Here is a 56,019-nt window from a genome sequence, read left to right as displayed (position 1 = left end):
GTGGTTGATGTGGATTATCAACTTCAAGCCCAACAAATAGCATTGTGGCCATGTTGAGCACTCCTCACATTGTGGTGGTGTATCTATTTTCCTTCTTCTTCTTCTTTTTTTAAAGTCAAGATTCACTGTGGTATTAATGAAAAGATGCCCAAAGGCTACAAAGTATCCATACAATCTATTACAACTCTCCTACCCCATGAATCGACATGTCTAGTAGCGGAAACCGTCATGCATGGTCTTTTCAAGACAACGGGTGGAAAAAGCCATCTCGGTGGAGCATATCTCCATTTTATTCTGTCCCCAAAATAGGTGAAGACTTTTGCCTTTTTCCAAATTTCTCGAAATTGTCGTTGCTTGCGAAACACAACATCAAGCTCACCATGTATTGCATCATATTGACCTCTTAGAGTATGAAGGAGCATCAACCATATCTCAACCACATTCGGTTTGACATTCTGAAATACACACTTACATCTTGCCTTCCATAACATCCAAACTACTAAAGAAGATACATCTATTTTCCTTCTTTGAGAGGCAACAACTCGTGTAGAGTACCCATTGACCGCACTTCGACTTGTAAAACTACATCAAAAAAATTGCCAATCACCACATGTAAGGCATTGGCGAACATATGAAATTCCTCGACTTGATCAAGAGGTTATATTACTGGATCTTGTAACTAAGGAACCTTAAGGCTTGGAATGCCTTTTTTTAAGCATTTGTCTAGATGCTAAGTACCTTCCACTTACCTCATTTCTTTACTTCCCTTCAGGAGCATGGACATGAATTCCAAAGAAAGAAGTGTAGCATAGGGAAAAAGATGTGTGCAAGAAGGCAATCAAAGGAACAAGACATATCAATAACTTAGGTACAACAAGCCCCTACTAGATCATACGAAGCATTGTGTTGTGATGGTCATACAATGGAGTTGTTGGGCAATCCACTCACTCCATGGCTTTCTAGTGTAGCTAAGGTCAAGCCATACGGTCAGTTGGTCAAATTGCTATCATAGATTGGTTGTGATGTCCCAAACATGGGGGATGGGATGTTTGTTGGTAAGAGGGAACCGATCATCTTAGATTCTTCGAAGAAGGTTTAATTGGTTGTTAGCGGTTGATAGTCATGGATAGTGAGTTGGCTTTTATGTGGCAAGAACATGCATACTATTGGACTTTAGAGTTAATTAATTAAGGGAAGTAAATGCAAAAAACACTTAACACGTTGAATGATATCAAGAGGAGAAATGACATAAATAGATGGTAACTATTTGAATCATTAGGGCGTGGGGACGATTTCATGTCCATAGATCCGAATGAAAGGTCTTGGAAAAGTTATTCTTCTTCATTGTAACTTTTGTCTTCATAGGAAATTTTCCTTCCATACAAGTGTCACCCAATGGAAGGGCACTGGTTTTTCTCAAACTACGAGTGCGAGTTTGAATCCTTTTGCTTGTTAATAAAAATTTTGAGCTGAAATTTTCATCATAAACTTCTTCGATACAACTTGGTGGTGGTGGTATACCAAACACTTAGAATTGTGGGTCCAAATTTTGTCTTTCAGAAGATTAAACAATTCTAGGTATAGATTCTCTCATTTATACTCAAATTTTGAACTGAAAATTCCATAACAATCTCAAATTGCAAGGAGAACAATTAAATTTTCCTTTTTGAGATACATGATGATGGGAATATTTTAGATTGGGACAATCAAGTAAAAAAGGCTTGGGCTTAAGATACAACCCTGTTACATAGGGTGTGAGAGTTTAAGAATACATAAAATATAAATTTGAAAGAGAGACAAGGGGAGATCTTTTGAGTTTATGATCAATGACCACATTGCCTTTTGTCGTCATAAGCCCTTGGCACAACTTGATTTGCTACACGTTGGCAATTTGTATGTTGACAGCCTAAGCCTTTATTCCAAAAATGATCATACCCATCAATGAGCTCTCTTCATTTTGTAACATATGACAACAATTATCCTTGGACGAGCACTTGACTTTTCTAAAATATAGTGTTGTGTTCATACTTCCCTTATGCTCTATTCCCATCTCTTGTGCATAGTAGATCATACTTTTCACTCCATCAACCCTCACGGGGTTCCAAAGGTTGACTTCATTGTTGCAGTGATTAATTATTTCCATTCAAGGTCTCTCTTGTTGTTTTAATCTTGATCTCTTCACTTTTTTTTATCTATGAGTTCTTAATAAAAGTTAGGCTTTTTACACGCTTTTCACTTTATACACACCACATCATGATATTGTGAGCTAAGAAGTGGTCACTAGATGAGGCAAGTTGAACATTAAAGGCTCAAGATTTTGGTTGAAGTGATCACTAGAATAAAGAGCAAAGAGAAAAGAACAATATTATTACAAACCATTACCAACAAAGGGGTAATGGATTCAAAGTTTTTAAGGTGATTAAATGAAAAGATAAAAGTATTATGTATGTATAAGTGATGATGACAAAGCATACATTAAATGTGACTGGTTAAGTCTTTTTCCAATGTTAGGACTCAAGAGTAGTGGTGATTCGGTGAATGCCAAGAAGAGAGGGTTCTACTTTTATCCAATGAGATATCTCTTGAAAGCTATAAAACAAGGAGAGTAGATGGCTATTGGGTTTGTAATTTTGGGGAATTGAATGGCAAGGCTTCAATGACAAAATGAGTTGTCGTGAGCTAATGAATCACGAGGATACATGGGAGGCCTACAATGACCAAGATGATGTGTCATCGATTGTAGTCTAACTCACCAAGCCAATTCCAAGATGTCCTCCCAACTATATGTAGCCTCAATTTCCTTTCATCATTTATAACGGGCTTCAAATATTGTATAATATGGTTTAATTGGTCGAAAACCTATCGTAATTTATGGGATTTATAACCATTTCCTGCCTCTTTATCTGTAAGTTTTATTAGAGCAAAAATTGTTTTGCTTACTATAAGTTTTCATTTGCAAACAATTTATGCTTCGACAAAGAAGATGAAGAATTCCCTAAAGGGGTCGACATATCTCATACCTTGGAATGTTGCACTTCCATAGATCACTACCGAGTCTTGAGGAGTTGCCTTCCTTGCAGTGGGCTAGTTGAGGGATTAGGGGATGCCACTACCCAATGGCAAAGACCACGTAATACATCAACACATGAAATCACTTACCTATCCACTCCATGTAATCATGAAAGCCATCATGACTTGTTAACATAATCTAAAATTAACACACACATAATCACTATACTAATTAATAAATATGTTTGTTTTAATTAAATAGATAATCGTGACATAAGAAACATACGATTTGTCTCGATTAAATAGATAATTGCTAAATAATAAACACATATATCTCAAATAATTAAAGTGGAAAAGCTACATTGATGTAAGTGCCTCTTAATGGATGTAAATGGGAGTTAACGAGAACCAAAAGGTAACTTTAAAGTTTGGGCACCCAAGTACCCTTTTTTCATGAGAGCTCTTGCCCTTTTAAACAAGTTGGAAATACTAAAGGTCCCTTTCACATACACATTACAATCCTATTGGCCATTAAACATTCCTACCTAATAGTAAGTAGTTCCCAATAAATTACGATGTATACATTTGGATTATGACCAATATTCTAGATGATAAATATCAAAGCTTATACGGTTGTTAAAACTAAAGGCTATAGAATGATTTCCCTTAAAGAAACCATTTCTTTTAAAAAATAATTTAAACTACACCATAGTTTCCATTACCAATCCAAAAAGCATATACAAGACATATAATAATATAATGTAGTGGCGGGTAAGATATCCCCCATTATGTCATACTTGACACCAACCTCCACCTATGGAGGAAACAACCATCACTGGGGTACATATTGCCAATCCATTTTCTCATTTCTCTCCACAAAAACTAACAAATCCTTCCATTTGCCCTTAAAAAAACCATTGGGAATTTGATCCTCCCACTAGCCCAATGCTGACAAGCAATTCAATTGTGCATATTGCAACATCAATGGGTACAACTACACCTCCTATGCTAATGTAGGTTGATATGGCATAGAGTCATATGCAAATCCCACCAACAAAGGGTTGAGCAATATTACAAGGGAGGCTCTGCCTCAAATTGGACATCATGCTTGTTGGGTCATTCACTAGCTATGGTTCATATCCAAAATCCACTCCATCATGTTGTCAAGTGTGTTGTTGGTGAAGTCCATCAAACCCTTGTGAGTATGGGAGGGGTTTGCTAATCACCAACTCTAGGATCTCCTTTAGTTTCACTTTCTACAATGGCACAACAACTACTCAAACTAAATGAGGAATTAGAGAAACTTGTCAAGGGGAAGTTGACAAGTGGTATAAAAGCAACAAGTAAAGGGGTATGAATGTAGAGAGCTTCTCCAAAAATATTCATCAGAAGGTTTCACAAAGTGTGGAAAAACTAGGCAATCAGCTAGTTTTGGCAGGCTGGCCATCTCAGGAGAGCTTGGATGTTGAGCCAAACTGATATATTTACATTCCACAGGGAAAAAATGAGCTTCATCACATGTTTCTCAATGTTATTCCAGTCATGAAACTATATGTATATGGTTTTTTTTTTGTCCAAGTGAAACTTGTTGATAATGGAACCTGACATGAAGGTTGCAAAAGAGTGAGCAGTCTCATTGTGAACAAAAATTAAGAACCTATAGGGATTGACAACGGTTTTCGGCTTGACTGGTTTGGCCTTGTCCAAATCAAACCAAACCGGTTTGGGAGTTTCCAAACCAGAATCGAAATGGTTTAACCAAGCTAATCAAGCCTTAATCGGCTTTTGAAACCAGTTCGGTTCGGCTTGAGCCATCCCAAACCGATTAAGGAAACTCAAGCCTAAAACCGAACCGAACCGTCAAACCGTTTAACGGTTCGGTTTAGGCTTGAGCCGACCCGTTGCTGATTCCTAGGGACCTCCATCATATATATATTCATAAGCAAGGCTTTCCTTTTTACTCCTAAAAAGCATTCATGTTGAACATGGTGGTGACACGGCTAGTTTTGTAAATAAAGAGAAGTAAGGGTCTAATTTTATCCATGAGAATGTATTCTCCCTCCTCTGTTTTCTGGCACTCTGCTTTTGGAGATAAGTCTGAACTTTGGCTATGGAGGTCCAAGGTATGTGCAGCAGAATGGCTCTGAAGATGGCATGCCTTCAAGTGAGGTCAGCTAGAGATCATGGTCTTTTCTCATTGGTGAAGCCCAGCAGCTCCTTCCCCTTCCAAAGACCATCCGATTTGTATAGACTTAGAAGAACTATACACATCCCCTGTCTCTCCACCGTATCTTCTTCCTTTGAACCTGAATCTGTCTCTGTTAATCATAGGTACTTTCCTATGTTTTTTTTTTATAAACATGGAGCGATTAAATCTTGATAAAATGTATGCGATATGGATATGGATCCCTTAGGTTACATCCCATTATCCATAGTTAAATGTTTCTCATCGCTAGAAAAAAATAATAAGGTTCTAGGCTTGTTTCGAGACTTGAATTATGGTGCATTTCCCCAATAGTGACTTCAAATGTAGAGAAGGCAAATAGTGACTTCAGTAAGGATACGGCAATTCATCCATAAGAAAAAACAAGGTATCTAGATTAAAAAATCAATATCCTCATGGAGAATGCTTTCTTTGAATTATCTCACGTCATTACAATCTATGCATATTCAGTTATTCATTTCAATGCTACAAATGACATCTGAAACATACTTTCATTTTCGTATACATATTATATATGTATATATGTCCTATATGTTCATCTTCTATATGGAGGCTCGAACTATAGACCCAGTTTTGAGCAAGTTTCTGAACCTATTTCTCAGATTAGAACCTGCCACTTATAGTTCATTACATATTTTAAAAATTTGATGCATAAAGTTTACTGCAATGATCTTTATCTGAACAGGTTACATTTGGCATTGGACATTAGCAGTGCTGTGATTCCTCATCCAGAAAAGGTATGGATAGTCCATTGGGCTCTTGCATTTTGGGAATAGTTTCCGATACATATGATGCAGTTCTAGCAACTGCATATCCTAGGTAGCAAAAGGCGGAGAAGACGCTTTTTTTATAAGTGATTATGATGGAGGAGTCCTTGGAGTTGCAGATGGGGTATCTGGGTGAGTCAACTTCCGAGATATACTTTATATAAATGTTACATGAATGATGTTCTTTTCATTTCGACTAGATGGGCAGAGGAAAATGTGGATCCTGCTTTGTTTTCTCGGGAACTCATGCAACATGCATTAGCAGCAGTCGGTAGCGAAGAGGTATGTTCTGGTTATTGAGCTTGCTATATAGCAAGTAAATGAGCAATTACTGTTTTAACCTTCCGTTGCAGGTCGGGAATTGCCCAAGGAAAATAATGGCCAAAGCTGATGAAGCAACGTCAGCAATTGGAGCAGCGACAGCGTAGGTCCTTTTCGTTCACCTTATTTTTTTCCTCTTTAAAATTTTCACTTTGTATTGGTATGATAACCACTGTATTCTCGTGTACTCTTATCAACATATGGGAGATAAAATATCATGGCATATGTATAAGATTTGACAAATCTGAAAGAAGTGGAAAAAGTAGAGTGATTATGACTTATGGCAAACATTGAAAAAGTTGAAATTGCTGTTTGTGACCATAAAATTTTGGATCTTGGTTTGTTCTGAAGATGGATCAACAGAAAGCTATGCAGGGATGCGGGAATAACATAGCAAGGTCCTTATACAGATTCAATTTTATATACAAAATTCATCAAAAACTTCCGAATATAAGTGGTGATAGTGCTAGTGCTGCTGGAATTTGCATGGCCAGCTCTTCAGACAGCTCAAATTTATACACTCATGATAGCCTATGTTTTCAGAAAAATCTTCCTATCACATGCATAGATTTAACCATTTTGTGAAATTTCAACCCTTGGAAGAATGTTTTTTTATTGATTTGATCATTTTGTAAATTTTTACTATGTAAGAAATGTTATATTTTTCTGGAAATATAGCATTATAGCCACGTTAGCAAGTAAGGATGGCATTCTTCAAATTGCGAATCTTGGGGATTGTGGTTTGCGTCTTGTGCGAGAAGGTTTCACTCCCATAATCCCGTATATATTCTTGGACCATGTTTTTACAATGATCTAAAGTTTACTTACTTGAAACGCTGTAGGTAAAGTAGTATTTGCAACCTCTACTCAACAGCACTACTTTGATTGTCCATATCAACTCAGTTCTGAGCAAGGCGCTCAAACAGCCAAGGATGCTGAGGTATCATGTGTTACATAAGATAGCCTATTCAACCAATGTGGTGAATACCATATTCATGAACTCGTTTCTGACAGAATCTCTGCATCTCCTTTGTGTGTGCACATCAAAGTGATATACTTGGGTACTTCTTTTCAGAATTGTATTTATTTTTTGCAGAAGCTGAAAATCTTGTGTGATCACATTCATTTCTACATGCTTATTAAGGATTAGGCAAGATATCAAATTTGATTGTCTTGATCGCTTAGGTTCTTTGAACTCTATGAAAGGGGAGATTTACTGTTTTTAACATCCTTACGTAACATTAAGGTTGTCCACGTAATGTGAGCTCTTGGGCACGGATGGAATATTGTTCTGAGCTTTTACCCTGGAAGCTTAGGTTGAAAATCCAAATCTATCCTGTCTTATGTGTCGGGCATCTCTAGAAATTTGAACAACACTTTGAAGGACATAATTATTATGTTTGTGCCTTCTGGTTTGTCCTTTTTTCTTCCAAATTTATTTTCCAGAGGGTCCAAAGTCATGTCCTAATATAATTATTTATTTCAGATTTGTTTCATGTGCTATCTGTAATCTGTATCCATTTATATATCTTTGTGAATGTTTAAACATAAAGAAACATGCATGCAAAGCTGTATTAGTGGCACCTAATTCAGCAACTTCTTTATGGACGTGTGACTCACATCAAAACATGTAGTTGCATGGCCGCTCTTTGGCAGCTAACAGGGTCCCAGATTTGGAAAATAAGAATATTTGAGATTTATAGATTAATAAATAAACCAATAGATAAGGAATTCATGTACCTTAAGCAGGTCTTTTTGTCTTACTTTTAACCCATGGGATGCTAAGCTTGCCATATTGTGCAGATGTATGAAGTAGATGTGAAGAAAGGCGATATCATCATTGTGGCCTCAGATGGTCTCTTTGACAATGTTTACGACAAAGATATTGAGAAAATAGTTACATCAATATGTGATTCTGAGTCGACAAGTGCACAGGAAATAGGTATCGAAGACTTTCTTTTGAGAACCTCAATATCCCTTGGTGTTTTTCAGACATCTATGAAAAAGTATTTGTGTTGATAATCTACAGCTACAGCCGTAGCTTCAGTTGCAAGCAGGAATGCGACTGATTCAAAATATGAATCACCTTACTGCCAACAAGCTATATTGCAGGCAATGATACGTTGACACAACGCGCAACATGTGCTTTTACATCCATCATAAATTTCCTGATAAAATTCTTTCATTTATAGCAGGGCTATGATCTGCCAATATGGAAGAAAATCCTTGGACAGAAGCTTACAGGCAAGCAAGAAGATCCTTCTTAGTTCTTATAGGATTTTCGGCATTTCCAGACATTGATCACACTGTCACTTAATATTTGATGCAGGAGGGAAATTGGACGATATCACGGTTTTGGCTGCACTTGTGGTGGAAGCGAGCAGCCCTGTTTGAGTAATGAAGGTGTTTCCTGGTGGCAAAAAAGTCCTTAGTGTGACTTCTTTACCCTTAACTGTTCTTGCAAGAACCCTGTGAATAGTGATTCTGATTGTAATTTCTGTCCATCTTGTAAATTCTCATATTCGACAACCATTTATTCGATTTGTGAGAACCTTTTGTAGTTATCCTACTGGTGAATGTGAAGGTGTGTGTGCGTATCAATAGACATATAGAATGTATATAGGCATAGATATATACACATATTTGCGCAGATTGCACATGAAAAAGATGATACAAAAGGCTGGGAAAAAGAGGTAGAATGAACTTTCACGCTTCAGCTCCTCAATGCCTTATTTCTCTCCAATCAAATGAAGATCGTAATGGGTTTGTGCAGATTTTCTCAGCAAGTGTCCAATCAAGTATTTAAGTGATGATGAAAATCTATCACTACTACATCTCAATGCAATGAAGGAGATGATGATGTCAAAAGTAGCAAAAATGACCTATGATGATAATCTACTACTTCCTCATCTCAATGCAATGCAACGAAGGAGATCATACTCCCGAAGTAGTAGAAATGACCTTTGCATTCTTGGCCAAGGTTTCTACAAGTCATCATGTCTCTATATGCAATCAAAGTATTAGCTTTGGTGAACCCCAAAGTAATGAGTGTAGGGATTCCTTGCAATCAAGGACATTGTGAGGTCATCGAGAATGAGAGTAGTCATTGAGGTATGTACTATGGTATCTGCAAATATTGTGTCCAATGGCAGCTCTAGAGAGGAGAAGTTTTGACTTGCACAACCATCATGATTGTATAGGATTGCACTTGAAATGAACATGGTAAAAATATTCCGAATTGCATATGCATCTATAATGTTCATTAAACTGCATTAATGCACGAATTAGCAAGATGGAAGCATTTAAAGGCATGTAGATCTTGCCCCCCCCCCCCCCCCCAAAATTAAAAACCACTCCTTCCATTAATTACAAAATTTTACATATGAGAATGTTATATACAGATCCCAATAGGGATGCGATAGTTCCATCTTATATAGAGGCCCACTAACTCAAGAAAGGGAGAGGACAACCATTGTTGGATGAAGGTTAATCGTTGTCTTTCGGCTCCATCAGTTTCACCCATGAGGCCATCGTATTGGCTCTTTAGTGTGGCTACAACTTCACTTCATATCTCTTACATTAACATCGCTTGATGCATGGTTTGATCGAAGAAGAATCATGTACACCGTTTTTTCTAAAGAATACAAAGTGTTATTGGGATGACCAATTCCAACACAATTTGAGCTTTGGGATGTTGTCGGTGGTGGAAAACAAGATCTCTTGTGCCTTTATTACCAATGCCATCCCTTCTTGATGTTTGTATTTGTCAATTGGGGCTTGCCATGATAACCAATATACATTCCCTCACTTTGATGTGCTTTGCACTTGTCATAATGGCAGTAGGCAACCATTACCCAATTAGTAAATATGATATATTATCTTTTTTTTGTACAATTATTGTACCTCATACTTAGATTGGAAAATTTGTTGCAAGAAAATAGAGAAAACACATGCCATCACAAAGTAAGGGACATTGATATGGTACACTATGTTACACATTCTATTAAAGTTAGTTTGGGGATTGATTAGACACCTTGGCACCAATGATAAGTAGTTTACTTATGTAAAAAATTCTAGTCATCTTATTGTAGCTAAACATGGTGATGAACAACATAGCTTCTACCTCTGAGGTGGTGGTGTTGGCCGTTGCGGTCAAGTATGTAATGAGGAAGGGGCGAGCTGGTTTTCGGATTTATAATAATATTATTAGTTATAAGAACAGATAGATCCGGAGTAGGTATGCCGATCCGGATCTGGATCGATTCATAGTCGGTTGTCGATTAGGCACCGTTTTGTAGCAGAGAACCTGATGCCTATAAAAGGATCCGTGTATCGATGTATTTAGACAACGGAACATTAATATAAGAGCGTGTGATTATTGTCTATCTGATCTTTATTCTGTCCTGTGTTTAATGTATTGATCTTACGCGTGTAACATTGTGTGTTGTGAATCGGATCTCCACCGGACATTAATCGGTTGAAGCGTATCGGAGTCAGAAATCCTTACCGCAACCACCCCTTTGGTGAAGTGATCCAGAAGGACACCCTGTGTTAGTGGTTAGTCCGGCCCAGGAGTAACACGTCTCTTGAGCGAGGCACTACTATTGCTACTTTATTAGGGAACAAATTCATGTGTGGATGTGTGCCACACGTGCTTACTCATGCAAAAGGCAAGAAAACCATGACGCGTATACTCATAGACATATTGTCTACCTTTAGGGTGTCCATACAATGTTTTCAAGTTGTTCATGACAAATGTTCAATTGTTTTAAGATTCAATAGTTATATTTATTATGTTTAAAAGTAATAAAGGATTGGTTTGATCCTTTTGAGTCCTAATCGAGTGTTTCAAAATTCATTCAAGATGGTTCAATTAGTTGTTGCCAAGCTTTATAGCTACTTTAACTTGGTGTAGTGGTGCTTGAATGTTTCTTTGTAGTATCAACCTTAACCTCATAAGGGAAATATGAAGAATTGTTGAGAATGCACTACTTTGTGATGATGCACAACGAAAGTTTGTGATGTCATTATACATGTCTTGATACTATTGTCATCAACATTGGTGATGGAGTTTTCTCTCCATGTATATGCACATATTAGCCTTTAATGTTTATGTGAGTGATGGTGGTCCACCTTGTGCGAAGTACTATAATTTATGTATACATCTTGCCTTGTCACCATAGATATAACTTATTTTACTTTGTTGAGATGATTGATTTGTTTAGATGTGTGAAGTGTAGAATGGTTGAAGCTGAACCAAGTTTCGGAAATTTATGTCTATGTGAATGTTATGGTGACTCGAACTATTGTTGTTCCCTTATTCACAAAAGGGTCTTACATGGACTAATGGGAAGTATAGTTTGGCTTCTATTAAAATATTAAAATCCAACATTTGCACCTGTTGGCCGTTGGCGGCCAATTATGTAATGAGGAAGCGACGAGCCGGTTTCCGGATATATAATAATATTATTAGTTATAAGACTAGATGAATCCGGACCGATTCGTAGTTGGTTGCCGGTTAGGTACCGTTTTGTAGCACAGAACCGGATGCCTATAAAAGGATCCGGGTATCGATGTATTTAGACGACGGAACATTAATATAAGAGCATGTGATTATTGTCTATTTGATCTTTATTCCGTCTTGGGTTTAATGTATTGATCTTACTTGTGTAACATTGTGTGTTGTGAATCGGATCTCCACCGGATGTTAACAGGTTGAAGCCTATCGGAGTCGGAAATCCTTACCGCAACCACCCCTTTGGTGAAGTGATCGGGAAGGACACCCTGTGTTAGTGGCTAGTCCGGCCTAGGAGTAACAAGACGTTTACCCAATTTCACACTAGTCATGGTTGATGATGAGTTAAGGGGGTGAGAATTTTTTTAAATTGCCACTTTATAAATAAAAAAGTCAATTTATCATTGGAGAGGCGTGTTTGATCTTCCGCTTCATAATTTATTATATATATCATATGTGTAATTTGAGATTATTGGTATTGTGGAGTGCTTCATATCCCAATTGTAGGCTATTGTCAATGTTAAGGTTCCCTCTACGTTGTTGAATAAGGAAATGTTAGATATGAACCACAAATGTGTATAAACAGTGACACCTTTTTTGTTTCTCTGTCAAATTATCTTCCATTTGATTATACGAGAGATAATGTTTTATATCACTACACATATTCCCTTATTGTGTGCTTGTAATCCAACAACTCTTTGTAACCAAGAATTTTTATAATAATTGTGGCTCACACACAAAACAAATACTCTAAAGCTTTTGATGTGATGAAGATATTTTGTAGAATATTTCCCTCTTGCAAATCCTGTAGACATTATACATCATACAAAGTAAATGTTGTGTACATGCTTGTGCAAAGTTTGTCTATTGTTTAACAATATATCCTCGCCATTTATGATGCTTGTCATTTACTCCAAGCTCAATGTTAGCAATGTATTTTCTTGAGTTACTATGGCTTCCACCTCCTATGCATGGTATCCTATTCCTCAATACTATATCCCCCCCCCCCCCCGCCCCCCCCAAGAAAAGATAGTACATTAGTATTAAGAAACATTATAAGGTTGTACATAAAATATGCACATACAGGTAATTACTCTTGTATTCCGATCAAGGTTAAGTTCTAACTATCAACGTAAATAAATACTTTGGTGTAGAGTAAAACCACTCCACCTTGTCCAAATATTCCTCGTTAGAAAATGATTTCAAGATCGTGTACTATTGTCTTGTAAAAAATTCAAATGAATGAATGTGTTCATATTGTTTATAGAAAGGACTCAGGATGGTTTTTGTAATAATTTTGTAAACACATATATCCATTAAAGTGAAAACTCTCATAAAAAAATGCTTTCCAAACTGAGTTCCATTGTTCCATAAAAAGGTCATACTATTTTTTTGGAAAAAAAGAGGTCGCACAATTTCTAGAACAGATTAATGTCAATAGAAGAAAGTTTTGCGTCGAACTTTTGCACAACAACATACACATTTTAATAGAAAAAACCGAAACTAAAGCAACCACACATAACCCCCATTTTTTGGGTCGCAAATCGCATGCTATTTTTAATTCTTTGGCCATTGGATTCTTCAAACTACATGTTTCTTTTACAACCACAATTCCTGCCCCAAGATCTCAATAATCCGTGATAAAGACACATTTGGAAAATTGTGCAATAAGTGTGTATATAGTATTAAGTTTTGAAACTGAGCTTTCTTTGTAAAGAAAATGATCCTGTAATATTGTAGACAAAAGAAAAAGTGTGAACGAAAACTTCGACTAGTTCCATAAGTTATGCAATAATATACCAAACACATAAGCGAACGAATATAAGTGGCGTTTAATGTAGTCTAATAAATTTCTAACGTAAGTTATGCAATAATATACCAAACACATAAGCGAACGAATATAAGCGGCGTTTAATGTAGTCTAATAAATTTCTAACGTAAGTTATGCAATAATATACCAAACACATAAGCGAACGAATATAAGCGGCATTTAATGTTCGGTAAATGTAGTCTAATATATTTCTAACCTCGACCAACATTTCACTTCACTGCTTCTTTAGGAATCCGTTTCTGATTGCTCACCAATAAGCTTTGAAATGTACACATATAGGAAGAGAACCTTCTAGTGTTGGTGAGATGGTGTAGGCTCCGATTAATGAGCAAGTTATGTACCCACATACAAATATATTTTATTTATTGTAATTAGCTTACCCTGCTGGTAAGTCGTTAACACTATTAGCACTAAAATTTAGGTTTGAAAGCCAATTTTCTCACCTCTCTATTACACCATGGATATCTCTTATTTCAATAGATGCCATTGTGGAATGTAGGGGTTGAACGCATGACCACTTGGTCGCCATTGGGCAACCTTACCAACTGAGCTATACGCATATGGGCCATACATTCTCTTTCTTTCTCTCTCTCAATAATAATTGTGTAAACTACTGAATGTAAAAGTATGATATATGGATGCAATGACAAGCAAACTACATCTTATTCCTTACCGTATCTATCCCATATCACTTAATAAACCTAAAAATATATAGATAAACTTGGGTCAACCAAGGACCTTCCGAAGACGATAATAGAATCTATCCATCTCTCTCCACCCCTTCATAATAAGAGTTATATTGTAATACCATGCTAACGAACAATGTCCTACGACAATAACTTTCAAAGCAGAATGCTTTTACCAAATGTGAGGATAATTTGTGTCCTAGAACGTGGACTCCACAAAGTGTGGCAAACATCAACTGGCCGAACCTATCTCTGGGTATCAAAATCCATTTGTTTGCCTTTTAGAGTCTCTATATGGAGTGTAAAGAGTTGATTCAATCACGTCGCTGGGGTCTCGAGAACAACAAATGGGGGTGATTATGTGTGACTGGTAGGGGCCATAGGTTGCATTACTGTTATTCTTGTTCTTGTTGATGAGGTTTATCTGAGGCTGAGGTTTGATTTGCGAGAGGCCCTTGCCTTTCGTCTTCGTGTACTGCGCGCTCGCCTGCCCACCACAACACTTTTTTCTCTCTACACAACTCTACAGACTACACACACACAAAAAGAAGAAGGCAGAAGAAGAAGACGAAGAAGAAAAACTCTTAACAAAGTCTCTCAATTTTATCTAATTCTAAGGGGTACCCTTTATCATTATCAGTAAACCCTCTCTCTCTTTCTTTCTTTCTCTCTCTCACACACAGACACACACATTCTCTCTCCTCTCCTCTGTTCTCCTCTGTTCTAAGAGCAATGGAGCAGCTCATTGCACCTTCATGGATGCCCCCTTTTCCTTCCTCCTCCTGCATCATCAAGGTAATCCTCTGTCTCTGTCTCTGTCTCTCTCCTCTTCTACCTTGTTTTTCTGATGTGAATCTCTATTCATGTCTTTCGTAAGCTTTCCATTGATGCTCTCTCTCTCTCTCTCTCTCTTTCCTCTGTGTTAAACCTCAATATCGATACTTGTTTGCAGGGTTTGGTGCCCGCCAATCCAACAAGCCTTCATCCTTTGCAGAGACTAAGAGATAACATGAGCTCTGCTTTTATGTCAATGCCCTGTGCCAGCAGCTCCCCCAGATCATGTGGATCAACTGTGCAGATGCTACCCAAGGACCAGGTGGTTATTCACATTGAAGGTAAAAATTCAGATACTAACCTGTAATATTCTCCTTCTTGACACAAAAAATGATAGTTTCATCTATAGTCACAAGACCTCATGTTGATGAGAGGGAGCGTTTGCTTTCCATGTCACAGAAAGTGGTACTCATGGCCTTGTTTTGTTCAAGTTTGGGTCGCCATATTCTCGGCCTATGTGTCCTACTTCGCTGAATTCGACGGCCGGCTGTGTATCAGCGATGCAACAAAGAAATCCAATAAGTTTCGATGCTTCAAATTTGCTCTCGGAAGTGATCGATTGCGAAGAATATAGCATTGCTTCTATGTTGCAAGAGGAAATCGGCACTACTCCTGAATACCCAAAATGGCTAGCTACTCATAACAAGAATACAAGATCTGCTCCTGGATTAAGATATGACCACTCCATGGCCATTTCATCGGAGACAGTATCTCGGCACCCTCTTATGCTTGACCAGAACCAATTTCTCGGTACACCGCCAGATTTTAGATATACTTTCAAGGTCGAGACTGATCGATTTTTGCCTGGGATGAGTGGTATTGGATCACATATTGCATTTCCTGACAGTGTTTACTGTGGATGTGATGACATTCTCACATTGGATTGCCTACGTTATGACTCCATGCACGATATGGAGATGCAGATCGAACAATTTTTGACGCCCAATGTGTAAGTTTCTCTAAACATGTCTTCTATATGGTACATGCATATTGATCCTGGGGAGTGAGGGGGCCCAGGAGTCACAATATGATAATAATATGCGAAGGGGCTTGAAAACCACACATGGCTATGGCTACCGATCAATCTAAGTTTATTTCCTTTGCATTTTTCAGGACTTTATTAAAAGAGAATGTGCATGTGAAATATTTTGGTGCTAAGGAAGTCAGTTCAATGAAGTCGTCAACTGTCCGAAGGTAAGCAAGGCCATGGCATTGATTTGTTATATACTACTACTGCATGGACTAGTATCCCTAGCAACTGGAACTCACGGATACTTCTATATACCGTAGGTTCGAGAAAAGAAAAGAAAAAGCAAAAGACAAAGGCAGGCCAAATAAGATGAAATCTCGGAAGGTGCCTGATCGAGACCTATTTAAGAGTAGTTCTTTCCACTTATATGAGCTTGTGTTCGTTTATCCATTTCTCGACTCCAACAATGCTGTTTTGAATTGGAAAACCCTCCCGAAGGAGAAGTGCGGAGAACTTTTTGATGTATTGAATCATGTTGCGGTCGGGGTTGGGGGAACAGGTATTGCCTTAGTATTGTTAGCAGTGTCGAGAATGCTGTGCTTGAATGCAACACTGGACAACACAAAACTGGCATATTTGCTTCGAGGAATGGGGCTGATATGGCTTTCGTCGGGCCTCAAAAAGTTTGGATCGATCGTTAAGCACATGGGTGATTTTTGTATCAAAACACGGCTAGAAAGAAAAGAGCAGCTTATCAAGTATAAGGAGGAGGTGCAAGCCATAAGTTTCCGGGTGTGCTTATTGGTAATATTGACCATGGTAGGCTAGCAATAGCTCCATTGGTCAAGGCTAAGCCATGTCAAGAGGAGATGGGGATCGTTTGTATGTCGGAAATGAGTTCGACTTACCAGATGTCTATGTATTCCATATGTATATTCCTTATGTATAATCCTTGAGATCTAGTAGTTTTGAAAAGAATTCGAGGTCAAGATGTCGGTATGTAATTTGCGTAGTAGAGTTTTGGTATTGAACATGAGTACCTTGAGAAGACCACACTGAATGGAGGCTAGACTTAGCCATGGGGTTATTGAGTTGGGACCCCACAACTACTCTAGTCAACCATGCCCCATGCAACTAACTCGGTTGCATGGAGCAACTTGGATGTTCTTAGCGATCCCTGTGTTTTAACTTGTTAGGTTGTGGAGGAGATTGTGGCCCAAGATTGTAGGTTTGTACTTCCAAGGTGCAATGAAATAATTCATCATTGTATCAATCATGTAAAAAAATGCTAACTATGACCCAAATCCTTGCCCTGTAGTGGGGGGTATTCAAAGGTCTCGCAATTCTTGAGCATGTAGAAGCTATGTATGTCTCTATTTACATGATTTCTCGAGATGTTGTTTCTTTTTACTTTGAATGGAGTTATTCCTGTGTTCCCGTTCATACATTTCTTCTTTTGGGCTAAGGGCTTTGTTTTTGTTTTAAGTTTATTTTTATTTTTATGACGATCCCTTTGTACAAATAATGTCCTCGCAAGATTTGATGGAGGTTGGAGGTCATGCCATTTCTTTTCCTTTTTTATGGAACATTTTGGTTAATTGATGCCCTTGAGTCTTGTATGAGATGGTCATTGGTCACATGTCTCTAGACTAACAGATATGTTGGTCCTTGCACTGAGGCTAGAACAAGAGCTATCATATTATCATCACTATATTTCTTGTATCAAAACATCAAGCTAAGTAAGTTTGGAGGGAGATATATTACAAACATGGCACTAAATAAGCCAAAATCCATTGTAAAAAGGGCAAAATGCTTGAAAAAGGAGGAAAGCCCTAATTGAAATGATGACATAAAACATGGAATTAAAGAGTTTGTGCAATATCATAAATAGTCAAGCTATTTATCATTGATATTGAGATTTTTGCATTGATTGGTCCTAATTTAGTTATGTTCACTACGAGTAATGGAAGAATAGGAAAATATAATGGATATCTTCTAGATCCCAAACCTTAAACCTTGTGGGACAATGATAAATGCATACTAATAAATCTTATAAGAGTTTTTTGTCTTTCAACTCCATATTGACCTCAAAAAACAAAAGCAATTCGCATGCGCTAGTTATGCCATAATCTCTAACACTAGGAAACTCAAATACAAATTGAGAAAATACAAAGTAGACGTATGAGCTCACCTTCAACAAACACCTATTGGAAAGGGGATTGCAATCTGACACCCTAGTGGGAATGTCCAAAATATAGACAACTAACAAACCTATACTGGTCGTGTCCCTCTACAACTATACAAAGATATATAGCGCATGCCCAAAGCAATAATCCCTTTATCGCAAAATGGACTCCTCCAAGAGGTAATCTAGCCACTAGATAAGATCAATCGACCCCAAATGAGAAACCACTAGATTAGACCAACCATCCTAACGGCCACAGTGTATTGGTTGTGCGACCAATGTGGAGCAATGGGCCTCGTGTGTGGTTGCCCCATTTTTTTTCATCGTGGATGGGGGTGGGGGATCAAGTGCCACCAGTGTGTTGTGCTCACGATTTCGCTTTACCTCTTTCTTTTATAAGGTTATTGTGAATAAAGTATCCATAGTATCTATGGTAGTTTAATTTGTTTTCAAGAGTACAAACTTCTTAAATGATTCTGATGGTAAGATTATTATTATTTATGAAGTAGTAGGAATGGGCAACAGTTTCGGTTTCGGCTTAATCGGTTTGGGAGTTTTCAAACTTGAACCGAACCGGTTAAGCCAAATCGATTAGTCTTCACCGGCTTGGGAACGGTGTAGGACAAATTGGTTCGGTTCGGCTTGAGCCATCCCAAAAACCGAGCTTCAAACCGGTTTACTAAGTAAATACAGAAGTTCTTCGGAGCCTTTGGTTTTTGGACTCTGCAGGACGTACAAGCGAGAGACACGTGTCCTTCTCCTCTGCTGTACCCCAAAACGAATTCAGACAGACAAACAGACAGAGATCCATCCATCGCTTTCCAGGGCTTCTCGGAAGAGCTCTGAAAGCCTGTCGGAGAGCTTAGGGCCAAAAGACTTCTTAGGGTTTCCATGGTAAGCTCCCCTGCCGCCTCCGCCATGCAGTACAGGCATCTGGGCCGCACCGGCCTCAAGGTTAGTGTCCTCTCCTATGGCGCTTGGGTCAGCTTCGGCAACCAAATCGATGTTCAAGCCGCCAAAGCCCTCATGTCCAAGTGCAGAGAGTTCGGGGTCAATTTCTTCGACAATGCCGAGGTCTATGCCAACGGGAAAGCGGAGGAGATCATGGGCCAAGCCATCAAGGAGCTTGGATGGAAGAGATCGGACCTTGTTCTGTCTACAAAGATCTTCTGGGGTGGGCAAGGCCCTAACGATGTCGGCCTTTCGAGGAAACACATCATCGAAGGCACCCAAGCTTGCCTTAAACGCCTCCAGACAGAGTATGTCGATGTGCTGTTTTGCCATCGGCCCGACACCACCACACCTATCGAAGAGACGGTTCGCGCCATGAATTATGTTATTGAGAAAGGATGGGCTTTCTATTGGGGCACCAGCGAATGGGATGCTCAGCAGATCACTGAAGCATGGGAAGTAGCCAAGAGGTTGCATCTCATCGGCCCTGCTGTCGAACAACCCCAGTATAACTTGCTCGCTCGGGATAGGGTATGTGTTTTCTCTTGTTGTTTTCTCGGTCCCTTGTGTTTCATTGCAGCAAATTTAGAGCATGTTTGAAGCCATGTCTAGATCATTTTTTTCACTGAGGTTTATGTGCATAAATCATACCCTAATTCACAACAGGGTAACAAACCCTGTATATGTACTGGTTAACTCTAGATCTATGTTTAGACCAAAGCTATCCAGAATCGTATACACCACATAAGCCTATGTCTATGTCCAGACCATAGCGAACTGGACTACAATTGAATAATATAGTCACCTACTTCTAGATATATACAAGTAGACCTTAGGTCTATGGTCAGGACATACATATATTATTGGGTAGCTGGCCATATCTCTAGCACTTTTCCTTAGCTCTATGCCTAGACCATAGCTATCCATGCTCGGCTGAACATCATTGTAGTTCAACAGTTAACTGTTGTTGTATGATGAGGCCAAGTTTTTATAGGTTAACTACTAAGTAGCTCTCTATATACAGTTTAACCCTAGGCTATCACCAGATTATAGATATCCCAAGGATAACTAGTTCTATATGGACCAATTAACTTTAGCTATCCAGACATGACCCAAACATTAAAGAGGACATAACCCTGATTTATCAATCAAGGCATAATTATGCATGTGGCTGTGATAATCAGAGCATGCATGTTGTGTGTTTCTGTTGCATGCATGCCAGATTCCTCAAAGATGTGAAATATTGAATTGTTTTCAGGTAGAATTGGAGTATGCTCCCCTTTATAAGAACTATGGCTTGGGCTTGACCATTTGGAGTCCTCTTGGCTCTGGTGTTCTCACCGGGAAGTATACAAAATCAACTATTCCTCCCGACAGTCGATTTGCCTTGGAAAACTACAAGGTATACTCCAAATCATCGTAGCATATATACATATATGTGAGAGGAAAGTTATTTTTGCAAGGGAAAAAAACCACCAATATACTCATAACTTTTTGTATATTGGCTAGCATACTCCTCAGTTTTGAAGAATTACTTAGTTTTTTAAAGTTATCAAATTACCCCTCACATCTAATTAGGCATGATTAAAATAAGGGGTAAATTTGTAACTTTTAAAAACAGTGGAGAGGATATTTGGATAAAACTGCAGAAAGTGAAAGGGGATAACTGGTTTTTTCTTTTCTTTTTTAAAGTGCTATTGTGAATATCATTTTTTATTTATTTTTGTAAATATGGTAGAACCTCGCAAGCAGAAAGCTCGTTGATGATATATTGGACAAGGTGGATAATTTGAAACCCATTGCAGAATCACTGAAAGTTTCATTGGCTCAGCTTGCAATTGCCTGGTGCATTCTCAATCCTAATGTTAGCACAGTCATCACAGGTGCAACCAAGGAGCACCAGGTACTATATCTCCTTCCTTTTAACTAGCTAGTGATAACTATAGAAGTAATCTTCCTTCCATTTGTCAGCTTTGGCTTTTTGGGTTGGTGTATGAAAAAAAAGGTTTCTTTGTGCAGGTGATTGAGAATATGAAGGCATTAGAAGTAGTAAAATTGCTGACACCAGAAATTATCGAGAAAATCGAAGAGGTTATCCAGAGCAAGCCAAAGAAACCCGAGACCTTCCGATAAAGAAGGTTAAGGATCATTTTATGGATGTTGTTTAGAAGTCATATCCAAAGGACCATCATTCCATTAATTCCATTTATACTTTGTGTTATATGCATCATACCTCATTACTATGGTATTATAAAAGAGGCAATCAGACTTTCCATAGATGGTGGTATTCATATCTGGTAGTTTTAGGTTAAGGAGTGTAGGTACAATACTGTTAGGTGTTAGGTTTTAATGGTATTAGGTTATGAATATTTGCTCATGAATAAAACATTTGGTGGTTACAGCCTACCGAAGGAGGAAATATTAATAATTGAAAGGTTGTGTAAGAAAGTGTTTGTCAAGTGGATTGTGAGGACTTCTTTCCTAAATAAAAATCATTACACTTTTGGTTTTATGCCCATACATTGGTAAATTAAGCTGGATATATCACAATATCTTATGTCTGGGTTTGAGGTCTTCAATGCATTAAGTCGATTGCCTTAGTATGTTTAGTAGAAGTCATCTTGTTGAATGGCCACCCATAAAGCACGAGGTTGTGGAAAATCAGGCGTGTCTATTGATGCTAATAAGGGTTTTTCAGCTTAGGGGCATGCTGCTTTTTGAAGCAAGTTATCCCCACAAGTTCAGGTTTTTCTTTGAAAAACTGCCTTACCTAAGTCAATTCATGCGTGAAATTTCTCTAATCAATTAGAAGGAAGTATGCCATGTGTGTGTGTGGTAACCAAACCAGTGATTATGCCTTTAAAGCAAGAAATCATCGAAGAAATTACCATAGGGAATGTAGTACTTCTTGTTATTATTTAGAAGATGCTCAAAGGTTGAGTAGGACAACTTTTTCATGCATGATAAGTTGAGTGTCAATAGCTTCTAAATGAAGGCCATGCTCGTAAAGGGTTCAAAATATGGATAAATGTTGCATTGTGTACAATAATGAGGTCCTTGAAACAATGTAAAACTTTAAATACCACAACTTGGCGTTTTTCTCTAATCATAGATGGAATGAATATGTTGCATGTAATTTGGATCCAGGAAAGAGGGCTTGTGATGCATTTGAGAATACATGCAATGGAAAAGAAATCACTTTTAACACTTTGGTGACACTTATACTTCTCTATGGGGTTGAACATATGCGATTTTTAGATGTCTAAACACTTACAAAAAAATTCAAGCAAAGAAAGAAAAAGGCATTTATATTCTTACCTCTTGAGGTTACCTCACTTCCCATTGAGATTTCCCATTGAGATTATGGGCATAAAAATAGTTGAGTGTATATTTAAGGCTACAAAACAACACCCATCAATTTACTTGACTTACATGCAATGCAAATAAAGAAGAAATAAAAGCAAAATTTTGAGCTTCAAATGGATGCAACATATAACAGAATTGTTTGAAAGGTAGACCATTACACACTGTTTGTGATGCATTTATAGATTCATTGAAGTATGTTGATATATCACAAATGGGAAAGACATGGAGGCTTACATTTCACACATTATAGTACATATGTTGCACCAAACTACAAAACCATCGTCTTTGAATATCCATGAGCCCTAGTTCAGCTCAAACCAAACAAAAATGAATTGTTAAGCAATTGTTTAATGGTTTATTGATTTGAAAATAATTAAATGGTTTGGTTTGGTTTTCAAATATTATTGAATAGTTTAATTTGGTTTCCATTATGAATAAATATTTTGGGTTCAATTCGGCTTCGTTCTCAAATCTTGCACATTTGTAAACCTCCCCACTTTACTGAAGTCGATCAATGTAAGTCATGGGGTGTTAATTCATTATCTTCATATATTGCTAATGTTTGTTGTTCCATCTATCCCAATGCTCTACTTCTCTTGTCTTCCATTTATTCCTCTGATTTCCTGCCGTTGGCTCAAGGCATGCGCCCAAGCCCCTTCTCTCGTCTGAATTTGCTCCATTTTTTTTCTCATATTTAGATACTCTCAAATTAAAGCAACTTGATCTTATTTGCCCACATGTTCAACCTTTGATTGTGTTGTAAGCTTTTCTTTGGCCAATGTTGTGAGTTTTGGTTATATATGTATGCCTATTGTATCTTGAGGAATTTCTCAGCTCCATAGAAAAAACATCACTAAACACCAACCCTTAATCTACCCAAAATTTAATGGATTATCATATCCTAGAGATTTTTTTACTTCACCCATCATTTAGGCCAATTCACATTTCATGCATAGAAGTTTTGTTTGGTGAGGCACTTGCTAACCATGTGGTGGACCATACAATTAAAATATTTAATTTTAGGCCTACACATAGGGCCTTGGTATTATAGGCATAAGCTTACGAACCAATTGCTTAACTAATTTTAATGGGTTAAGGGTAGAATAGTTGAGAACCCGATTATCCTAGAAAGTGGGACAACACATGGGAACATGTAGTGGTCTAGGAGCCTTAGGTGTTTTTGATATACCCCCTTCATTATGGCATCTTGGGACGCTATCGAAGCTCTATTGGCAAGACTATGCCCTCTTCTTTGGATCCTTTATTCAACATCAAAGGTATAACATAAGGTAATAGTCAATGCTATGGGCTCTCCTAACTAATCGGAAAGTAGCTCGATTTTTAGAAAAAAAATAGTCAATGGGAAAATGATGGTATTTTATGTTCATCTCATGTTGTTCGGTTGGGGAGTGGTTGATGAGGTTAGCATCCTTAATTTGTTATTCTCCTTAATCTCTTATTCTTTTGTTCATTATTAGTTCAATACATGAGATTTGGTATCAAAGCCAATCTAATGATTTTACTATCTCTCTTTTGTTGTTAATTGTTTGGAGTGACTAACGAGATTGTTGATCAAACTTCTAGGACAAAGAAGTGGAGAAATCAATCTTCTATTGTCTTTTCTCTTTTTTCCAAAACAAAAACTCCTTCCATTAGTTATAAAGATTTTACAAATGAGATTATTATATACAAATCCCTATAGGGACACGATAGGTCCATCTTATGTGGATGCCCATTGCCTCAAGAAAGGGAGAGGACGACCGTTGTTGGATAATGGCTAGTCATTGTCTTTCAACTCTATCGGAGTTGCCCTTGAGGCCATCATATTGGCTCTTTAGAGTGGCTACAACTTCACTCCATATCTCTTGCATTAACATTATTGGTTGCGCGCTTTGGTTGGAGAAGACCCGTCTACACCGTTGTTTCCATAGAATCCAAAGAGTTATTGGGCTAACCAAGTCCAACACAACTTGAGATTTGGCACTAATAGGAGTTGAGTGGATATTGCCGATGGTGGAGAAAAAAATCTCTCATGCTTTTATAACCAAAGTCATCCCCTCTTCTTGATGCTCATAGTTGTCAATTGGGGCCTGCCATGATAGCCAACATACATTCCCCCACTTGATTGAGCCTTGCACATTACATAATTGCAAAAAGCTACCAATCCCCCGCCATATTCGATGGGACTCTGGGTAGTCCCATAGAGTGTGTCGTATGGATTCTAATACAATTGGATACGCTACACAATTAGGAGAGTTGAGGTTCCCACGCTGCCATGCACCAACCGGTAGTGACTTATGTATTAATAGTCATTGGAAAGTGGTGATTCGCCTCACGTGTTGTTGTTTCTACAATTTCTTTCAAAACTTGGTGATAATTGTGTACGGAACATGATATGTGTGCCAAACCGTTGTAGCAACCGGCTCTCGGGGGGATTGAGCGGCTATAGTATGGCGACACAATCTAGTTGTGAATTGAAAGAAAGGGATAGGTTTGCTCCCTTGCCCCGCGTAAGGATCACACCATGTCCATTGCAAAGGGTCCCAATTGACCTTACGTAGCCTTGTGTTTTCATGAGTAGATATGTGCCAATCTAGTTGTACTTTGATCGGATCAAGATCTACGATCCATTTATGCCCAATATATGCTAGTACTCGAATTGCCTTATGTTGTGTTGTTGTCTCGTTGTCCTGCAATTCAGAGCCTTCAATCCTCTCCGGTGTGTCCCTACCCCTTGGGATCAAAGAGCCCTCCACCTTGTAGCCTATCCATTTCTCCGTTGTCGTCTTTTGAAGAGCAACTTCCCTAATCAGTAGAGCGTTAATGATTTCAGATCTCATAGCCCATCCGTCCCTGATTCCATGGAGGATATTGGCTTGGTCTTGTATTGGCAATGACATAAACTGTCTCCAACATTCTATACTTTTTCCTGGATATTCCAACATGTATCCCCATGACAACCCCTTACTTTATCCAATTAGTTGATTTAGATTCATCCCTAATACATGGGTTCCATAGGATACATTGACTGAGCCAAGTAGGTTCCGAATTGGGTTGATCGCACTTGAGTCCTCGTCTAATGTCACACCACGCCTTCCACATGGATGCACTAAATCTATCCTCCAGTTGGCGGGAGATACTAGGTTTGAGATCCACGTTTAGAATCCATCCAGTTTGGGGGGGCCAATTGGTCCCTTTTCGTGGCCTAAAGCAAGCGAAGCGTAACCGTAGTAACATTTTCCAGCAGTCATTCCCTGGTTGGAGTCCTCGCACCACAAATTTGGCGAGTAGGGCTTTTGATTGTGAGAGGGGATCAATAAGACCCAATCCTCCTCTCGACTTAGGTGATGTGAGTATAGGCCACGACCCCTTGGCCCGAGTTGTATGATCTTCCTTACTAGACCAAATGTAGTTGTGTACCAGTCGCTGAATATAGTGTATACTTTCCTTGGAGATTGTCCAGAATGATAGGATGTACCACGTTGTTGCGAGTAATACCTTGTTTGCCACTATGATGTGCCCCACTAGCGAGAGTTTTTTCGAACTCCAATGTATTAACTTTTGTCGAATGGAGTGAATAACTGGTGTAATCATAGTCTCCGGAGGTATGTTGAACCCAATTTGGAAACCCAAATATTTGGTGCTCCCTCCTTGATTGATCCACTTGAAAGCGGGATCTGGGTGCCACATAGGATGTGCTTCATGAGAGAGCCATATTGTAGAGGATTTGTGCCAATTGATCATGACATTGGATCTCTTGCAAAATACGTCTAAACCACTTTCTAGCTTTTGTAAATTTTCCAATGCGTCTTGCAAGTAGACCGCGGTGTCATCTGCAAATTCTATATCTAGGAGGCTTTGGTGAGAATGCGGCACACGAAGACCACGTAGGCTTAGATGCCGCGAGTTGAGAAAGCTAGAGAGTGCTTTAGTGTATAATAGAAATAAGGATGGAGCCAGTGACCAACCCTGTCGTACTGACCACGATATTCGGAAGAAAGGGCCCCTATCACCTGCTAGTGAAACACAACTGGTGGCGTTCCTATAAAGTCCTGCAATGCCTTTGATCCATGACTCGTGAAAGCCGAGTTTCCCCATCACACTTTCTAGAAATTTCCAGTATACCCTGTCATATGCTTTCTCAAAATCTAGGAGCACCACAGTTACCCTATTGTTGGTATGCTTGGCAAGGGCTACTGCTTCCCAAAATGAGAAGAGGTTGTCTAGGATCCTCCAATTTCGATCCATCATAGAGAGAAGTCGTTGAAGAATCCCGAACAATACATGTGTCTAATGATCGATGGTATGAACCAGAAGAAGACATGTCTACCACACGTGCGGCGGCTTCCAAAAGACATCAATGACGAATGTCTCATTCAGATGCACTTGGTGGGTTGCTTGGCTTATAATGGGTCAGCTAGACCTCATGTCTTTGGAACTTACCCGAATGTCCACAATGACCCGAACTTGACAATCATAGTTATTCAAAGGGTTTTGATGTGCTCGGGCCATCCATTGCCCCCTATGTTCTCTACATTCAATTGGACAAGATAGCTAGGGAGAACAAAAACTCAATTGTCTTTCAATATCTGAGTATGTTGGTCAACCAAGGATTGTTTAGGAAAGTGAAAGTTAACTCCCTCTTGGTTGGCCACACACATGACCATATTGATCAGACGTTCCGTACTTTCTCAAGATAGTTGGGCCGAAATGATGCCTTCACATTACCAAAGTTATTTTATATAATTTGTGATGCATACACACCAGGTCCGAATGTGATCCACCTAAAAGAGATATAATATGATTTTAAGAGATACACATTGGATGGTGGGGAGGGGAATGTTAAAGCCCTAGCTCAATTAAACAATATAAGTTTCAATCACGTTTTCCTGATAAAGCACATTGACACAAGTGGATGTACATTGTTGTATGCAAAGCAATACTCATCATCGCCACAATGGGAGCCTGAAGATGGTTGCCAGTTCTTGTTTCATATGCCCTCTACAACTGTTTATGGAGCAAAACAAATGTTGATTGAGACAAAAAAGGGAATGCATAGTGAGTTGATAGAAGAGCAAAGGAACTTATGGAAGCAAGCCTTAAGTGAGAAAAAGAAGCATATTGATGCTACAAAGAAATATGTGGCACAACAAGATACATCATGGTGGGATGTGTTCTTTGCATATCAACAAGAAATGATTGAAAACTGTGTTGCAAGTAACTTGACCTGGCAAATGCCATTTACATTGGTCTATACAACAATCTCTTGGTTCTCAATCGTCGTACCCATCATCTAATGTGATTGATGATAGTTTGGTCCATCCACAACAAAGAGACATTTATGTGGGACCAAGGATGACAAAAGCAGTTGAATCTAATTGGCAAGGCAACTTGCAAGAACTAAAGGTTGGAATGTTAATTGCTACACCCGCAAATAACAATGACTTAGGCCACCAATTTTGAATAATTGGTAAAGTTGTGGATGTAGTGATATGCATGAAAGCATATCGTTGATCAAGTCTATAAATAGGGATCGACAACAACTTGGCTCAAGCCTAAAACAGTTTAAAATAGCTTGGCGGCTCAGTTTGGCTCCACTTAGGCTTGAGCTTGGCTAAACAGTTTGAGCTTAGATCGACTTGGCTTGAGCCTTGCCAAACCGGTTAAGCCGTTTATGTGATTTACTAGTTAGGTTAGAGAAAAACTTAAAAGTTAGAAATTAGTTAGAAACTTGAGAGATACTAACTCACAAAGAGGAAGCCATAGCCATAGGCAATGACTGTTGAATCAGAGACTACACAGACTTGAGAGAGAGAGTGAGTGAGAGCATGTATACTAATAGTGGACGACAACGAGCAAGACTGCCGGTAGCCTACGACCGTTGAATCAGAGACTACATAGAGAGAGAGAGAGAGGGACAACGAGAGAGAGACTCTATACTACATAGTGGATTGATTTGTGGGAGGAGGAGAGTAGGGAGGAAGAGAGAGGTTCATAGAGACAAGGCCGAGTGAAGAAAGGTTGGATTAAGGTGGCTATGGCGGCAAGGCCTAAGGCAAGCCATGTCCATGTGCTAGCACGCAAGGTGGCTTGTAGAAGTAGGGAAATTAGCATGCATGTCTCCATAGCCATCATATATTTGTATCTAAGATGGTGATGGTGGTAGTGGTGCTGATAATGATGTTGTTAGAGGTTGAGGGGAAGAAAAATAATGGTGAGGTTCCCAAGCGGGTTCCCAAACCGGTTTAGGTATCGGTTTGGTTCAGATTTGAGAACCCCAAAACGGTTTAGGCTTAACTAGTTTGGCTTGGATAAGGCCAAACCGGTTAAGCCTAAACTGAACCGTTGCCGATTCCTATCTATAAAGGTGCACTGGTACAACATTAGAAGCAAGAATGCATTTACAGGCAAGTACACACTGGAGATGATGGAATGCCCAACGTCAAGAGGAAATAAAAGGAGGAAAAGAAATATTTGCAACACATTGACCCTTGACATTAGTGAGGTGGATATAGTTTTGTTAATATTTGCTTTAGTAGCTAGCGTATGCATGAATAGCTTGACGGTGATTGTAAGCAATGGTACCCGATACATTGACCCCATGGTGGTTCTTGAGAAGAACACTCGAGTAAGGATAACTAGAGTACAATGAACTCAATAAACATAAGTTGCCGACAATCAACTCTTAATTCCTTGAATGGTTGAGCTTTATAAGGGATAGTTGGATTTAGAATAATTAAGCTTTTTATGTGAGTGAGTGCTCAAGAGAATATTGAAGAAGAAAAATAATACAAGAAAGAAGAAAGATACATCAACGTCTTCTAAGGCCAAAATTGGCCCATTACAAAAAAATGGGATATTTGCCCATTCATCAAAAGTAAAAAATGTAAAAAGCTTAGATTTCCTTTTATACATCTTTTACACTTATTTGTTTAAACCACAATTATATCCTTTTACTTTATGGGGTTTTGTTGTCATCAACATGTATACAAAATACTATAAATAAATAAATTATATATATATTACTAAAATCACATTATGGACTCCAATCCACAACCTTGATTATATGTATATATTCAAGCTTTAACCAAAAAGCTATGATCATTTTACATACACTTTATAATAACTTTTCTTGGCAATATTATGAGATGTCACCACCTTACCCATGCTAATGTATGTATGATCACCAAATGGTGCGCTTGCATGAATGCCAAGGCAATCATCATGAATGAGAGGTGTCGAGTATGCATGGTTCCAACTATGATATGTAAGCATGTGCTTTATACAAATTGTTTCATTCTTCTGCAACCGTTTCAATCTTCGGTATATTATTGTTATCTTATTCTTCTTGTGAATATAATTGCTTTCCCCTCGTATTTCTCTTCTCTTTCGTTCTATCTTGTTCTCAACTACGGCTTTGACATATGTACCCTTTCTTCATCTCCTTTCGTACACTCTTTCCTATTTAAGCCTCAAATGGATGCTTGTTGAACCTAAGCTTAACAAACCCCTTCCCCACACGTTAGGTGGAGCCATTGGGTAGGAATCTATGGGCAAATCAAGATTAGAGGTTGTCTAGAAGGGGCTAGGAGCATGGTATAAGATAGGGTGGGTCCATTGGGAAGTGGACAATGTTTAGGGTTTGGGTGAGGTGATGAGCAAATGAGGTTTTGCATTGTGCATGCGAGTGAGTGGGAGAGGTAAGATATATGCGACTTTTGCTAGTGTTCGGAGAGAGAGAAATTTGAAGGTGTTATTGGTCACTAACTATTAGGTTGCCAATCTTGATGTAGGGTCAGATGGTGGAGGGAGAATCTCGTTGTGAAAGCAAAGAAAATAGAAGTTTGACAACTTTTATCTCAAGATTGTACAGATAAGATGATGGGAGAGTATTTGGAATTTGTACCATAGGCCCAGCGTCCGGAATAGGCTAGAGGTTTTTGTGGTTGAGGTCAAATGCAAGGCCCCAATGAGGATGGGTGCTTCGAGGCTTCAAAATCTTGGTGTCGTAATAGAATTCGCAGTAATTGCATGTATTACTAGACCGATGCTACGAATGGCACAGTGCGCAACTCCTCAGTGTAAAACGTTTTCCAGATTCCAGAACAAAGACTCACAAAGTCCGTTGGTTCCAAGCCTCGTGAAACTTTGGGAGGACGGGGTGAATCTCGGGATGTTCAAGCCTCGGGACTTATGTTATTGTGTACATACACACCCACACACACACATACATACATGCACAAACAAACATATGTACATGCACACATACATACAAGATATATACATACATACACACACACACACACACACACACACACACACACACACACACACACAATACAATACAATACCAAATACATACATACATACACACAATACAATACCAGATACATACATACATACATACATTGTCCTTGCGATCCATGGATGGCCTCGTAAGAGAGCGGATGGGCGTGATATCTCTCGGTCCCGTCAAAGTACGAGCAAAGTAGTGTGTGCACATCTTGCTCCAATGGAGCAAAACCATGTGTTTGTTTGATGTGTGAGCCTTTTAAACTGAAGAGCATGGATCCAACAAAGAAAGGTTTCATGTGAAGAAAGAATGGCTCTGGCTCTGGCTATCTATGGCTATGGCTATGGCTATGGTTATGGCTATGGCTCTTCTCTTTGAAGGAGGAGGAGGAGGTGCTGCCTGCCTGCCTGCCTGCCTGCAGGCAGTTTGTAAATGAGTAATGCCGGCCACTCATCATTTTTCTTTTTCAAATCATTTAAATCCAAAAATAAAGTTTTGGTGGGCATTTATGTAACGAATAAGTTTTTTTGTTTTTTTTTTAAACATTTTGCCTAATTTTAATTCTTTTATATAAATTTGTTTCAATCTTCTGCTACCGCTTCTTCTTCTTCTTCTTCTTCTCCTCTGCCTGCTCACAGATAGATAGCTCAATCGCCATAGCCCAAGAAACTCTAGGGTTTCCTTCTCTCATCAGGTTTTTAAGTCACACGCTCTTATCCCGCAGAAACCAGAGTTTAAGGTTTATCTTTTGTTTCAGTCAAATCTATGCACCATGTTTTGGGTTCTGACAATATAATGGGTATTTCTCCATAGCTGCTACCCTTCCCTGCAAAGCTTCTCTTCATTAGAATAACGAAAACATATATAGCTTTCGCTTAAGCCCACGTCGTGGATGGCAAATACATATATGACTTGCTCTTTGCGTTATATCATATGATTCAATGCATATTTGATTGATTGTGCTGAATACAGAAGAGTTATAAATTTGATTGTGCTGAATACAGGGAGCTATAAATTTGATTGTGCTGAATACAGAGAGCTATAATACGCCTAGGTTTGTTTTTTTCATATCCTTCTGCAAATAAATCACACAGAAAGGATTGATTTTATTATTGCGAGGAAAAGAGACTTGAAGAAATGGTGGCTATGAAGAGAAGCGACGAAGTCCAAGAGGTTTTGCAGACGATGAATCTGAATGAAACCGTTAATGTTATCAATAATCATCATAGCAGTAGCGAAGAAAGAGAGAATTCACGCTATATCGGAGAAGAGATTGAGGAGAAGGGCATCATGTCTGCATCCACAGTGTTGCCGATGATGACCCTGTCTAAGAGGACGAGGACCAGAGAGGTTGCATCTCGATACAAATCAGCCACAATTTCTTCAGCCAATGCAGCAGCCATTACTGCTGCCCATCGATACATTTCTCCCAACAGAGTCGGAGGCAGAAGCCCCTCACCAATTCATATGGGACTGAATGATAAATCTAGAAATGCGATTAATGAAGAAACAGAGCCTAATTTGTCGACACATACGAGGCCTGCATCAGCTGAGAGGACAAGGAGATCAGTTTGGCCCGGCTCAGGCTCAGGCTCTGCGTGTGAAAACAAATTGATGCCCGCTGCCCATGAAAATTTAGTTAGGTCTTCCTTTGTGAAGAAAGGGATCGGTGCGCGGGAGCCTGCCTTATGGCCATCCACTCTCTCTAGCCTCTCCTCTTCGATGCAATCCGACTCCTCTAATGGATCATCAAATGAACTGCAAAGCTACATTACAGGTACAATATTCTTAATACTTGCATTATAAATGTGGATTCAAAAGACATGCTTAGTACGATCGTTGCATTCACCATTAGTCATATAAGATCTGTTCAGCTCTTCTTAGTATGGCCTTTGCATTCTCTATTGATGATATAAGATGCATTAAAAAAGTGGATTCAATTTATATGCTTAGTGCAATCGTTGCATTTACCATTAGTCATATAAGATCTGTTCAGCTCTTCGTAGTATGAACTTTGCATTCTCTATTGATCATATAAGATGCATTAAAAATGTGGATTCAAACTACATGCTTAGTACGATCATTGCATTCACCATTAGTCATATAAGATCTGTTCAGCTCTTCTTTAGTATGACCTCTGCATTCTCTATTGATCATATAAGATGTATTAAAGTTATTTCTGCATAGGTGTTAAACTTTTTGGTAGGATTGGTTCATTTCATTGACCATTGAGCATAACCAAATTTGAATTTAGAACTTCTTTTATTGGATATTTTCATTCTTCCCTGAGAACAGATGTGTTCAGATTATTAATAGAAATTCTTCAATCACCATTGTGAATATATGCGTTAATATTTTTAGTTGCACCTTCTCAATATTCATCATTGAGAATAGAGGATACATTTGTATTTATAAGTTATTTAGTACGATGTTTCATTCATCACTGAGAATGTGTAACTGGTTGAGGTATCAGACCATGACGTTGGCACCCTGCATGGCTCTGACAATGGCAAGGTGGTGGAAATGGTGCTAAAAGGGCCAACTCAAACCAGGTTTTCACCACAAAGAAGAAGGACCCCACTGCGGCGCAAGGTGAATGCATCTGATCAACGTGAAAATGCAAAGCCTGTAATAGAGTATCTAGCTTCTAAACCTGATTCCTCTATAAAGCCTGATACAGGGGATGTGAAAATACTAATCACCAAGGGTAATGTGGACTCTTTCATGGAGAAAGATGCCACATTAAGCTCTTCAGCTTCGTTTTTGCCAACAAAATATGCTTCCAAAGTGCACAAAACCATGACAACCAATAGTCCTGACAATGACAGTAGGAACCTGAATGATATATTGTGTGTTAATGGGGATATCAAAGAAGAAATACCAGCTCAATTGGATAATGCTGATGAGCTAACTTCTCGTCTATGTGAGATGAAAGATGAAACGGAAACCGATCATTTCCTCCCCCAGTCAAATTCCGTGGTTGTGGATAATGGATCGGACACAGAAAGTACATCCTCAGGAAGCCAGTCAGTTTCGTCTTCTGGCGCAAATGTCACTATTAGAGTCAGAGGAACTGTGGTTCCTGCTCGGTTTTGGCAAGATCCAACAAGAATCAAACAGTTAAAAGCCTCTAAATCTTCTCGATCAACCACCCCGATACGATCTTCCCATTGTACATCTCCATCTCCACTTTCTCCATCTTATGTAAAAACAGTGAGAGTCTACTCTCCTTCAAGACGGCTTGCCAGTCCCACAAAAAATAGATCTGGACATTCGATGCTGGTTTCTTGTAATGCTACTAGGCGAGTGCCTTCATCAAGCTTATTGAATTTTGGTGTGGATTCACAAAGAAACAAGAAATGTATAAGCCAGCTTGAAGAGGCTCATGAGCTAAGGTTGCTTCATAACCGTTGGTTGCAATGGCAGTTCGTGAATGCTCGAGCTCACACAGCTATGAAGGCACAAGCTGCAGAAGCGGAGGTATAAATCACACTCACACAGGTTAACCATTCCCTTGAAAAGTTAAGAGACTAATCATGTGATAAATCTATGCAGAGGCAACTGTATCAATGCTTTTCAAGAACATGTGACTTGCGGATGTCGATAGCAACCAAACAGATCGAACTAAACAAAATTAGGCATGAAGTGAAGGTGGATTCAGTGCTTGAGGCAAATGTAAGGATTTCTTTCTTTGGTGGGATCTTGCTACTTGTCCCTGTGTTTACTGTCATGTGGCTTAGTACTCGCTTTGGGATCTCAAATGATCTGACTCAAGACAATACCAATGGATTAAATCCATCCTAGTGTGAAAGCCTGTGTAAAAGTTTGAACCTGTAACTTCTGAATGTACTCTTATTTGGAGGGATGTTAAAGAGTCATTGTTCTTGCACCTTTATGGGTGTAGCTAATGAAGTAATAGATTCTTAGTACAGGCCTGATCCTCAACATTCATCCAGATAAATGTACGGTTACTTATTTGAGGTTCAGTCCCTTAGTCAGGCCATTCATGTTAAGCTGTACATGTACGTATATGATTATCTTGGCAGTGCTTGTTTTGGAATATTATCTAATATTCCTTTTGGCAGGCTGCACATTTGGAAGAATGGGAGTCTCTGCAATCTGAACACTCATCAGCTGTAACTGGTGTTATGGAAGCTCTAGAAGCTACTATAGTGAGAGTTCCAGTTATTGGAGCAAAGGTCATTTCCCCTTACCTTTGCCATCCCTAACCATGCAGGAATGTAATCGAATTCTTATTGGATAAGGCTGTTTACTTTCAGCAGGTAGACATCATGGCTACAAAGGAAGTTCTGTCTTCAGCCATGGACATTATGGAGGAGGTGCAATCATCTATAAGTAAAGTGTTGGTCAAGGTAAGACTTTCTTGAAGAGTGTTTATGTTCAATCTAGTGTTTTTTTTTCAGTTGCATTGTCATGTTTCATGCATTGTTTACAGGCAGAAACTACTGAATCTTTACTATCTGAACTTGCGAAGACTATAATGATGGAGAAGGCTGCCCTGAAAGAATGTAGTGATCTTCTAGCTTTGACGGCTTTATTAGAGGTCTCTCTCTCTCTCTGTATCTGTATTGTAATCTTTGTCTAATGGGTCATTTTGTGTATGTAATAATTTCACATTTCATTTCTATGTACCTTTAGAGGTTACTAGTAAAACCATATATACCTTGTTGATTTTACAGACCGAAGAGCAGAGCCTAAGGGCTCATCTCATGCAACTTGAAGTTAAGAAAATGCCTTCTAGCGAGGGTTTTACCATGCTCAAATGAGGTAGCACAAGGATGAAATTTCTACCTTGTGGCTATCTTTTCAAATTTGCAACCACTAATTCACAAGATGAATTCCTCACTCATCAAACATATGTTGGGCTAGCTTGAGATGTTGGCCCTCTAGATTTTTGTAAGTATCAATGTTTTCCTGGAAGAGTCGTAACTGTAACATAACTCCATTGGGCTCGACATTATTCATGTCCAGGGAGAACGTATAGGTCGTGTGATATGGTTCTTTTATTCAATTAAAATAAGGCCAAGAGAGCACTTGATTTATTTGTGTCCAAGCCTAAGCTTCCTCAAGGCTTGGCTTGTAGCTTTTAAATGAGGGAATTCCCCATCTTGTTACAACTAGAATTGTGTCTCAGAAATGGAAGAACTGGGACATTTTAAAGGCGTTTTGGAGACGGTGCTTTGATTATGTATGATAAAAAATTATGAATTGTCAATATATGATTGAAATATATACATGTTTATTTTTAGTTGTTTGTTATGTACACTAATCAACCTCCCAGGGACGGGAAGCCTTGCACCATGTGACCACCTCTCAAGAATGTAAGATGTTTGTATCTTTTCTCTCTTGTTGAACCCATCCATAGAGAGTTTGTTATCTCAAATTAGAGAGTTTACATATAGAGCGTTGTTTATCATTCCATCCGGGACGATCCAAATGGCTTAAAAATTTGCTTTGTGGGTATTTGTTCTAATTTTTTGTTTGGTGTAGTTCATACATGTCTGTACCAATGTATTGTACAATGTTTATAGATGTAATAGGTGTTGTACCTTATAAGTGTATTGAATAATTAATGTCTCTATCTTTGAATGATCGATCCATCACTTTCGTCTTCAACCCCATGTGCATGATCCAGTATAACACATGCAACTATGTGTTGACCCTAGATGAAATATGTTTAAGATAAAATAGGCATTATGAGGTCTTAAAAGATAGCTCTGAATCTTCAGATTTTTGCAACATGGAAGTGTTTCAAATAGAATTGGCTAATATGTCTCAAAAGATAGCTTTGAATCTCCACATTTTTGCAACGTAGAAGTGTTTCTGATAGGATAGGCATTCTGAATCTTGAGAGGTTGCCCTTTGGAGCAAAAGCCAACAAAAAATGCTGTAATGTGAGAAGCTTGAAGGGACTTATTCAAGGCCAATATATTGCTACATTGAAGATCTATAACTATAATGCATGAGCTTGAGCCTGAGAGGAACTAAAGTAAGGGGATGATTTCTAGCCTTGCTATTGTGAGATGATATTGCAAATATCTTGGATTATGAAATAAGTGAATCTACGAAAAGGTTATATGTGTCCATACGGGTAATGGAATTTCAAAAAATTTCAATCACTTTATTGATGTTTCTTGAGAGGTAAGGGTTTATATTGTTGAGATCACAATCATGAAAAGGGTTGTTTATTAAGGCTCAAAAAATTCCCTCACATCAATTGCATAGAACATGGGAAGCAAGTGAAAATATCCAAGGGACACTCGAAAGCAAAATTTTGTGTCCTAGTTGGATGCAGATATGAAAAGATGGTTTGAAAGATAGGATGCAACACAATTGCTTCATGATGCATTGACAAATTCTGTTGTAAAGGAGGCCTTTTGCAACACATGTTTATGAGATTGGAAAAATATGGGGACAGGCTTAACCCATTATATTGCATGTTGCGCCCACCATATTTGTCACAAAACACATTGATGTATGTTAAGAGCATATCTTGTTGTTTGCTATCAAAACCCTTTTGCTTCCTAGCTACAATATCCATTCTTTGCAGATTCAATATATATTCATAATTAATGCATCATGGCTATAGAGTCTTCACAAGGCTTGGGTTTTGAGATGGGACTTTGAGGAATAGGTGATGAGACTAGTTGACTATGCATATCTTGCCCTCAACAAGTTTAGGAATGTCAGAATCACGCTTTGATGGAACAAGGCCATCTCCTTCAATGGAAAAAGGCCATCTCCTTCAGTAAGTGTGATTGATTGTAGATTCTTTGGATTGTTAGTGATGTTGATATAGTTGGTGCCATCATTTGATGTCTCTCTCGTGTTGATGTGCTTAATTTATATGTATTCTTCAGCATCTAGAACACAATCACTTTATTGAAATATGGGTGTACCACTCTTCTCTTCTTGTGTGCATCTTTGCAAGGTGAACAATTCATAAAGGTATTCATCCTATCAATTGCATCAACTTTGTGAATTTAGTTTGTTGCATTAAAGTGGGGGGTTTTGTTTAGCGTGTAGTAGTTTATAAATCATAATAAACTAGAGCTAATGCATCCATTGGATCCTTTCTTGTTATAGTTTGGTGGGTGTTAAAAGTTATGAACCATGTATGTGGTCCACTAAATAATAACACATGGTATGGATAAATGTGAAGCATGTTTGGCGTGAGGTTCTAACTAAATGATTGCGAATTCCAAGGTCCACAATCACTTTGAAAACTTTGCAAAGAATATCCATTAATATGAGTGGAATTTGTGGATGGTTTATGTTACATTGAGATGCCATTGTATCTCATATTGCATATAAAGATAATGTAACATCTACTTTCATGAATATTCGATAGAACAATTTAATAATTGAAGGAAAAGGAGTGCCTCGGTTAACTACAACAATCACTTTTTTTGGTGATGAAATATCAACTTTATCTTCAAATAAACCTTTGTGGCAAATATCTATGAATTGGGTTGAGCAATGACTCCTGCAACAAAATGTGATTTGGCTGGCTACCTAGCAATTAGTCTAGATGTTTTCGCAAGGGATTATTCCCCTAATACCCAAACATTATTGCATCCTGCAATCAACGTCACAAATCCCTTTATCCAATTGCAGTTCGTAATGGAACCAAAACATAAAAATCAAATGTGTTTTAAGTCATTTCAAAATCCTAGGGCTAGTTCGCAATACCATGAATCTACTTGCATATTTTTTTATTATCAACCGATACCCATAATAATTTATGGCATGATTAAGTGGGACATTCCAAATTAGTTGCACCACAATCATCCTCAGAAAAATGGAGGCAGTTTGTATCTCTAATCATAAACTCTCTCTTAGACATATGTGGCATGCCTGGGGCATATTTGAGTCTCATGGCTTCAATCTTCTCTAGATCTCGTTGCATTCCAGCGGCTGAAAAAATATTCGCCATAAGGATATATGCTGCAGCTGAACTACACTCCAGTTGCACTATCTGATCGAAAACCAATCTCCCAAGCTTTACATTGCTCCATTTTTTACATGCACCCAATAGTGCAAGCCAGATTGTATAATCAGATGATGGCACTACCTTAATCATGGCTATTGCATCGTCGAAGCAGCCCGCACACCCAAAAGCCACAACCATGCAAGTATGATGCTCAACATCTGGAGTAATACCAGATTTTTCAATCATACTCCCAAAAATCATTTGTGCATCATCCAGCATCCCCGAATGACTGCATGCACTTAAAAGGCATAGGAAAGTGACCCTATTTGGCAAGAGACCCTCACATTGCATTTGCTCAAAACAACTGACTGCTTGGTGGAATTGCCCATGTTGGGCATACCCTGCAACTAATGTATTCCATGAGATTATGTTTCGAAAAGGAAGCTCTTCATGTACTTCTTGTGCTTTGGAAAGCATATCACATTTTGTGTACATGTCAATCAAAGCATTTCCCAAGCCAATATCATTTAATAAGCCTCGATGGGTGGCATCTTTGTGAATTTCTTTGCCTTTGTCTATGGCCCCTGTACTGCCGCATGCTTTCAAGATGCAAATAAGGGTGACAGTATTTGGAGAGATGCCCTCTCGTTGCATCTTTTCAAAACAGTCTAGTGCTTCATGGCCTTGCCCTTGTTGAGCATACCCTGCAATTAATGCTGACCATGAGACTATGTTTCGATGAGGCAATCTGGCAAGAACTTCTCGCGCTTTTCCGAGCAGACCACATTTAGCATACATATCCACTAAAGCATTGCCAAGCATAATACATTTTGGCAGCAACCCATTCCTCACAATATTGTCATGGATTTGTTTGCCCTTGTCTATAGCTCGTGTACTACCACAAGCATTCAATATGCAAACATAGGTGACATCATCTGGAGAAAGACCCTCACTTTGCATCTGATCAAAACAGTACAATGCTTTGCAATGTTCGCCCCCTTCTGCATAGCCTGTGATTAGTGCATTCCAAGCAACTACATCACGGGATGAAAGCTTTTCCAGCACCTTTTGGGCTTTTCCAAGCATACCACATTTGGCATACATATCTACCAATGCAGTACCTAGTACAACATCTTTCTCAAGCAAGCCTAGATTCACAATCTTTTCATGGATGTTTTGTCCTTTGTCTATAGAACCGGTTCTAGAACAAGCCTTCAAGACATGAATGTAGGTCAAACCATTTGGAACAAGGCCCTCACTCTGCATTCGCTCAAAACAGTTCAGAGTTTCATGGTCGTAACCTTGTTCCATATATCCTGTGATTAGTGCATTCCATGTGACTACGTTTCGATAAGGAAGCTCTTCTAGAACCTGTTGTGCTTTGGCAAGCATGGCACATTTAGCATACATATCCACCAAAGCGTTGGCAAGTGCAATATCAGTATATAACAAGCCCTGATGCATGATTGTGTCGTGAATTTGTTCACCTTTTCTGATAGACTTAGTGCCCCCACAAGCCTTCAAGGTACAAATGAACGTGATTGCGTTCGGCAAGAGACCTTCACTTTGCATCCTCTCGAAACAGTTTAGTGCAGCGTGATCGTGCCCTTGTTGAGCATATCCTGCAATCAGTGCTGTCCAGGAGACTACATTTCGCATAGGCAGCTCTTCGAGGACTTGTTGTGCCTTTTCAAGCCCACCACATTTTGCATACATATCCACCAATGCTGTGCCAAGCACAATGTCCCTCTCCAGCATACCCTTGCTCACTATCTCCTCATGGATCTCTTTGCCCTTGTCAATAGCCCCTGTGCTGCCACATGCCTTTAAGATGCAAGTGAAAGTAACTGCATTGGGAGAGAACCCATCACTTTGCATTCTCTCAAAACAGCTCAATGCTTCATGCCCTTGCCCCTGTTGAGTGTACCCTGCAATGAGTGCATTCCAAGAGACTACATCCCGAAATGGAAGCCCATCAAGTACTTGCTTTGCTTTTTCAAGCACCCCACATTTCGCATACATATTAATTATGGTACTAGCTAGATAAGGACTCTTTCCAAGAAGCCCCTTTTTAAGAATATGAGCATGCAGTGTTGTGCCTTTCGACAGATCCCTCCTCGTGGCACAAGTCTTGAGCATGGACACAAGGGTAAAATTATTTTCCTGTTGCAGACTTCCATTGTTGATGTTGAGCTGTCTACAATGGATTGATACAAAAACCTGTCGTCTAAGGTCATCCTTGGGATTGCACCATCTATTGACATAATGAGAGCTTCTGCTCCCAAAAACAGATCGTTCAGAATATATACAAAAGCTCTCTCTCTCCCTTAGTATTCATCAGTACATGATAAATGCCATCCTTATGTAAGAAACAGAATCTCAATATGTGCAGTCATGGTTCCTTTTCTTTATGGCCCAAAATAAGTAAAAGTACACCTAAGAGAAGAGGGCTCAGGGTGGGAATAGATAAAAACCAATGTGCACTTACGTGGGACTGATTCAAGATCATTTTGACATGCAAGAAATGGAGGTAGATGAGCATGCAAATACTTCCTGCAGGCAGGGGACTATGCAACATTCGTTGACAGCAAACTGGGCTATAGACACTACTTCCTTGATGCTAGGTACCTTGGGAAATTTTCTTCTCGATCATTCATTACAAAATCTTGCTTTTGATAATTACGACCAATGACCTTTAACTTTGCATAACTATCTATCATTTGACCATTGGTCGTATTGAGACCGAACATCAGTGAGCATCTCCATTTGCATCCACACTATTTCAGTGTTGTAGCCCAAAAACTAATTAACTTCTCCACTTGCATCCACAAACTATTTGTGTTGTGGACTGAAAATTAATGAGCTTCTCCACTTGCATCCACACCCTATTTCCGTATTGTGGAGCTAAAATCGATGAACTTCTCCACTAGCATCCATGAGCTGTCTCCTTGTTTCCTTGAGGTGGCATACTTTTGCCGCATCAATTCAATTTTTTCAGAATCTGCTTGCATGCCAGCTACAGAGAAAATATTTGCCATGAGGATGTATGCTGCTGCGCAAGTAATGTCTAGTTGCACTATCTGATCAAACGCCAGCTTTCCAAGCTTCACATTTCCACGCTTTTGACAAGCGCCCAACAAGGCAAGAAAAATGGCACAATCAAATGAAGGCATCGTCTGAATCACAGAAATTGCCTCGCCAAAGTGCCCTGCACACCCGAAACCCATCACCATGCAAGTATAGTGCTCTATGTTTGGTGTGACACCATAGATCCCCTTCATATTCAAAAGAAGCGTTTGGGTCTCTTCAAATAATTTTGCGTGGCTACAAGCACTTAGAATACACAGAAACGTGACCTCATCCGGAGAAACACCTTCGTTGCACATTCTTTCAAGGCAGTTCAGTGCTTCATGGCATTGGCCCTGTTCGGCATAACCTGAAATTAGTGCATTCCACGACACTACATTTCGTATAGGTAGTTCTTCAAGCACATCGTCTGCTTTCACAAGCAACCCACATTTTGCATACATATCCACCAAAGCATTTCCAAGTATAATATCATTTTCAAGCAGTCTCTGATTCAAAATCTCCTCATGAACCTTTTCCCCCTTGTCTACAGCTCCTATGTTACCACAAGCCTTCAAGATGCTAATGAATGTGACTACGTCTGGACAAAGGCCATCAGCTTGCATGCGCCCATAACAATCCACTGCTTGATGGAACTGCTGCGTCTCAATATACCCTGCAATCAATGTATTCCATGATGCAACGCTTCGAACAGGAAGTTGTATGAGCACTTGATGTGCCTTTGCAAGCAGATCACATTTTGCATACATATCCACCAAAGCATTGCCAAGCACAACATCCTTTGCTAATAGGCCTCTACTTGAAACCTCCTCGTGAATTTGTTTGCCCTTCTCTATATCTCGGGTGCTCCCACAGGCATTCAACACGCAAATGAATGTAACAATGTTTGGAGTGAAACCTTCGGTTTGCATCCTTGCAAAAGAATCTAATGCTCTCCTACCCTGTCCCTGTTGGGCATACCCTGCAATCAGAGTTGACCAAGAGACTACATTTCGAACCGGAAGCTCTTCAAGCACTCTCTGTGCTTTTACAAGATCGTGACATTTGACATACATATCTACCAACGCACTACCAAGTACAATATCCTTCCATAATAGGCCTCTATTAGCAATCTCTTCATGAATTTGCTTTCCCTTTTCTATAGACCCTGTGCTGCCACATGCCTTCAAGACACAAGTAAAGGTAATCCCATTAGGAGATAGACCTTCATTTTGCATGCCCTCGAAACACTTCAATGCTTCATGACCTTGATTATAATGAGAAAACCCTGCAATTAATGCATTCCAAGAGACTACATCTCGAATAGGAAGCTCCTCTAACAAATGTCGTGCTTTTGTGAGCATCCCACATTTGGCATACATATCCACCAAAGCATTACCAAGCACATTATCTTTCTCCAACAACTTCCTACGTACAATCTCGTCATGTATCTTCTTTCCTCTATCTAGAGACTCAGTGCTACCGCAGGCCTTCAAAATGCAAATGAAAGTGACCACATTCGGGGACAAGCCGTCACTCTGCATCCGATCGAAACAATTGAGTGCCTCATGGCCTCTCCCTTGTTGGGCATACCCTCCAATTAACGCATTCCAAGCTATTGTATCTTTAACAGAAAGCTGATCAAGCACTTCCTGTGCTTTTTCCAGCATACCATTTTTGGCATACATATCCACCACAGCAGTACCAAGCACAATATCCTTTGCCAACAAGCCACTACTTACAACCCTTTCATGGATTTCTCTCCCCTTGTCAATATTTTTTATGCTTCCGCAAAGCTTCAGGATGCAAGTGAACGTGATTGCATCAGGTGAGAGGCCATCATTTTGCATCCTTTCAAAACACTTAAATGCTTCATGGATTTGTCTCTTTGAGACATAACCTGAGATTAATACATTCCAAGAAACTAAATCTCCAACATGAAGCCCCTCGAGCACTTCTTGTGCTTTTTCAAACATCCCACATTTCACATACATATTGATTAAAGGACTGGCTAGATAAGGACTCTTGTCAAGTAACCCCTTCTTCAAGATATGGGCATGCAGCTCACTTCCTCTATAAAGATCCTTCTTCCTAGCACAAATCTTTAGCAATGCCATAATGGCATAACCTTCCTTAGTGTTCATTTCTTCACTCACCTGATAATGTTTGGCTTTCTCTGACATGTATTGCTAGGATAAAACCTCTTGTTTTTAGCTCTTCACAAGCCCATCAGGGATTGTAATGCCCATCAACACACAGATTTTACTTGCTCTACTTCTAAAGTATAGAGACCTACGACAAGTCTGTATCAAAACAAGTCTCTTTGTCTCTCCCTCTCTCATGCAACCACAAAAGTAAAGGTCTTTTATTCAATTAGGTTTAAGACATCCAGAGATCGTGTGCAAGATGACCGGTCGAAGAATATTAGGATGGGCATATGGTGGAGAAGAAAGGGATGTGCGAGTAGGAGTCCATGTTTTATTCAGCCACATTAAAAGCCCTCCACAGGAAATGGTTAGCAACCCAACATAGGTCCCTAATTCAAGCACTATTGCAACTTCATTAACACTTGATATTGGGAAACTATCTGAGGGCAGTTGGCTGATGCCCACGCTCACATTTGGACACCCATGCCAAAGAGAGGTGGATGTGCCGACTATTGAAAATAGAAACTAGTGACCAGCTGAAAAAGAAAAATATGAGATCTATGCTGCCTCGAAGTATCAGAAACAGGAGAGCATGTCACTTTGGAATATTTCACATATGGGGTCATCCAGCATGACTTTTGAGAATTCCCACAAGGCTGTACTAGATTGCAAGAACTCCTAATGAGAATGGAACTATCATCAGAAACACTAGGAATGCTACTTGCTTGCCTGCTTGACAACAGAAATAAACACATGGAATATTCAAACTGTGAAATTAAGAAACATCCTTAGTTTTTCATTTCTGCTTTTAGTTTCGTTTTTCTTTTTGCTCAATGATTGTAAAATTCCCCATCTACAGAGCTGGGAGAATTTTTTGTAATCGTTGCTGCTCCAATGGATCATGTTGGCTGTCAGAATGTAGCCAACTGCATCTTACTAACTCCATGAACCTTGGCTATCGCAAAAACACTTCCTTGAACTCGCTCCCACGAGCTAGGTGTTCAGGTAGCATCAAGGCATCATCACCCAAGTATGAAGATTTGCAAGGTATGTTATGGAAACCTAGTGGAGGATGAATATCACTTACTTCTCGGATTTAAGGTAATTCGCGAGAAGTATGATGGCTTGTTAGATGGGCATAATAATTTTAAGCATCACAAGGAGTCACATACAAGATGATATGTTTTATTTTGTCCCATAGGTCAAAATTGGCCTCCTTGTGATAATACAAAATCTATCTGCATGGATCACGACCTCAGCACCCTTGTCATCGACAGATAAAGGCCATTATCTCCCACAATCGCAGGTGCTTCCTTCACTTCGGAAACCTCTCCATTCTGGATCAACCTATGCTAGAGATCTTTCAAAGACAAAAGTTACAATATATCTAACTTGAGAATCTCACATGTGCCAAAAAACAGATTCCCTCATCTGTTTTTATCATATTTACTTTCATATTTACTAAGTAATACTTATTTTATTTTTGATATGTTGTTCGCAAAGAATGGAGTGGTCTCCGAAGGGATATACACAATTGGCAAAATCTTCCTTCTAGAGGTATTTGTGTATATCTGCCTACTTCAATCTCTAGCTGATGTGATGAAGTTCGTAGCTGCCCTATCACACAGGGCAGCACATAGGATAGATGTATGTCCATATAAGGTGGCCTGACGATGAATCCATCTTCTGATGTGTGTAAAAAGTTTGTCTTGCAGTGGGCCATCTTCGTACCACATGATATTTTGGGGCTGATCCATTTATCTTGTTTTCCAAGTTAATAATGTCAGTCCAGATCACTCTATTCTTTTCCACTTTGGTCATATTTAGATTGGGACAGTCCAAGCTATATGGGAACGGTGGAAGTGGATTTATATTTATGCCATGTGACTCGAACCATTGCTGCATTTCAGCATACTAGCAATGAATGTCCCCATTTTCAGCTAGTTGTCTTGATGACATAAGTGCCAACCTTGGGTATCTTTGTTTAGGGAGCTCCCAAAGACTTTGGATATAGGTCACTCGGAACAATGCCTCGGTGATTATAGGGGCTGCTCCAATCTCTGCCGGATTATATCATGGGACACCAATGCTTTGCTTTTTATCATGCAGGCAATTATTGAGAACAACAAATCAAAATAAAATAAATCTCTTGTTTAGTCTTATAGGCCATTTTGGCCTCTTAAAACACGTTCATATATCCTTCTTTCTCTCTCTCTCTCTCACTTTCCACACGTTCAAATGGCTCATTATTGTACATAATGCATGGTTTATCATTTTTTTGGCTCTTCACAAACATAATCTTTGTTTTAGAGCTGTTGACACTTAATTTAGTATGCATGCAATTTTTTTCCAATGCCTTCATAAGCTTTTGTGCATCCCCTAGAGTATTTGCAAAAAGCATTACATCATCCGCGTATAACAAAAGTAGAGATCAAAGCAATGGCTAATTCAGAGTTCCTCGCAAAACTAAAGATCAAAGCAAGACAAGATTGAAAGCATGGAACACTTTCTGTAAAGATGCCCAGCTGAGACGCACATCAGGTGCAGACTCACGATTTGACAAATAATGAAGAAGGTTGACCTACGGCATTTTGGCCAAATACTGCACGCGCTTCAAAAGCATAAGTAATTAACCCTTGTATTTGCATGCGAAATGCAACAGCAGTATACATCCACATCTCCATAGACAATGTGCCAAGGAGTCACCATTGAAAGCAAGGAACGATTTGGGTTGGTGCCCTGCTGGCAAGCACATCAGGATCAGGCTCACCATTTGACAAATGATGGAGAAGGCTGACCCATGACAATTTGGCTAAATCTTGCTCAAGCATAGGAATCAAACCTTATATCAGCATGCAGGATACAACAACAATCCACATCATTGATTTCTTCTATAACTTTACACCTCAACTAACAACGTGCCACAGAGTCACCATAGAGTGAGCAAATGAATGATAATGACAACAAAGACCATGAATATCAACATTGGGTCACACCATCACTAGATCATAGAGATAATTCCTCAACATGTCTGATCTGCATGAAAACACCCAAGTACGCATTTTGAACCTTTTCATAACCTCGGATACAATGTTTAGTCACCAATAGTCAACCCATACATATCAGTTATACACTTCATGCTTGTGAACAATCTCCAAAGTAATTCCACCGTATGCATTCATATAATGATTGTCGATCTTAAGGAGACCTAGAGTGTTTATTTTTTGCCTTACAATGGATAACATCAATTCACCCAATATTGTTGTTCATAATTCATCTCATTGGCCAATTTTGACCTCTAGTAGATGTTAATCTCTCTCTCTCTCTCTCTCTCTCTCTCTCTCTCTCTCTCTCTCTCTCTCTCTCTCTCTCTAAATCTGATTCTCCCTCATAAAAAATATGTGTATCTAAACCACTTACTTAGGTACTCTCAATTGGCCTCCTCGTGGAGGATAAAAAGTTCTAAATCTGATTCTTCCTCCTTATAAAAAATATGTGTATCTAAATCACTTACTTAGGTACTCTCTAAATATCTTACCTTGGTACTTTGGATCTCCTGCCACACAGAAGGGTCGCTGAAGTACTCCTGCCATAGAAGGTCCATGTTCTCATAGGCTCCATGATTGGTTCTCCTCCCTCTGGCCATGAGTCGATGGAGAGACAGTAGAGTGATGAAGCATGCTAAATTCTTCTGTTATGCTCAAAAACCTTTCTTCGTCAGAACTCCTCTGTTCCCCCCCCCCCCCCCCCCCCACACACACACACACACACACACAGTCTTCTTCAACAATGCACATCTTTGTCCAATGTAAGATTTTGAATTTCCAGATGCTTGGTACCAAATTGTATGCAAGACGTGTGGCACTCGAAGGTTCTCCTTGAGACTGTGCCCGCGGACGAACGGATGGACGGATGGATGAACAGAAGGATGGAAGGATGGACAAATGGATGGACAAATGGATGGGCGGACTAACGGACTAACACCTCCTTACATTGGCTAGTAACCTATCGATGCCCCCCCCCCGAATGAGTTTCATTTGATCTAACAAGCAATGAAACTGGCATCCACTAGGATCCCGCTTAAACCCTCGGAATGCTTCCATTTTGTAACCAATGTTCACACCCTACTTAAATCTTATAGTTGTCTTATCGTTCTGTCGATGCAGCGCTTGCGCGATTCCAGGTTTAACACGCTCGCTTCGTTATGGAAATTTTTGGTGTTGTCAATGTGACCGAAATGTCATCATTATGCAAATGCTATTACGGAACCTTCGATGAGCACTAGATGATGTTGCAAATATGTCAAAGTTGATAGAGCATCAGATTCAAGCTCCAATACTTGTGCACACTCAGTGCTCATTATGGTTGATGAAGAGAAAGATGACACTTTTGATAAGATTGAAAAGGGACCGAAGCACACAATCCCATATGGACTCTAGTGAAGAACACAAAGATTAAGATGTTGAATCTTCTAAAATGGAGACGTTTTAAGCTTAGATTCTTGATGTAATCTAATGGCTTTAGATATTTCTACACAGTGTATATTTCCTTATCAATGTGGATGACATTGCAACAGTCAATAAAGAGAAGGGCACAAATAAAATTATTAAAAGTGACTACTGATGACAATCTCAAAGGTGCGAGTATTTGATTGTTTACATTTTTGTGTGGACACGAATCAAATGGAATCATTTATGGACATTTTCGCAAAGATGCTAATAGATTGGGTGAGTAAGGATCAAGTTTGTAGCAAAGCTAGAGTTATTCAGTTGAATTCTTAATGCCTGCACATACTCTAACACTCTTTATAACGACATATTATTGTTTTATGGTTTGTCTACGTGAGGTTTAAATTATGTAAGGTACAAATATATTCTAGAACAGAAGAGATTTCCAAATTCCAGAAGAACGAGAACATCGTGCTCTATTCTCTTATATGCACATCTTCTCGATACATTCCCCATTTTGTAGACCATAATGTGCGCCTATTCACCCATCCATACTTTTGCATTGGCATGCAACTTGACAAACATATAGACATTTTCTTGAACTGGGCATCCAATGATTTTGGTGGTTACGTTTGAAGTCACATTCACAAACCAAAAATTTACAAAATAACATTGACATGTGTGCAAATCTATGGATGCTCTTCATACAACAGACCACATGCAAATAGACAAATAATTGTTTTCCAAGTCACCCTTGTACCTTCTTGGTGAGGCACTCGTAATAGACGATGAACATCAAAATGGTATTGGATGCTAATTTGTGCAAAAGCACAATCAACCCAAAAAGTTCTTATTGTATCAAACTAAAGTTTGGACAAACCACATTGATAATTCAACTTATTGGTGATGGGAATGACATTGGTTGGTTGTTTGAGAGTGGCACTAGAGCATAGTTCATTGGATAGGATGCATATGCAATGTTGGGAATAATGATAGTTTAACAAACATAAGTTTGATGATAAAATAACAAAAATGAAAGGTTCCAAATACGAAAATGTGTTTGGTGTTCAATGATTTTTTTTTTTTAAATTTCCAAAAAAAGATACTAAATTAGTATTAGAAAACACCATAAGGCTATACATAAAAGATATACCACAAATCCCCTGTATTTTTCTAAATTCTAACCATCAGCTTAAATAAATACTTTGGTGTTGAGTAAAACCATTCCACCTTATCAACAAGTCGTGTATAAAATATACCTATGTCCCAGATGGCATGAAACTCCAAACGCTTAAGCTCCGCTTAGTGAGCATTATGTTTTATACTATCCAACAACCCTCTGAGATTATGCACAATCTCTATCCAAATTCCCGAAACTATTTGAGAAGGTCTTTCAGTCACATTTTGAAATACCTTCAAACATGGAGCCTTCCAAATATACCAAATTGTAATACTACTTACCAATTGCCATATTTGAGGTTTATCAGTTTGTATTTGTGGATCAAAGGGATCAAATGTTTTTCCATCAAACCATATTTCATCACAATTGCATCTGCAACCTCCTCTTGTTCATATACCATATGTTTATCATGTACCAAGTGTTCAATGAATTTATATCACACTATGAAACATTATAAATCAATTGACAATGGCTCGGCTCAAGCCTAAAACGAGTCGTTAAGTCGTTTTAAATGGTTTGGAAGTGCGGTTTAGCTTGGTTCAAGTTTGAGCTTGATTAATTGGTTTGAGTTGGTTTAGCAAGACTCAATCCAAACCGGTGAAGGCTTAATCAATTTGGCCCAATCAGTTTAGGAACGGTTTAGATTAAGTTTGAAAACTCCCAAACATGTTAAGTTGAAACCAAACCATTGTTGATTCCTAGCTAACTAATACTCATACATGAATACGTCTATGATGTCCAACATTAACCAGTAATATAAATTACTTATATGTACAAACATTAATAAACAAATTTCGTTTGTCTACATTCTTGTTCAATTACTTTTCTAATTGCGAGGCCTCCTTTTCTTTATGTCTCAAGGTATGTACAAGATTTGACGTTAACAAAAGATTAAAACTTAATTGCATGATTATATCCTTACATTGTACATTGATTGTTTTGATTTTCATAGAGCTACATGTTCATCTTATGATTAATATGTTCATGAACTTTATATTTTTTTCTCTGCTATCTTTTCTATCTTACCCTCCACTAGATTGTATCATTATATGCTTTGTATACACTTATTGGATTGGTAGTGGAAACTACGGTGTGGTTTTGGAATAAATAAATAAATAAATTTGAAAGCAATCAAGTGATGACTTTATGTGAACCATTGAGTGATTGAAATCACGTGGTCTCTACTAAAAAAGTAGCCTACGTGATAACTTTGGCATTGTAATTGATAACTTCATCATAATAATTTATGATGTTGGCTTTGTATATACATACTTGATAACATCGACCTTATGTGTAGGAGGACAGGGCACTACGTTTAACTTGTATAAAGTCTACTATGCGAGTCTTTTAATGTTAGTTTCAAAGTGTCACTGTTGATGACAATCTAGAAGTAAATTGAATGACTTTTTTCATGAATGTGCAATCTTAAACCATGAACAACTCTAACATGATATGCATATAGTTTTCACCTCCTGCAATAATATTGAAGTGAGTTTTCAATCTTGGTTCGGGATCTTTTAAAATTTGTGTGGGCAATGTTTATGGTTCTCCATGACATGCCTTGATTGTGCTTTTTAGTAGGTAATCAATCCATGGTCGGAATTAGTGTGGGCATAAACACCTTTATGGTGCTTCATCAATCAAGATGGCACTTCTCATGAACTACTTGAGATATCGTGCATGCTAATGTTTTGTGTTTTTGTCCAATATAAATAGAACTCCTCCTTTCTTCTTTTTTAAATCCATGGGCTTCTTTGACTTAATGTATATTTTGTATGCGAATTTCGTACGAACAATTAATGCTAGGGTACTATATAACCTTTGAGACTTTTGACGTGGATGAACATAAGACCCAAGCTACAACAGGTTTACAAGGCTGATCTTACATTTTCTAGATCTGCACATCCACATTGAATCACTAGTGTGCTATAAACATACCATGTGGTACTTGTAGCACGCAAACATCAAATCTCAAATGGTATGTTTGCATGCTGACAATTTTATATATAGAGCAAGAAATGTATAAAGTTTTACGTGTCATGACTCTCTTGCTAAACCTTTAGTTTCGGACTTTTATATACATATCGAGCAAGAAACGTACAAAGTTTTACGTGTCATGACTCTCTTTCTAGACCTTTAGTTTCGGACTTTTATATACATATCAAGCAAGAAACATACAAAGTTTTACGTGTCATGACTCTCTTGGTAGACCTTCAGTTTCGAACTTTTATATACATATAGAGCAAGAAACATACAAAGTTTTACATGTCATGACTCTCTTGCTAGACCTTCAGTTTAGAACTTCAGTGCTCATCTTTCATTGTAAAGGAACCTAAGTTGATATAAAAGGGCCTAGTATAGAAGTTCCAATCAATTTAAATGAACTAAGGAAAGCAAAGTATTGATATGGAATACACACACATATAATATATCGCATTGCTAACCTAGCACACTAATCACAATGTCTTTTTTGTGTAATTAGCACTAATCAAAATGCTTGTTAGCATCATCATCGTCATTAAATGCACGTGAATACTATTGTTCGTCAATTGATCTTTCTTGTAGGATAACATCATTTTTAATTTAAAGATGCAATGGAATGCTTGAGATTAGGACGGTTAACAATTATATATGTTTTGTTGATAATTGAAGGTTGTATATAAATTGGCATTACGATTAAGGCTGATTACAATCATTAACATAACAATCATTGCTAGTTTAGCATTGAATCATTAAATTATAATCACTCTTTGTGACATCATTGTAATCACTATACTTGGAATGCTAGTTAATACTATGCTAATTACCACAATTATAAGTTCAACGCACTAGTCACTGATTGATTTACCACATCATTAGCTCGGGTAATTCCTAACTAACCCATGATTAGATCGAGTCACAACAAACTAGTCACCATGCTAAGCACTACATTGGTAGCTAACCTTTCCTAATTAACCAACGATTAGATACACTAGTCACTACATTAATCACTGCTGCATCGCTAGTTCGTGTAATTCCTAATCAACTTACAATTAGGTAGACTAGCCACAAACACTAGTCACTACACTAATCCGCATATCACTGCTAGCTAGGGCAATCACATCAGGAGCAAGTGTAATTAGTGAAGAAACTCCAAATGAACCCACTAATTGTACATTAGTAGTGCAATTTTGTTAATTGTATTGATCCCACTAAAAGCTGGGTATATGAGACAAAAATCTGGTGCACCCTAAGTTTGGAAGGAAGTTCTATAGGAAGGAGAAAATCCGTGCCATTTTTAGACAACTTGGTAGGTAGGAAAAGCCTGCACTGTGTTCTAGAAAGCACTGACAGAAAACAACAACAAAGGACTTATTTAAATCAAAGAAAACGAATAACATTAAAAACAAGACAAAACCTAGCATAAAAACCATTAAATTTAAGGAGAAAGAAAAAGTATTTGAAAAGCCCAAAAAGATTCCTTTCTTCACTATCTCTATCTGTACAAGGATTACTGTGGTTTTTAGTCATGGATGGATGGATTGCAGCAATAAGAAAAAAAAAAGACAAGATGAAAACAGGGGAGACCCAATAGGAGTTAAAAGCCTGTTTTCACATATTCTAATTGCATTATGTATGTATCAGCTTGCTACCCATTGATTCATTGCAGTTGCTAGAACTGATCCATCTCTATATATGTAAATGTTTGTAATGTATGTATGTATGATTGGTGCCTTTGTATGAGCAACTCATTTTATAAGCCATTTTCATGATTCCCATTGATATAGCAGATGTATATGGATGGATAGATCTCTCTCTATCAATCTTTAGTCTATCAATCCATCCCTATCTTTGTGATCTTTGTCTTTATAATTAATGCAGATTGATTGATTGACTGACTGACTGATTGATTGATTGATGAAGGAGTGAATATAAGTGTCCTCTGTTTTGTCACTTTCAATACACTAAATAATAAATAGGCACTAGGTAAGTAGAGACCCCAACACAAACACACATATACACACACACATACAGAGAATGGTAGTACTGATTAGTGTACATTCATGGTTACTTCTGTTTGTTTGTTTGTTATTACTAAGGTTTTTCTACCCAGTACTGCCACATTATCAGTCAATTTCAGCTTTTAATTTTGAATCCTCTGTATTCAATGAATATATATATATATACATATATATTCGGTGTTTTTTCTAAAGGTGGAAACTATGCCAAACTTGTGACTTGATTTACCATCGTTTTATGTATATAATAAGTAAGTCTTTTGTGGCCGTTTACACTCTTTTTTAGGTGGTGAGAAAACCCAAAAAACAAATATAACATAGGAAGCACAAATTCCATCATTTTCTTCCCTTTAATTTACTCATACAAGTATTATTTAATTACTAAAAGGAAAGTTGAGAGGCTCAAAAAACTTGACTATTGTAACTGTATAGCATAGTGTGTGTATATATATAGGTAGATAGATGGAAGATCGATAGATAGACATATAGTTTAGTTGATAGATGGAGGGAAGGCATTGATATAGTGTAGTAGTATATATTTTATATACACTCAATCAAGTTTTCACTGTTTGTAGTGTTGGTAATGGTGAAGTTTCTAGAATGAGTGCGGAATGTGTATGTGTGTAGAGAATGCAATTAGTTGAAATGCATGTTGCATGTATATACTGCATTTATCTCTTGCTACTGGCTTTTTTTGATGTTGTATGATGATTTTGAAAAGACTATCAGGTAGAGAGCATGCATCCATGTATCTATCTACAGATTGCAATTTTGCTATGTATTTACTGTCTGTATCTAATCTTGCAGTTAGTGTATATATGTATATCAGATTGCAGTTAGTGTATATATGCATGTTCATATATGTATCTCAGATTGCAGTCAGTGTATATATGCATGTACATATATGTATCTCAGACTGCAGTTAGTGTATATATGCATGTACATATATGTATCTCAGACTGCAGTTAGTGTATATATGCATGTACATATGTGTACCTCAGATTGCAGTTAGTGTATATATGTATGTATATATGTATCTCAGGTTCCAGCACTTCAGGATTATGAATGTATTGGACTTAAGAAAGATGGTTGTCCTAATAATGTAGTACTACGAGTAACAGTATCAGCAGTTTTGTCTTTGATGTTGCAGCATCACCAGGACTCTCATCTCAAACATACAACCAAAATCTATGCATGGCATACACATTCATAAAGTATGCATGCAGCTCTCTCTTTTTTCATTCCATCTTTCCCTGGTGTTTCTGTTGAGGAGAGAATCTTGATGATGCTGCTACTACTACTACATTAACCCTTATGATCCTATACTAATTTCGGCTTCAATCATCTCCACCACTTGACTTCTAAAATTTATACTAGGCATTTATTTTATATACATATAATCTGGAGAGGCGATATAGTTGGTACATGATACTGGTTATTGTTATGCAGGTTTCTTAGAAGCATTTCTGTTTCTCTGTAACTTTAATCATATAACATATACTGTTTTATTGACATGCAGATTTTCTTTGAAGGATTTCTGTATTTCTGTAAGTTTAATTAAATAATAAATACTGTTTTATTGATATGCAGGTTCTTTGAAGGATTTCTGTTTTCCTGTAAGTTTAATTCAGTAACTAATACTTTTATTTGTACACATCCATTGATTAGCAAAAATAGTGTGCACTGCTGTCGGCAACGTTGTGTGTATTAGTACAATTTAGATAACTAATAACCATTAAATGAAATAAAATGGTATGGAATCAGCACGCATCATCACCAATGGCATCTGCTGTATTCTCTGACACTTGAATTACATTCAGAAAACCAGTCACCTGAATTTGACTTGAATCACATTGGCGATCAAGGCATCCCTCAGGGTTTTCCTTAATGAGTGCCTATCTATGTTGTACTATTAATGCATCTATCAAATCAATAACTCCAAGTCAAATCTTGTTTTATCACATCCTCGATTCCATTGCAGGATTATTTGTCGGAAGTGTCTTATTTAAATTGTATCGATACATGTAAAAAAACCCAATAATTCAACCAACTCTTTGCTATTGCTAGTGACATCGATTGATCGTCAAAGCTCTCTAATTATTTCAAGGTTAAACAATTATTTCCAACTCTCAATTCTCATCAACTGCTTTGGATTGGAAGTGTTTTTTAGTCCATTGTTGTGAGCAAGCGAACAACTTGTAATTTATGTCGAAAATCAATTGATGTTCCTTCACATCATTAAATATACCATCTACATCTGTTTCTGTGTTCTTG

The 56,019-nt window shown here is 38.4% G+C and overlaps 5 protein-coding genes and 1 long non-coding RNA gene across 8 annotated transcripts; 4 read left to right on the top strand and 2 right to left on the bottom strand.

The window, feature by feature from the left end:
- The first annotated feature begins 5,083 nt into the window (after positions 1-5,083).
- Positions 5,084-8,885, top strand: PBCP (Protein phosphatase 2C family protein). The gene is made up of 11 exons (XM_087321571.1): positions 5,084-5,340; positions 5,919-5,970; positions 6,053-6,132; positions 6,201-6,282; positions 6,354-6,424; positions 7,000-7,082; positions 7,164-7,261; positions 8,125-8,263; positions 8,351-8,433; positions 8,517-8,565; positions 8,651-8,885. Exons 1-11 carry the CDS (start codon positions 5,120-5,122, stop codon positions 8,713-8,715), a joined length of 1,023 nt encoding a protein of 340 aa, XP_087177697.1. The 5' UTR covers positions 5,084-5,119; the 3' UTR covers positions 8,716-8,885.
- On the bottom strand, positions 7,424-7,641 carry LOC147863289 (uncharacterized). The gene is made up of 2 exons (XR_015529969.1): positions 7,598-7,641; positions 7,424-7,509 (listed from the first exon to the last, which is right to left on the bottom strand). It is a non-coding gene; the product is annotated as an uncharacterized LOC147863289 (long non-coding RNA).
- Positions 8,886-15,021: 6,136 nt separating the features above from the next.
- LOC147863287 (uncharacterized) lies at positions 15,022-17,550 on the top strand. Its single transcript, XM_087321587.1, has 5 exons — positions 15,022-15,148; positions 15,306-15,468; positions 15,587-16,136; positions 16,301-16,381; positions 16,478-17,550. Exons 1-5 carry the CDS (start codon positions 15,086-15,088, stop codon positions 16,983-16,985), a joined length of 1,365 nt encoding a protein of 454 aa, XP_087177713.1. The 5' UTR covers positions 15,022-15,085; the 3' UTR covers positions 16,986-17,550.
- A 1,652-nt stretch (positions 17,551-19,202) lies between these two features.
- On the top strand, positions 19,203-21,803 carry LOC147863286 (putative voltage-gated potassium channel subunit beta). Its single transcript, XM_087321378.1, has 4 exons — positions 19,203-19,824; positions 20,552-20,695; positions 21,032-21,196; positions 21,313-21,803. Exons 1-4 carry the CDS (start codon positions 19,234-19,236, stop codon positions 21,424-21,426), a joined length of 1,014 nt encoding a protein of 337 aa, XP_087177504.1. The 5' UTR covers positions 19,203-19,233; the 3' UTR covers positions 21,427-21,803.
- Positions 21,804-32,244: 10,441 nt separating this feature from the next.
- LOC147863285 (uncharacterized) lies at positions 32,245-36,142 on the top strand. Its single transcript, XM_087320723.1, has 7 exons — positions 32,245-32,729; positions 33,426-34,432; positions 34,508-34,627; positions 35,038-35,151; positions 35,236-35,325; positions 35,409-35,516; positions 35,653-36,142. The coding sequence occupies exons 1-7, from the start codon at positions 32,267-32,269 to the stop codon at positions 35,737-35,739; spliced, it is 1,989 nt and encodes a 662-aa protein (XP_087176849.1). The 5' UTR covers positions 32,245-32,266; the 3' UTR covers positions 35,740-36,142.
- A 2,358-nt stretch (positions 36,143-38,500) lies between these two features.
- LOC147863284 (pentatricopeptide repeat-containing protein At2g39620-like) lies at positions 38,501-47,847 on the bottom strand. 3 transcript variants are annotated; one of them, XM_087320675.1, is made up of 3 exons: positions 47,658-47,825; positions 42,343-44,275; positions 38,501-40,834 (listed from the first exon to the last, which is right to left on the bottom strand). In XM_087320675.1, exons 2-3 carry the CDS (start codon positions 44,153-44,155, stop codon positions 38,727-38,729), a joined length of 3,921 nt encoding a protein of 1,306 aa, XP_087176801.1. In that variant the 5' UTR covers positions 44,156-44,275; positions 47,658-47,825; the 3' UTR covers positions 38,501-38,726. The 3 variants fall into 3 exon arrangements, 1 of the variants encoding a protein (XP_087176801.1); XR_015529895.1 differs by lacking the exons at positions 38,501-40,834; positions 42,343-44,275 and adding an exon at positions 46,739-47,155 and having other exon boundaries at positions 47,658-47,847; XR_015529896.1 differs by lacking the exons at positions 38,501-40,834; positions 42,343-44,275 and adding an exon at positions 46,739-47,150 and having other exon boundaries at positions 47,658-47,847.
- Between the last annotated feature and the right edge of the window lie 8,172 nt (positions 47,848-56,019).

This window comes from Azolla caroliniana, unplaced genomic scaffold (assembly GCF_043228905.1).
Source record: "Azolla caroliniana isolate FFs.n. ecotype wild unplaced genomic scaffold, voAzoCaro1.0.p SCAF_6, whole genome shotgun sequence".
NCBI classification, from domain to species: Eukaryota; Viridiplantae; Streptophyta; class Polypodiopsida; order Salviniales; family Salviniaceae; genus Azolla; species Azolla caroliniana.
Note: the sequence above shows the minus strand (reverse complement) of the source record. Positions and strands in the feature narration are given on the sequence as shown.

Bases quoted from the DNA above. Each gene is read 5' to 3' on its own strand.
- PBCP (XM_087321571.1), top strand. From the start codon at position 5,120: ATGGAGGTCCAAGGTATGTGCAGCAGAATGGCTCTGAAGATGGCATGC. The intron at 6,283-6,353 runs GTATGTTCTGGT...CTTCCGTTGCAG, and splicing joins CAGCAGTCGGTAGCGAAGAG to GTCGGGAATTGCCCAAGGAA. The intron at 6,425-6,999 runs GTAGGTCCTTTT...CTGGAAATATAG, and splicing joins GCAATTGGAGCAGCGACAGC to CATTATAGCCACGTTAGCAA.
- LOC147863287 (XM_087321587.1), top strand. From the start codon at position 15,086: ATGGAGCAGCTCATTGCACCTTCATGGATGCCCCCTTTTCCTTCCTCC. The intron at 16,137-16,300 runs GTAAGTTTCTCT...TGCATTTTTCAG, and splicing joins CAATTTTTGACGCCCAATGT to GACTTTATTAAAAGAGAATG. The intron at 16,382-16,477 runs GTAAGCAAGGCC...TATATACCGTAG, and splicing joins AAGTCGTCAACTGTCCGAAG to GTTCGAGAAAAGAAAAGAAA.
- LOC147863286 (XM_087321378.1), top strand. From the start codon at position 19,234: ATGGTAAGCTCCCCTGCCGCCTCCGCCATGCAGTACAGGCATCTGGGC. The intron at 19,825-20,551 runs GTATGTGTTTTC...AATTGTTTTCAG, and splicing joins ACTTGCTCGCTCGGGATAGG to GTAGAATTGGAGTATGCTCC. The intron at 20,696-21,031 runs GTATACTCCAAA...TAAATATGGTAG, and splicing joins TTGCCTTGGAAAACTACAAG to AACCTCGCAAGCAGAAAGCT.
- LOC147863285 (XM_087320723.1), top strand. From the start codon at position 32,267: ATGATGACCCTGTCTAAGAGGACGAGGACCAGAGAGGTTGCATCTCGA. The intron at 34,628-35,037 runs GTAAGGATTTCT...TCCTTTTGGCAG, and splicing joins ATTCAGTGCTTGAGGCAAAT to GCTGCACATTTGGAAGAATG. The intron at 35,517-35,652 runs GTCTCTCTCTCT...TTGATTTTACAG, and splicing joins CTTTGACGGCTTTATTAGAG to ACCGAAGAGCAGAGCCTAAG.
- LOC147863284 (XM_087320675.1), bottom strand. From the start codon at position 44,155: ATGTCAGAGAAAGCCAAACATTATCAGGTGAGTGAAGAAATGAACACT. The intron at 40,835-42,342 runs GTTATGCCGAAC...CACTCATTGCAG, and splicing joins GTGGAATGCACTAATTTCAG to GGTACACTCAACAGGGGCAA.